We start from the raw sequence: 72,089 nt of genomic DNA, 5'->3' as shown, positions 1-72,089 counted from the left end.
CTTAATTAAAGGAAGATTATGGTATCCCCCTGGAGAACAAGAGGCTAATAAAAATACATTTCCCCCCACCAACATACCCTCCGTTGCCTTACACAGGAATTTATGATGAAAATAGGAAACACATAGTTAATATTAATGGTAAATGGGTTGAGGTACAGAGCCTGCCCTTTAGTTAAAGAATACAAAGATGTAAGACTTGGTGTACTTTGACAAGGATCAAAGAAACTCTTTAAGAAAGCAGTTAAATAGGGCATATGAAAAAAAAAATTACTTTGGAAATTAAAAATAAAATAATGTAAAATGAACAAAATATATTTTAGAGATACTTTAGAGCAGTAGGCTTTTAAGTAATAGACTTTCACTATTTTTAAGTGTGTTTTACTGGGAATTTAGACTAGAAGTAAGAAAGCTTACCAATAATCATAGGTATGCTTTAAAGTTAAAGGTTAATGAAATAATTATAGGTATGCTTTAAAGTTAATAATTATAGGTATGCTTTAAAGTTAATAGTTAATAATAAGTCAGGAGACATGTAGTTGAGTTGTGTAGTCTAGCACCTAGTGATTGAGGTAAAAATGTAAAAGCTTAATCATGATTAGCCAAGGTTACAGGAAAATATTTTAAACAATGTACTCAATATCTTAGGTAATCAATGTATGTCAGAAAAGTTTGTAACTCCTGAAAATTATGTAAATCAAAAAAGTTTCGGGCTTTGAGTTTATCCATTAACTACCTGAGAAAACATCTGCAAAAAAAGGTTTAAAAATAAAGGCCCCTCTAGGGGCAGCAGATCCTTCTGGAGGCTGCTCATGACTTGCAACCTGTCCTCCAGTCTCTTCTACTTTTGCCAGAGCCACTCATCCTTCAGGACTCCTGGATCCCTGCTGGGGCTGGACCCTGGCATCTGAAGGACTTTCAAAAGGAAGTTCTGATAAACCACCTGAGGAGTTTCCCAGCCAACCCTGGTTCCCAGGGAAACCTAAACAAGCTCTCCAGCTTCACTTGCTCTTAACTGACTTAAAAATCACTAAGTTTACAGGTCACACAGCTAAGAAATACTTCCTTAGTCTCACACTAGGTTTGGTGTAGATAATAACTCTATAATGTATGGGTTATGATGGTTAGGGCACCCAGGCTCTTATTGAGGATCCTAAAGGTTACTTTTGTGCAAATCTGACAATTGGACCTGAGGATATTTGATGACTGGAATAGGAGAGAAAGGCTTGGCATCTCTGTCTCCATATTGCTTCTGTCTCCCCATCAGATTTTTTTATTGGCTCTTTTTAATTACACATGACAGTAGAATCCATTTTGACATAACAATAAAAGCATGGAATACATCTTGTTCTAATTCAGATCCCAGTTCCTCTCCTTTCCATTCCCTTTGTCCACCCCCTGCTCCCTTCCTTCTATTGATATTTGTGCCATTTTTCCCATTAATCTTTGGGTCAGAGTCCACTTAGTACTGCATATGAACAAGGTAATCATTGGAGAAACTTAGATTAGGTTGGTTAACTCATAGGTTAACTATACCTAGACTTGCATGGACTCTCCCCCACCCATTCAAGGGTAAAGACAGCATGCCTGACAAGATACACCAAACCATGAAAGGAGTGATAGGAGATGGCACCAGAGTTTATGGAAGACCTCTGCCTGTTCCTAAAGACATGAATATTTCTCCCCTGTTTTGTTCTCTTCCTCTCCTTTTTTATTCCTATGCTATAATTCTAATCTCTCAATCCTGGGGTTGAGCAGCTAATTGGTGAATAGAGAACTTCATCTCTTCCATCATTCCTTGAGCACTGGATAAAATCTGTCTTCCCAGTTCTCCTTTTGCAGACACTAACTTTTCCATGGGATGAGCATCTGAGCCTCAATTCCTAATGGACTGTGGATCAGACAGTGTCAAACCTGGAATGAGACTTCTGAGGAGTACACAATAATGGTATTATGTAGTAGACATGCCACTAAAATTTGTATCTAGCATATTCTCTTGGACTCACACAAGATCCTTTGGGGGTTTTGTAATTGGCTTCTGTTCATATAAAGTTGCTTTGATTCAAGAGGGGAAGCATTGTGTTCCACTTGTTTCAACAATATATGAGCTTATAGCTCTTTGGCCAAGAACATATTGAACTGTTTGGGAAAGTGTTAGAAGCATGTTCAAGGAGAAGCTCATGTGAACTTAGTCAAGTAAGCACATCAGTGCTTTGATGGTTGACCTGCACAGCATGTGCATTTGCAAGTTTTGATTAGAACCCCTTTCCTCTCTGTTGTTTCTTTGGCTTTAGGATTACAAAACATCAATTATTTTATTCTGCCTTTCATCTGTCTATAAAAAAAGATTATTTAATATCCATCAAATGCAAAAAGTAAAACAACCTTTTAGTAAATAATATGTGAGAGTTGAGTATGGTTTGCTATTTTGGTATTTGACTGTGAATGCCTATAATTATAATGAATGTGGCTTTAAAATATATTTTGAATATTTCTGAATAAAGATGTTAGACAAAGGAAGTATTGATAAACTTAGGAATAAATGAAAAGTAAATGGGTATTTAAAAGGAAATAGGAGAGAATATAAAGATAGTTACATAAAATAAAATATCACAAGCTTAAAGACTAACAAACTAATTGGAAATTTTCATGTAATTTCAAGTGAAAAATTATATGAATATATTTTGCTGCACTTTTCTGACAATAATATCACCCCAAAGTTAATTGGGAATGCTAAACTACTTTTCTCTTTTGATTGACAGGACATAAATGTGAAATAAAAGTCTTTTGGTACATTTTGTTTTCTATCTCTCTTAAAAAAATAAGCTTATCGCATATATATATATAAGAAGATTAAAGACTTGTCAGAAAGCTTCCTAGAAGCCCAACATAATGACACACTAGAGTAATACCCACATAAATATATCTAATCTGATTCTGTAAAGGAAAAATATATGACTATTATCAGTAATAATATTGAATTATCAAAATTAAGGATACTTACCTGAGTTAGGTTTTGTCTTCTATATTAACTTTGGCTAAAAAGAGTGTTTAGGGTCGCAAAATTTTTCAGAAGAGAAGTAATTTTTAAGTAATTATAACAATAGCAACAACATAAAATGACTGAATTCTTGTTAAGAGGCCTGCTGCTCTGCTGGTTTTGGAATTAGTTGTATACTTGTGTTTATACAATATACTCAAGGATCCATGTCACAATATAACCATGAAAATATAGATTATCTTGGTCTTTTGGCTGCAGTCAATATGCTGCTTCTTGTACACAGCTGTGTTGTTATTTTTATTTTTTTTCCCTGTCTGTAGCATGTTTTAGCATGAAGGATTGTCCTTAATTCTTTAGTATTTATTTTCTTTCCACGAAATTTTGAGCAAATCAGTGCTAAAGATCAAGGGAGGAGTTAAATCCCTCACTGTCATGTTTACATTTAATGCTTAATTATTTTAAAAATGTTTCTACATTTTCATAAATATGCTTTGATTTTAGAGCTTATTTTTTATCATTTTTCTAGCTCTTAGTTTTTCTACACAATTTTCCTATAACTTTCTTTAGATTGTTAGTGTTTATTATTCTGCATTTCATATTCTACTAACTTTTATAGTTGGAAATACCATTGTCTTCTTGAGAAATTAATCTGGATGCGTATTTTTGTACAGACTGCCTAAAATTAATCCCATCAAAAATTATCAGAAGACAGAATATAATCATAGTACTCTAATATGCATATCATAATTCCACATATACATTCAGAATATATTTTTTTAAATTCTTTCAGAGCATCATAGATGGTAAGATGAAAACATGAGAAATAAACTCTTCTGTGTTAATGTAATAGTCAGTGACTAAGCTAGTATTAGGACTTGGAGTTATGAATTAATATTTTTTTCTATGATTCTACTTTGCCTTCTCTCTTCAGCTATGGTACAGGCTATTTGTGAAGGTGAAACAAATGATATTTTGCTATAAATGAAATTTTAATAGTCATGTCCCCTAGAGTCACAGAATATTGCTAAATATGTGCTAAAATAAAATGTGAATACAATTAATTGGGAATAATTTTCTAAACAGGTTAGTACAGACAATAAAGTCAATTTGGTTAACATGTGGAACTCTAATGGAACAACCCCATTATCCAAATAAGAAGAAGATATCTAGGGATACCTTTGAACTTGAGGCTGGGTGTACAAATTTGGAGTTCTTCAGGTTCTAAAAATAATGGCAAATATTCTAGAGCAGAGCCAGTCATGAAAAAGTAGAGTGTGAGTAGATGCCAGACACATGCCAATAAGAAAATTTGAGGCACCTGTTTTTGTCATACTTTGTCTCAATGTTCATTCCTAGACAACACCCTCTGGGGACCAGAACTATATTCTGTCATCTTTTTTTGCATCTAGTCTTCTTATCTTCTTTCTTTTTTAATTTATAGATTTTAGCAAATATGAGTGACTAAAATAAAAACATAATAATCTTAATTATTATTATTACAATAAATTTTAGGCAAGTCCTTCTTAAAGTCCAAATTCACCTGTTTTTTTTTAAAAAAAATTCCTGCTACAGCTTGTATGTGATTTGTTCACCAAGGGTTCAAGTGTAGGAGCCTTGATCCTCAGTGAGACAGTATTGAGGTTGTGAGTGTTTCATTATGGTAACAAAGAATAAGCTAATACAATTCCATATTAACTAAATTAATAGTGCCTTACATTAAAGAATGTCCTTTGTATAAGCTAACAAAGAGTATTGGTTAAGATGTGGATGGTCATAGAGAACTAAGGAAAGGTAATTGTCTTAACAGTGCTTTGTGTTAAGAGAGAAAACCTTAAGTAGAGATAAGTGTGTGTTCATGAGGTGTTTTAAGGCTAAAGAATGCAAAAAGAGAAGAGAGGGGAATCTGAGAAGATGCAATGATTCCAAAGACTGGCTCGTCTAAATGTTGAAGAGATTCACAGTTGGTAGGTATTGCCATTGCAGTCTGAGCTGTAAAATCACTAGGACTGTGGACTCCCTAGGAAACCCATGTGCCATTTTTGGAAGAATAGTATGCTCAAACAGATGGTGACTATGGAACCCATACAGCTTTGAGCCCTAATTGTTCTAAGACATTAAAAGGAGTCAACTAATTAGTCTATAGATAGCAGCTAGTGATATATTTCCTTTAAATGAAATAAATAATATACAACTCATAGTAAGAGGAGGATAAAGTTAATAAAATTGCAAGTACAGTTTATCATGATATATTCAGCCTTTGATGTAGGCAAATATGAATCTGAACTCCATTAGTCCAAATTTCAAGATGAAAGATGTAGTGGGTGATAAAAACTTTGAGTAAGTGAAGAACATGCTTTCTAAAGGCGCTTACTTCCAATTGGCTATCTGCCTGAAACTATTTACTGTTTCCCTAAGTGATGTTCAAATATTAGCAGACCCTCTCTAAGAGCAAATTAACATAAAAATAAGCAGAGGGAACTGCAGGCAGAGCATGGTCTGTGAGTGGACCTTATTGAAAAGACATTTTGTCCCGGATGAGGGTGTTCCTGGCCCAGCAGTCATCCTGACCTATTCTGGCTGCTGAGAGGTACATGCAGGCCAGTTACAGCCTTCATTGTAAATGCATAAGTAGCAGAGAAAAAAAGAAGAAGAAAATAATATGGAAGAAATAAGAAAATATATTGCAGCACCAGAAATAATAACAAGTGCAATAATAAGGAAAAGTGGCACTAAACTTTTCATTCAAATTAATTTTGATACAAAAATAAAATGCAGGGTACAAGATGACTTCCCTAATAGCAGAAGGAGACTCAATGATCCACTCCTCAATAAAACAACTGCAACTCTTGTCAAATTAAAAACAAAACAAAACACTAAAGTCTGGGAAATTATGCAGAAAAACAGAAAAAGAAAGAAGAAAAATATATTCAAGAAAATCTACTAAATTTTTTATAAGAACAATGAAAAGTGGCATTTTCATTATAATTCATTCCTTCTCTGCTTCCCTTTAGAGAAAAAAAAAGTTTCCCTCTGGGCAGGCGCAGATCAGGGGCCTCTCTTCCCCCATTTCCCTGTTTAAGGCTATGGTACATCCCCAGAAAAGTCAAGCCACTCTGTTGAAGATGTTCTATTCCAGGAAAAAATAGATAAGAAATCTGGGGATCTCTTTGGCCCTAAACAGTTGGGATTATAATTGATCCATACCATTTTGATCTCTACCATCACTCTTCTCTCATGATGAACTCACCAGTCACTTCATCCTATTGTAATGACTGGCAAAAAGTCTTAGTCACCACCCCACCTGACATAGAATAGTTCCACTCTATTGCCATTGGATAAGTGTGCAAACTAATGTCAATACTCCATACTAGAGACACTTAGGGGGAAACACCCACAAACACAAACACAAACACACACACACACACAAAAACAAAAAACAAAACAAACAAAAAAAAAAAAACATGCCATACTGGATTGGATTTCTCAAATCAGAAATCTTAGGGAATGTGAGATGTGAGGCAGGACATCAAGGGACTTCACATTGATGGTATGCTGCTTTCCTCACCACTGCTTAACATCAAGGTATTTATTTTGCCAGAAAAATAACTAATTCTCAAGATAATTTATGGGGAGAGAGAAGAAACTTAAATGTAGTTCACCTGTACTTCTTGGTTTTGTATGCTGGCAAATGTTGCTGCCTCACACCTTCAGTAACTGGTGTAGGAAACAAAGGTGCATAGTTCAGACCTGAGGCAAAAGCATTGTTCAGCTCTGCCTGCTTGGAATTGGCTGTTGTTTATACAGGGCAGGCGATGGCAGAAGATGCTGGATCAAGGATAACCAGGCAAAATGCCAGAAAACAGATTCTCTCTGATGATATTAATTGATGCATATCATTTCAAATACTTTAGGTCATTTGAAACTACAATCATCAGCTTTTCAAAATAAGAAGACTAAGATTAAAAGAATTTTTTTTCAAAAACACCAAAAAGTATCAGAGTTGGAATTTATATCCTGCTCTAATTCTAATACACATGATAGCCCTTCACCCTTTATATAAAACTATATTGATAAGTGCCTAATAAGTATATTAATTTCTAATTTCTACTCTGAATCATAAACTCACATTACAACAAACTGGTTTATATTTCTATTGAATGTTTACCTCATGTCTCTCTGTTTACATGCTCACAATGACACTGTTCACATTTCTCCTCAAGAGATCTCTTTTTAGTATGTTCTACAATTGCCTACTCCAGAATTATTCAAGAAATATTCAAGTCCCAGAAATGACTTTTATCTCAACTTCCAAAATCTAGGTTTGTCTCTTAAAGGTAATCACTATGGACCTGAGAAGACCCTGATCATACTACATAAATCTGGGATCCATCTCCTTTAATTCAAAAACCTAGTGCAAGTCACCATGTGTCTGAAACCTTTATAATGTTACAATGTCCAATCTTATTCCTTTATCATCCTTTCCCACATTTCCAACAAGAATCTGAAAATATAAATTTATGGCCCTTCCTAAGTAAAATCTTCCAAAGTTCTTCTCTTGCCCTTAAAACAAGACTGAATGCCTTTCAGGTGGATCACAATTGGTTTTCCCATTTTTAATCAGGCTCATTCTAACTTTTTTACTACTATCATTTCTCTGGAATCTTTAATCTAGATGACAGTTGTGCTCAAAGCTTCCATTCCTGGAAGATGGAAGATACCAGGCGTTCTGACATGATGCTCCACATACAGCCTCCCATGCTATCCCCAGCACGCTCATATGCACTTTTTTTTCTGATTAGTCCCACCAATTCTTACTTTTCTAGATTAAACTTTATATAAAAAGACTTTCCTAGTTCCAGAAAATATTGTCATACTTCATAAGACTCTAGCTCCATATATCCCCATTATATTAGTGAATCTAAATTCCTAATAGGTCTCTGAGGGACAATACCTAGTTCACCATGTTCAGGGCAAGTACTAGACTAGATCCAAGAAAATTGCCCCCCTCATCTTCTGCACACACACACATATACATATACATATGCAAACATGGAAAAACATGTGCATGTATACAAAAATAAGTACACTCACATATACGTACAATCATACACACATACACACACACACACACACATACACACACACGTACTGATACCATCCAAATAATTAATTATGTCTCTTCCATAGGATAGTTACTAGTTAGAGCAAATGTTTAACTGGGTTAACAAATGGAGACATTCCATAGTATCACCAATTAATGAGACATTTTGTTCTACACATATGAGAAAATTAGCTTAACAAATGCTGCTCCTATTTTGTCATAAATTGTATTCATCATGCTCGTAGATTTCTCTATTAACATTTCTTCTGGATCCTTCTAACTACAAACTTAGCATTAAGTTTGGCCCCCACTTCACGTAAATTCCTCTGAGTGTCCTAAAGTAAATATATGCAATTAAATTTAATACTACATTTTAAATAATTCAAAACATATTTTCTTAAATGAACTACATTTTATTAATTTTGAACATTGAGGACTAAGATTTTTGTTAAATTAAGCAGGCATCCAAAAACAGCTCCAACCGTTTTGTTTGGCATTGAAAAGTATTATTTGTTTCTTCTCATAGGAATTAAATGGAATTGTTTATTGCATGCTAAAGAAAGCATTAAAAAGTATGAAATATATTTTAATTCCATGTATTTAAGGGAACTATTGAAATAAACATAACTATGTCAGTGTTTTCTTGCTAAATATTTTAATGGAATTCCATTGTTAAAATATAAATATTGCAATCAGAGCATAAATCCAGATACTTTCTTTATCTAATTTAAAGTCAATATTTAAAATTAATGTTCCAATACAAATAATATCAAGAAAACAACTTTCCCTTCAATCTACATAAAATTACCAAATGAAAATGTCATTCTATCCGGTTTTAATTTTGTCTGTCTCTCTTTGCATTCTGTGTAATGTGATTTCTTGGAAAAAAAAATTAAATGATGATTCTTATATTTTTTCAACAATTATATTTTCTGTATCAAAGATAAAAATCAGCAAATTTTTGTTGATCTTGAGAAAAGATAATCTTAGTACTCCCTGAAAATAACTCCAAGTAAATATCAGTAGAAAAGCTTTTTTCTGAACACTTCAAAAAAAGTTTCTATTTGTAAAAGAAAAACACAAATAGTTTTTGAATGCTATGATTAAAAATTCTGGGGAATTTCTTTTCCCTTTCCAAAACTATCTCTCACTATGTCCTGTTGAGTTAACTAAATCTTCTTTGCTGTTTTCCCTAGCACAGAGCTTATCTTACCCCAAATCACTTTATTTACCACTTGCCCTTGCTGAGGGGACCTGCCCTTCCAGCATTGACTGTGGGGAGCTTGAGGGAGTGGAGAAACCCCTCTGGAGACGGTTTCATAGAACTTCATCTGCTTTATTGTGCAGCAAAAATAGCTTTTATAGTGGCTATGTGCCAATTTACATATAATAGTCATGATAGGCCAGAGGTGATACACAACGTATCATATTACAGGAGTCAGAAACCAAGAGTTCAGAAATTGCCATGCAAGCTGACCTTGTACCACCAGGGGAATAACTTCCTGTCAAAGGAGGAAGGAAATGGCTCTTGTCAGTGTTCTGACAGCACTCTGTCCCAAAACATGGAGTTCTATGTTAGGACTTCCCTGTTGCACAATTAGCAAAATAAGCATTCCTCCATGAGGGTCCAGAGTCAGGCCCACCAACATGTCCTAGGGAAAATATAACTCTGATCATTATCATTTTGTACATTCCTATTAACTGATAGTTCCTATAGTAGGAAGTTCAAACTCCTTATGACATGAACTTGCCCTTAATGAACTTGCTCCTCCCTTACTTCCCACACAGACTACAAGGACTAAACTTTGTTCAAAGTGGGATAGCGCAACCCTGGTGAATTCTGAGTCCTTTTCACCCAGACTTATGGCCAATTCTATGTGATTGTATAGCCCCTGGTCACAGGAGGACTACAGCATCTCTGTATATCATATCTTTTCAAAACAACATCCTAAGGAGGAAGAAATGGTTTGCAAGTGCATCTCTCTTTACCAGGGAGGAAAATTCATAGTAATCACAGCAAACACCCTCCGTGTTCCTCACCCAATTGTCCTTACATTTTACTGGTAGGACAGAATTAAATACCCACTCCTAATCTAATTACTAGTTGAAGCAAATGCTAGCAGTTTTATCAGTTTTGTCTAATTGTAATTCACTCCCAGGAGCAGAGGAGAAACCTACCTTTCCTTAATATATTGCCATCTGAACAAAACTGGCCACAGTGATAGAAGGACAGCTACAAGGTGCATAAATAATTGTGTTTAGCAGATCTTCTACTCCCCAATTTTTGGATTTATATCTGTGTTTCACCGCATCTCCTCAAATCCACAGTGTCCTCTTTTATTCTTCCTACTGTTTTATACATTTTCATAGGTAAAGTAAATATGCAGGTCCTCAACTAACACATCTACCCAACTCTGAACAAGCACATTTAGTATACCAACTTTTCTAGTCAAACAGAAACGGGTAATTATAAACTACTTTTTTATTCCATCAGATTTACAGTGTAAAGTTCCTGAACTTCTTTTTGTTACTGTCAAAACTATATATATATATATATATATATATATATATATATATATATATATATATATAATGCTACACAGGCAGCTGCAAGATTTTCTCCTCTAATAAGCCTTCCTTGATTTCACTTACATTGTTTCCATGCCTCCAAAATAACTGGACCTGTTTTTGTTCTTGTTGTCATATGCTTTTATAATTATTTGTTACCCAATAGATTTTAAAATAGACATGGATTAGGGCCTATTTACTGTATAACAATAAATATTTGTGAATGTAATGAATAAAGGAATAGATGAATCTACTTATGTAATCTCATTTATAGTGAGAAAATCCAAAATTTCAAGAGTTCATGATACACTCCCATTAACACTTTTGAAATGTAATTAATACATGGAATTTGAGGCAAATTAACCCTAAAATGTTTTTAAACTGTATAATGTAACCAAAAACATCTGTTATGTTTCATTGTTGTAAGTTTTAAGTTGCTAGGTAATACCTAATCTCAAACATTATAATACCAATACTTGCCAATGTAAAAGATAGTGATTTGAAAATTCATTATCCATGTGTTTGTCTCCCATTAAGAACATTAATTAAATTTATTATTTTTACAATAGCCACGTCACTCTATTGCTATACTAACACTTTAGGTTAAGCAGAGGTAGGCATCTATTTGTTGATAACTATCACTAGAATTCCTTCCACATACCAGCGTTCCTCCTCCCACTATTCCATTTAACAGAGGTTAAATCACTTTTGGAGTATAACAGGATAATTACAACAAATTATAGTAATATAAGAATTACAAAAGAGTAGCAACAAAAAAGAAAAATATATGCTATATAATATTATGAGGTAATACATTAGTATATATCAAAACATCAACAGTACTATATGTGCACAAACTGATCTTCACAAAGCACTAGAAAATAGGTGATGTTATCCACATTTTAAAGATGAGGACTGAGGCAAGTTACCTAGTCATACATCTGGTTAATGACTAGATTGGGATTCAAATTAAGGCCTTCTATCTTCAGAAGGCAGTCAATAGCTCTCAAGAGTTGATAACTAAATAGTATATTCAGTTTCAGAGAAAAAGTAAGGAGTAAATTCATTGTTTCCTTTCAGAATGAAGCAAGAATGGGAAGCTTCAAAATAATTAAGAGACATCTCTTTCTTGACCTTGGATGGTACTTTGTTAAAGCGATCTATCTAATAATATCATTCCCAAATTTATATATGTAAAATTATTTCACAATACCTTGAGGTAACCCATCATTTGTATAATCAATATTTATCAATGAAAAAATAAAAAGTAAATTAAATGTAAAAGCCAAAACCCAAGCTTGAGCATAAGACTAAAACTATGCCCTTATACAACTTTCTCAGAGTTATCTGTAGTTTACATTCCTAAGTTCTAAAGTGAAGAGGTGGGGGACTTGGCTTCAGACTGATTTGAGAAAAAATTGTGGCTACTTTCTCATCTGTGAAAGGAAATGATTCCTGCTGCACCTTGGGTATCTGGGAAGTTTGTATAGGATGGCATCACGGACTTCCTGGTCTCTTCCAGGCAATTAGCGCCAAGCAACACCGCTGAAGGCAGGTACACATTCATGAAGAAGGTCCCCATTTCTCAAATCACTAATCTGTACCAGATGCCATCATCCAAAGCATTCTGGAAAGCTCTTATCCCTTAATGGACCTTTCCTACCTGTGAATTATTATAGTAGTTATTAGAGCATTTTCTACCTAAACCACTAGATTGAAAATTATGTGAACATTTGCCATATTTCTTTCATTTTACATTTATCAATTGTAAATTTACTTTATATTATTCATTTTGTTTTTAAAATTATGTACTCCTTGAGGGGAATTCAGAATGTGATTCTTTTAAAATAATAATAACAATAAAGATCAACTGGCAACCCAGAGAAGTGAGGGTTTATGTTATATCCCATTTTGATATATTATAACTTTCCCTTTAAATAGTTAACAAATTTGAAGGCATCTATGAAGAAATTATTGAGCATTCACTCTTTGCCAGCAACTATACTAATCATCTTCTTATGTTATTTAATCTAAACAACCACAGCATGAGTTTGACATTATCAGAGTCCATTTAAATTTGAGGGAACTGAAACTCAGAGAGATAAATTAATTCCCCTTATACATTCATCCGCTTAGAGATCAGCACCTTGAAAAAGAAGTTGTGGAAAGATTAAAGAATTGATTGAATATGTACATTTGTGAATGACAAATAATCTATCCATGAGTCAGCAATATTTAACAGATTGAGGCTATATCCAAAGTAGGATCACTTTGTAGAGCCCAAGAGCACAATATAAATTAATGTATGATAAAGTTTGGGCAGAAACAGAAGAATGCAGACCAGTAAATGCATTATTATTCTTATTATTATTACTATTTATGCAAATTAATATTTTTGTCTAGTATCTAAATGTTACAGACACTCTGCTGAGTACATGTGTATTGTATAATGTAATACTCAAATGTTACAGATAATAAGTACTATTGTTTTCTGAATTTTCACAGGCTATAAAGCTAAGAGTTAACTAAGGTGTTCAAGTTTAAAATGTTTAAAAAGCTACAAGGTAGCTCAGTCAAGATTGAAATATTAAGTATTGCTTTAATTGATATATACACAGAGCTATTAAGTACCATCCTATAGTGTCTCATATCAGGCTAGGTTATGGCCTATACTGGTGGCATAAGAGATGATAAACAAAATGGCAAAAAAAAAAAATCTGCGTGATATACATATTTTGTGCTGTCAATTTAGCCAAGAAGTATAATTCACTTCTAATCCCAGAACCAAAAAATGATTATAATATTTAACAATGGGAAATAAAAGATCTAAGAGCGAATAGACTGTGTGTGTTTTTTTTTGTGTGTGTGTTGTGCTTATGTGTGACAGTACGTACAACCACATATGCAAAAATATATGTAAGATTATAAATGTGACTGTAATTTATTAGACATAGTTGTATCATAACATATCAACCTACTCACTAGATATGGACATATCAGGACACATATTTCAGGTATTTTTCACTGCCTACACAGATGCTTATAACTTAGTAGATACTCAGAATTGTTTACCATTTGAATAAATAGGTTGTGAGTCAACTATATTTTTTTTCTCTGTTGCCTCTTCTAGAGGACCATAGAATACGATTGTGCACAATGCTATTCTACAGTGTCTAAAAGATCGAATTGCAAACAGACTGCACTGATTTGCTGCAACCATGAAAAATGACCCAGAAAAACTGTATTTAAAAGCATGCATCAATAAGATAAAGAGAACAAAGGCTCAGAGTTGATCATATAAGGAAATCTTGAATTTCTGATGGCCAAAATTAGAAAGAATATATAAAAATAAATATAAGTACTCTTCATTTTCAAGAAGTAGGAAAAAAATAAAATGGAAATAATTTGTTTCAGCTGTGAGTGGTCATTATTCAATTAGTGCCTAGAATGTGAATTTTTCTCTAACAATTAGGGGCTCCTCAACAAATTAAAGCATGCTTGAGGCACAGGCCTGTGATTCTGACATGCTACACTGCCCATGATTAACCACTACAAATATCACTTTTTAGTGAACCTTGTCTCTAAGTCAGGCAACAGTTTAATCAACTTGCACACTCTTATTGTTTAGATCTGAGGTGTCCCCTAGAATCTCATGTGTGAGACAATGAAAGAAAGATTGAGGTGAAATGATTGGGTTATGAGAGCCTTACCTTAATGAACGCATTGATCCCCTGATAGGGATTAACTGGGTGGTAACAGTTGGCAGGTAGGGGGTGACTGGAAGAGGTGGGTCTCTGGAGGCATGTTTTGGGGGTGTATATTTTGTCTGTGGTGAAGGGAGCTCTCTCTCTCTCTTTGCTTCTTGGTGGCCATATTCTGACCTGCATTTTCCACCACACTTTTTTGTCATGATATTGTCCCTTACCTCTGGCCCAAAGCAATGGAGTTGGCCATCTATGGAATAATGATGCCACCAGTTATCTTGAGGATGCTATGCTTGAGTTCCAGACCCCCAAAAGACCACCAGAGACCGAGATTGATGTAAGCAGCAGAGGTGTTTATTGCGAGCTAGCTCGGTCCTCACAGCAACTGGTGACACTGAGAGGGCCCTGAGCCCAGGGTTTGCAGCAGTTTTATACACTCTTTGGGGAAGGCAGGGACTTCACATACATCATAGCATCTCTTAGCAAATCATAACACACCAAGGGAAATCATAAAACAACTCTAAAACATGATTAGCACATTCACTGGCAGGAACAAGTTGGGTAGGGGTGATTGGTTAGTACAAGAGGGGGATTCCTTTGAACAGATTGGTTTAAGCCACGAGGGGAGTACGTGCTGAACTACATGGTTTCCTAACATGTTATCAACCACCATAAACTACTGGGAGTGTCATCTGGCATCCCAGGTATTTTCCCTGTTTCATGCTGATTGGTGGTTGCTAGAGGGTTGCTATGCGTCCTCATTTTGCCTGAGTCAGGGACACCTGGCACCTGCAGATCTCTCCTGTTATTTGTAGATAAACAACTCAGCAGGGTGGGTATATGCCTAAGAGTGCTCTGTGGGTTTTTCCAAGGACAAGGGTCATGCCCCCTTCCTTGGACAGGCTTTGCTCTGAGGTAGAGGCTGGTTTCTCAAGGAGTTCTGTGCTTCTCCAATGCTGAAGTATAACCACAGAAGCATGCCACCAAAAAGCTTTATTAAAGGATATCAGAAAAGACCCACCATTTCCCCCCAGGAAGAAGGGACTCAGAGGTGGAATCCTTGGTTTGGGAAGGTCTCATCCCTTTTATATCTTAGGTCTCTTTTGTCCTCCTACATTCCTGTCCTTTATCTTGCTTATTTCCCTCTGTCCTGTATGTGCTGGGGGATGCAGGTGGAAAGGCCAAAAGGTGGAAAACAGGTAGGCCTATGCAGCCGGGGAGGAGTTATCCAGGCAGGAAGGGCCTAGGGTGATTTGATTAGCACCTCCCTATCTGCTGGGAGCTGCTTCCTTAACAGTTTTTTTAGGGTGGGCCTGGGCCTTGGGGACATTAACATTTCAATCTCCCAGGTATAGTTGCTGATTTCCCAGATTCAGATCAGACTCCATTTTCTTCATTTGACTTGGCTTCATTTTTCTCTTATTAGCTACACTAACTATCTATCTTTAAATCTGGCTTCAATAAGACCTCTGAAACCATGGGCCACATAGACTTTTCATCCTCCAAAATTCTTTTGGGGATTTTTGGTCACAGCAGTGAAACAAAGAGGACTACAACACACACACACACACACACACACACACACACTCACACACTCATGATCTCCTTGAATCTCATTTGTGGGGAAAGTAGTCCCATTTTCCAAGTGAGAAAGCTGGGGTTTAGAAATTCAGCTCTGTCTTCCTCTGGAGTCCAGGTTCCATGCTGGCGCTTCTCAAGCTTTATTGTGTGTAACCATCATCTAAGGCTTGGGAACATCCAGGTCTGGGGTTGTGGTTAGTTTCCCAGGTGCTGCGGCTGCGGATGGTTGTTGATCAGAGACTTCAAGCACTGAGGCTCTAAATCATAATGTCCTACTGCATTCAAGGGTTTATGACAGTTGAATCTATGAAACTTATTTATAAGAGATAAATTGAAAATATAAATATTTCAAGAAAATTTTAGTCAAAATCCACTAGAATTAACCAGGATTTCATCAACAACCAGGCTATTCAATAGTGCTATTGAAGTTTGGGCATCATTTCCATCAATGTCAAAAATTATAGATTCTTACACTTTCCTCTCAATGTCAGGGCACTCTATTAAAAGTTTAGTGAATTTTGCATAGAAGCTTTTGATATTTTAAGTATTTTCAAACTTTATGTGTTTATTTGCATTCATGATAAAATAATTGTGATTTTAAGATAAGAGCTTAAAATATCTCCCCCCAAATTTGTTTTTCTTCTCATTGCTTTATTCCCTGGGCAATTTATTAATGGTTATATTAATTTTTTATGTTTGTTGTTCATCTGTACACATACCTTAGAAGCGGTCATTAGGAGAAATTATACTGCTAACATAACAACAAAGAATTTTTTTTTCCCTTCAGGTTCAGATTGATCCAGGGTCTTGTACAAGCTAAGCAGGTATTATACGTGGGCTACACCCTCAGCCCAAAGAGTTATTTTCTTAAATATTTGAACAATGAAGTTTTTTTGCTCCCACTCAACATTTTTCTAATATATTTAGATACAGATCTTCCATAGTAGGTACAGATTTTATAGATGTGCGAAAGTAAACTGTTTCTGATTTAAGAAAACACAAGTATCTGTCAACAATTTGCATAACTGGAGAAGCACTGTTTTTAAAACAGTTGTTATCTGACAACTCAATGGGCTAAATAAAATGTTGATTAAGTCTGTCTTCTCTTTAAGACTGAAAACAAATAGAGTAAAAATCTACAGTGACATCATATTTGGTTTATATAAATGCAAAAACAAAAAAGTGATTCAGAAATGAGGCAGTATCATAACAGAGAAAAATTATAAAATATCATCTAATCTACAATCAAAATAGTGCATTTCAGTTTTGGTTTTAGAAGAGAATTTTGCTTTGTATCTTCACAATAGTTTATTTCTTTTCTATTATATCAACAAAAATATGAGCATCTTAAATTTTTTTTGCTCAACAGATTAGCATAATACTCATATAAATGCAACTAATGTGGCATTGCTCATTATTAGAACACTCTTTTTGAATACTGTGGTATCTGCATCCCCAAGTTAAGATGAACATTAAATGTTAAAACAGCAAGTTCACATTATGTTAAAGAATGGACTTTTTAATATTTTCTCTAATGGGACATCACAAACTATTTTTGCATTATCTAAAGGTCACTATTTTTTTTTTACCAAACATTTATATTTGCTAAATATTGAAATTGGTAAACAAATATTCTGGCTTTAATTTTTTAAAAAAATCCTAAGCAAAATAAAATATGAATAATATATAATATATAAAAACATAAGTTCAAGTCTTTGATTATAGTGAAAGGACTTTTCTAGATAACAGACTAACATCTTCTTTTAAAGAAAAATCAAATCGAAATACTAGAAAAATCTTTCAATACTTCTAAAAACAAATAGGGGAGTATGTGGTAGAGTAGGAGGGAAGAGTTTACTTCATGTATATTTGTGAGCTATAATAAGCTTGGTACCTCTGAATCACTTGTATAACATTCAAACATAAATTAGTTTAAAAATAATTTTGGACAGCAAACTAACATTAATAAGTATACAATCAAAATAGCTCTTGTTTCTGGGTGCTGTTTTAGTAATATTAGACTGTCAAAAAAATCATTTGGTTTAGAATTACATAAATATATCTTTCTTTTCTCTGAAATTTTACCTTAGTCTGTCCATGACTTGTCACTTTATTACTAAAATTGCGCTGATACTAGCCTCAAAGGATCACTGTGAAATTGAATAATACATATTAATCTTAATTCTAAACAAAATAACTCCTCTGTAAGAACTGACATTTTAAACAATAAAATATTTTCAATTCTCCTTAAGCTATTATTTGCCATAGAAGAACCTTGCTGAGAAGAGCTTCTGAGCCCATCAGAAGGCCACTGAAGGTGAACTGCCTCAGTTGCTCCCTATCTCTTTTAGTTTCTTGTTCCAATTAAACCTGTGTCCATCCACTGACTTGCAAATTTTGCTGTATAAATAAAAAAAAAACAGTGTGTTTGGGGCTCAACAATTGCTTTTTGGCTCCCAAAAGTCTTAAGATCACAAGATCCATATGAGAAAAACCCAAATACACTATCTTTATTCTAGATTTTTTGTTCTGAACCCAACATGCTTTGCATGTTGGGGATTTGAACTACAAACTCTTGAAGAAAACTTCCAGGATCTCACATTTCCTTAATTCACAATTATTAGAATGATAATTTCAAAGCTGTTATTTTGTGGTGGTCTTTTCTTTATACCTAAAATAAATACCAGTTTTTCATGATTTTATCTACTAGAGGAGTCATCCTGTTTCTTTTCCTTGGGAATTTTGAAGCCTCTAAAAAATGTAGCTGACCATGATTTAAAGCACCTTCTCTGTAAAGGAAGGTGTGCTTCAATTGAGCAAGAACAGAGGGAGACAGAATGCAGTTGGCAGGCAAAGGCTTGCAGACCTAAAAGGTCACTTCCTCAGTCAGTGACTCTAACCAGCTTCTGAAAAGTCTTCCCCAAATACTCAAAACCCAGGCCCAAAGTGTCACACTAGTGATGCTATGTTTCATGTGCAGTAATCACCCTCCTCCAGATATTTAGTGTCTGATCTACTCTAAAATGCTGGCTAAACAGATCAAACCAGTAAGAGTGGAAGAAGGAGGACCCTGCCCACCCTGCTCCAGGCTTCTATTAAAACTGAGGCAAGAAATCTCTGTGGAGTTCATGGGACTCCAAGCCAGTTCTACACATGTTCTCTTGACTTGATTCTTGATCCTTTTGCTTAATAATTTAAAACCCAAAGTGCATAATTGTTTAGATTGTCAAAAATATTTTTTCATAGATTTCTGAAACCTCTTCTCCCTTACGTGTGTGTGAGTGTGTCTGTGTGTGTGTGTGTGTGTGTGTATATATATATATATATATATATATATATATAAAATTTTCACAAATATTATACATATACATGCCTATATTCCATTAAATAAGAAGAAATGTTTAGGTTAAATTTAGGTTTTAATATAAAAGTAGTACTGAATTTTCAAATGGTTATTTCATTATATACATTAAAGGATGAAGTCATGTTATTGTTTACAGTGTCATAGAGTCAAATAGCTAGACTTTCACAAAGTACTAATGGTTTTCTGCAATATGACCAACTCTTAAGGAATGGTGCCTGTTGTCACATGGTTATCAAGGTGAGTGGGAGCCTAAGAATCTAGAACATGACAAGGTGGACATAAGTGACTAAAGACTACCCTAGTCAGCTAGTTGATATAAACTCTTGGGGGAGAATATAATAATTTGTGAGAAATGAAATTTTTAGAAAGATAGAGAACACTGACTACATTATTAGAATGAAGCAATAAGGTTGGTGAAAGAAAAAAAGGAATTCTAAATGCATAAAAATGTCTCTTAAGAAGACTAAAAGTAGAGCAGGGCCAGGTCTACGCAGGCTCTCTGATATCTTCACTCTACCTCTTGCCATTCAGGTGGCTCCAAGCTGACTTACTCTCTCTTTCTGGGATCCATTCTGATATCTGCTCTGTGATCACTGGAAAGTATAACCAGTGCTATGGTAAAATCAGGAAGACTACTCCACAAAGAAAATTGAGTAAGCCAAATCGAGCGCACATCTTTTTCTAACAGGAAGGACAAACTTAACCACAGAATTTACAGGAAACCCAAAAATTACTTAAAAATATCAGGAGAATTACATGGAAGTTCAGAAGTTTCTTCAACTCACTTTACAAAGAAAAAAATAATCCTATGCTGCTGATTATCACACTTCCCTTTCTCTAGATGTATTTCCCAAACTATCCCACTCCAGGGATAAAGCCCTTATTTGTCTTAGGAACACACTGGGATCTAGTGTTTGAGTTGACTTTTTCATCACCATGACCAGAAAACCTGACAGGAACAACACACAGAGAAAAACTTTATTTTGGCTCAAGGTTTCAGAGATTCAGTCCATGGTCTTCTGACACCACAGCTCTATGTACAAGGTAAGGCAGACCATCATGGCAGAAGGGCATGACAGAGGAAAGCAACTCAAAACATGGCAATCAGGAAGCACAGAGAGAAAGAAAAAGAGAGCTCTGCTCACCAGGGACAAAATATACACCTCTGGGGACCTCCTTCCTCTAGCCACATCCTAGCTGCCTAAAGTAACTGCCCAGTTAATCCATACTGGTAGATTAATTCACAGATTAGATTACGGCTGTTAGAACCCAATCTTCAATTGCCTCATACATGAGCTTTTAAGGAACACTTTCTATCTAAACCATCACTATCAATCCATTCATCTATTGAAGGGCATCTGGGTTGGTTCCACAGTCTAGCTATTGTGAATTGTGCTGCTATGAACATCCATGTGGCAGTATCCCTGTAGTACCCTCTTTTAAGGTCTTCAGGGAATAGTCCAAGAAGGGCAATAGCTGGGTCAAATGGTGGTTCCATTCCCAGCTTTCCCAGGAATCTCCATACTGCTTTCCAAATTGGCCGCACCAATTTGCAGTCCCACCAGCAATGTACAAGAGTACCCTTTTCCCCACATCCTCGCCAGCACTTGTTGTTGTTTGACTTCATAATGGCTGCCAATCTTACTGGAGTGAGATGGTATCTTAGGGTGGTTTTGATTTGCATTTCTCTGACTGCTAGAGATGGTGAGCATTTTTTCATGTACTTGTTGATTGATTGTATGTCCACCTCTGAGAAGTGTCTGTTCAGGTCCTTGGCCCATTTGTTGATTGGGTTATTTGTTATCTTATTGTTTAATTTTTTGAGTTCTTTGTATACTCTGGATATTAGGGCTCTATCTGAAGTGTGAGGAGTAAAAATTTGTTCCCAGGATGTAGGCTCCTTATTTACCTCTCTTATTGTTTCTCTTGCTGAGAAAAAGCTTTTTAGTTTAAGTAAGTCCCATTTGTTGATTCTTGTTATTAACTCTTGTGCTATGGGTGTCCTATTAAGGAATTTGGAGCCTGACCCCACAATATGTAGATCGGAGCCAACTTTTTCTTCTATCAGACACAGAGTCTCTGATTTGATATCAAGCTCCTTGATCCATTTTGAGTTAACTTTTGTGCATGGCGAGAGGAAGGGATTCAGTTTCATTTTGTTGCATATGGATTTCCAGTTTTCCCAGCACCATTTGTTGAAGATGCTATCCTTCCTCCATTGCATGCTTTTAGCCCCTTTATCAAATATAAGATAGCTGTAACTTTGTGGATTAGTCTCTGTGGCATTTATACACAATGGAGTATTACGCAGCATTAAAAAATGACAAAATCATGGAATTTGCAGGGAAATGGATGGCACTAGAGCAGATTATGCTAAGTGAAGCTAGCCAATCCCTAAGAAACAAATGCCAAATGTCTTCTTTGATATAATGAGAACAACTAAGAACAGAGCAGGGAGGAAGAGCAGGAGGAAAAGATTAACATTAAACAGAGACATGAGGTGGGAGGGAAAGGGAGAGAAAAGGGAAATTGCATGGAAATGGAAGGAGACCCTCATTGTTATACAAAATTACATATAAGAGGTTGTGAGGGGAATGGGACAAAAAACAAGGAGAGAAATGAATTACAGTAGATGGGGTAGAGAGAGAAGATGGGAGGGGAGGGGAGGGGAGGGGGGATAGTAGAGGATAGGAAAGGTAGCAGAATACAACAGTCACTAGTATGGCAATACGTAAAAACGTGGATGTGTAACCGATGTGATTCTGCAATCTGTATACAGGGTAAAAATGGGAGTTCATAACCCACTTGAATCTAATGTATGAAATATGATATGTCAAGAGCTTTGTAATGTTTTGAACAACCAATAAAAAAAAATAAACCATCACTTTCCACCTCTGACTTCCAAATGCTCATGATCACCTCAAAGTGAAAAATATATTTAGTTTCCATAGTATTAACAGTTCCAGGATAGCCTGGAAATCCAAGTCCAAAGTCTTATTTGAGATTCAAGGCAAATTCATGGATATTTCCCCTGTAAAGAACAAAATCATGTCACGTATATTCAATATGTAATAGCATGGAGTAACATTTCCATTCAGGGATAAATAGGGGTATAGAAGGAAGGAATGGGACCAAAGCAAGACTGAAATTTAGCTGGGAAAACAAGTCCTTCAGTTCCAAATTTAGCAGGTGGGGCACATCACATCCTGATGTTCTCTCAAAGGGCTTGCAAACTCTGCCCCTATGGCCTTGCTGGTTACAACCCACATGACCTCTCTCTTGGCTTTTATTCTGCTCAGTTAATGCCAACTTCTCTGGCTCATGTCCCATATTATTAGCATCACTTAATCTTGGAGGTTTCTGCTGCAGTTTTGGCTTTCTTCTTATTTCTTCATGCATCATTCTGCTCACCTCTGCTCACCAAGGACAAAATATAGATCCTAAAGTGAGATAGGATGTGATCACTTCCTTCAGTGATACCCTATTTGCCTACAGTTACTTCCCAGTTAATCCATTTAGGTGAATTAATCTACTGATTAAATGAAGGCCCTTAAATCTGATCATTTCACTTCTTGAATTGTCTCACACATGAGACAATGATGACCGTAATACCTGGCCATCAATATTCTCCCCTGTTCTAGGAATGCACACAGGAGTGACTTCATTTCATTCAATTCTTGTCATTATTTTCATGTTAACATAATTGATACTTCTCCAGAGAAATCTTTCTTTGACATCCATTCCAACCCTATTAAATTCTCCCATCACACTCATCCTACCTTTCATAGCTCACATTACATTTTGTACATATATAATTTTCCTGTGAATACATTTTATTGTCTGCCTTACAGTAGAATGGAAGCTAGTGTTTCTCAACCTTAGTACATGTGAAATCATCGCAAGCCTTTCAAAAAGTATTAATGCCAAAATCCTACCCAAGAGATATAGATTTCATTATTCTGGGTCTTGGTTAAGGCTCAGAAATATTTAATGCTTCCAAGATGATTCTGATATGTGGAAGAAAAAGATGAAAGTCTGTGATGCACAAGGATTTATGAAGCCAAGCACCAAATTGTACAGATTAAACATTCTGTGTCCAGCAGATTTTCTGCCACCTGGCAGCCTTCTCAATGAAAACAAGGGCTTCAACCTTGAGTAGCTGTAGGGCAGCATCCAGAATGATGTTTTTTACTTTTAATTATGAGTAAAATGCAGATGGATATTTGTTAGAAAAGAAGGGTAGGAAGATGATTTAGACTAAAACCAGGAAGAAAAAACAGAGGCAAGCAAAGTGTTATTTTGGTGGTTTGAGGGAGTTCAAGATACCAGTAACATGGCTTAAATTTCCAATATGACCTTTGACAATTTTTTTAAACTTTTTATACCTCAGTTCCCTCATATGACAATATCTATCTCACAAAGTTGTTGTGAATATTTGATTAATAAATATGTCAGTATAGAATAAGGGCTAAGTTATTTTTACCTGGTGTCATTATCACTAGCTGAGTACATTTATTTTATTCTGAACCCAAAGGGAGTCACACAGTATAAGGGAAATCACTCATCTGACTCTCAAAAATGAGCGACGTGTATCAACATGATGAAAGTAATCCTCTGAACACTGCCCAGCTGGAGGTCATGGCTATAAACCATGCTGAGTGCTGGACACAGAACTAATCATACGTTCATGGAAGTATTGAGAAATTCTCTGCTCCAAAGGAAACCCTAAATTTTTCCTCTCCCTTTGCTATCCGTGCTTTTATGACATGGATGTTAAGCATAACATAAAGATGTAATGCATAATATAAAATTATTAAAATATTAAAAATATTAATAGCATATTGATATGTAAAGAAAATAAAGTTTAAAGCTAATGAAGGTTGAAGAAGCAAGCAAGGTTTATGAAAAGGAAAAGTATTTTGTAAATAATCAAGAATTCAAAAAAAACGACATAATTCTATGGGAAAATGTTGAGAGGATTTGTAAATAGCAAATTGTAGAAACCAGTTTGCATGAAATCATTCTGATTTTTAATATTCATCTCTTTTCAAGTGTTGCTGCCAAGGACTGCCAATTTATAAAACAGGATAGATACGTGTAAATAATTGATTCAGTGATGGTGTCCTTCATTTTCATTTAGAAAGATCTACTTGAAGAAGATTTTCAGCTGCTTGAAATTTATAAAGCATATGTTCTGGCTCTACAGATGACTTCTGTTCAAACTCACTCTCTTGATATGAGGGAGGGCATAACCAAGGCCAGCAGAGCTGATCATGATGGATTCATTTCCAAGTATGATTAAGAGTGTGGACCACATATGGTCCATAATTATTGCTGCTGCTATTTACTAACAAGGGGAATTGGTGCATTCAAAAGAAATCCTTTTTCCAATCTGAGGTTTTTTTATGCTTCCCTTCCAAACCCCCCACAATGAATGCTTGCATTTCTATAGAACTAAATGGTGTAAGCCATAATGATAAGTCTTGTCTTCTGAATGCATTAGTTCTAATTTGCGAGTATAATTAGAAATGCTTCTGGGGAAGGTCATATTTCAGAAATAATGATGGTAAATCTCTTCAGCTGGAAAGGTCTTCCAACAAGAGACATCTCCCTTCATACAGAACTGACCAGTAATTCTTTACTATTATTATGACTACGTGAACAGTACCAGGGTAACACAAGGAAAGCTTCAAAGCTGTTGGCATCAAGAATTTCAAGTATTTCCTCTCTTTTAAATGTAAAGGTGATGAATGTCAACTCGTTAATTTGTAGAGTTTTAACAAAACTGGAAAGGGCAGGATAGAAGCCTTAATGTCAGAAGTTTAGTTGGATATTATTATAAAGTGCCTCTGTGTCCTGGAACTAAAATTTAATAGGCAGTCATTTCTTAGATAGTTCAGTAGAGGTTTCAGTGGACAGGTAACATAAACAGAGACTTATATATGAGCTTCACTTTTATGTTTTTCTCTATCCTTTTCTCAACTACTGTAATCTTTCTCTTCAAAAATATATTTTAAACATAAGCTACTCAATATAGTGTCCAATGCCTTTTATTTTAGTGGTGGGCTTTGCACTACCCCACCCCACCCTACCCCATCCCACACCCCCCACACACACCCCACACACACCCCACACACCCCCCCCCCAAAAAAAACAAGGGGAAATGCTTTCTCTTTTAACATTCAAAACCTAAGGAGGGACTTAACCCAAGTTCTGTTCTGCTACCTCACTTTAATGTCACAAAATTTCCTGGGGCATTTTTTTTTCTGTCCATACAGTCAAAGAACAGTTCCCACACCATACACTAGCTTAACTATAGTAATATATGCTGTGTGGAGATTCATCTGTCAAACTTGCCTTATAAACAGGTAGAAGGTGGTTGATTATCTAAAGTTATAGGACCTGTTTCTTCTAGTTCATTAACTAGTAACTCCAGTTAGCTATCTAGACATTAACTTGTGGCTGCAAAATTTAACAGCACAACTGTGTCTCATAATCATATGAACAAGACAACAATAGGATCACAATGTTGAAAGTCAAGTCAAAGGAACTTAATTAAGAAAGACTGCACTTTGCTTATATTTGCAAGCTGCTTGACTTGAATTATTTAAAAAAAATAATTTCTACATATTTAGTAAATCCTATTGTTAAATTGTAATGTATATTGGCTTTCTATAATAAACTAATAACATTTTAGTTTTAGAAGCATTTATTAGCATGACAGAGATCTAAATAACACAATGAACAAATAGCAAAGGATACAACATCATATCTTTCCAACAGACCCACCTTAGTGGCTTTTACAAAATGCAATTTAACACTGTGCCATGATTTACTTTACCCACATTCTTTACAATGAAAACTGATTCTAGTTTTGAAAGTGTTATTTTTGTCCTTTATACAAAATCCCCTAATAATTGCCTTAGGAAAACACCATTTAAGGTTTAATCTGAGTTAGTAAACCCCATATATAGTTTTGGAAATGAGAATGGCCCAAGGGCTTTCAACTGTTCTTAGAGACATGTAAGTGAAGAACAGTTTAGCAGTTGCACTCATAGATTTCAGATTCTGAGAATGCTGCAAAATGTTCCTCACTGAATGACTGACTACAGCAAGCCAAAGGGAAAAACTTACAAGAAGGATAGTGTCAGTGTGGATGCAGAAAGACAGGGAAACCCAGTGAGTGGGTGGAAAAACTAGGGGTCTGATTTTCTTTTAGGTATTCACAGTTGCCTGAAAGAAGTACTACTTTAAAGTTCATAGGGACAGTCCACATCACCAGCAAACTTAATTTTCTGAAGCTATATTCTGGGCAGAAAGTTCAGAGAAGAGAATAGCATGTATATTGCCTACAGTCAGTTGGAAGTTTAAATTATAGATTTTGAATATAAAACTGTCCTGTATTCAAATAGGGAACTAGACAAATTTGAGACTTTTCATTTTCAGATGAAAATAGAAAGCTGTTTATTTAGTTTGAACCAAACGAATTTAAAGACAAATTTTGTAAAAGTCATAAAATTAAAACTTTGATAAAATTTTTATCAGTTTCTTGTGTAAGTTATCATTGGGCTTCTCCATTTTCAGAATTTTGTGAGCATTTTTACTCAATTTTTTATATCTTACCTACACACTATTTTATAATTGTAGGTGATAGCAGGAATATCGTGAGGTTTATTTTGACTTTCCTTTATTTAAACTTTGATCATCTCAGGGAAAGTGGTAACAATACTTTTTTTTTTTTAAAGTTCATGGAAAATTATGTCAGATCCTACTTCTAAACCATGGTTCAGTTGACACTTGATATTCCTTGTGACAACAAAACCCCAAACTCAACTACCAAGAGCTAGCAATATAGTTTTATGGGCTTTCTTCCCTTGCCTGAAAGAGAAAACTTAAAAATGGTAACTTTCTTGTACACCAAGACTTTTTAGAAAGAAGCTGTGTTTTTAGCAAGTTGAAGTTTCCCTCATGTATTCCTGCCTTGAGAAACAGGAATACATGCTGAATTCAATATTCTGTAAGTATGTGTGTTTAATACAGACCAGAAGACAGCGCACTGTGTGACAGATTTCTGTAGCTTTTGTATTCCAAAGCTGGTAGAAAGTTCTTCCTCAGTCTTTCATACCTTGATAAACCTCCAGGCCCATCCTTTAGTGAATAGGGAAAGCAATTGATAATATAGCGGTGACCAAGAGCAATTGATGATGTCAGCTCTCTCTTCTCTTGTGAATGGTTCACTAGGTAAATTCCCTCTGGCTCAGGCATAAGGATGACTGAGTTATGGTGATAAACAAAACTTTTTTTCTAATTTCTATGTATTGGAGAATTGATTGCTCAATATAAAAGGATCATTTCGTAAAGATCAAATATGTAATTTCTTTGAAAACAAAAATACTAAATTCTTTTAACTAATATGCATCAGTTGCTAAAAGGCACTTAAAGAATAAAATAAGGTTTAAACCTTGGTTCTCCCACTCACCTGTTGTGTGAACTTGGTTAATTTGCCTAAGCTCCATGTGCCTCCATTTCTTTTTCTGTATAACGAAAATGATGGCAACACATGCTTTTTATGAATGTAACTGAAGGATTCCATAAAATACTACATGTAAAGAATTTCAATAGTGAATAGCACCTTGTAATTGCTCTCTAAATACTATGATCATGCTATAATAAATATTATAATACCTAAGTATTTGTGCACTGAATATAACTGAAGTCTGACACTGCCTTAAGATGCACTTGGTTGATAGGACTTAAAATGGTCTACAGTTTTATCCTCTAAAAATTATCTTAGCATTTTATTTCTTAATGAAGTATCTTAAATAACTTTTCCAGCATCAAAAAAGAGAATATATAGAGGAGTCATAAAAATTCCTACTTGTTCAAAGTTACTCATAATCACTAAAAGCCTAGTATTGGTTTAAAAATTTAAGATGATATCATTGATGTTGGAAAAAATAAACCAAGAATCTAAGAAGTAGTGCCACTGCATATGCATATAGGTCTAGCACGTATGTTCTCGTCTTTGGGAATTTTGGTTGGAGAGAATTAAAATTTATGTAGCAGACATGTGTCTTTGCCTCTAACTCAACTCCCCATCACCTCAAGGAAACGTTGAAAAAATCATTGCTATATTTTGTGTGTTCCTTGACAATCTTTTGATTCAATAAGGAACATTCAAAGTAAATATAAAGATTCTACATTACTTGAATGAAGTCATGCATATTTTGATTTTTTTTCTAGTTAAAACAAATGGATTTTTCTTGGTTCTTATCTATCTTCTCTCAGAACCCGATATTGATGAGTACTTCCTGTCCTATGATCTTACTTTTTTTTGCTTCCAGTGGTCAATTTACTTTGCTTCAATTCTGGTTCTTTTCTCCCAGTCTTTTTTTAAACCTTTAGTTGTCTCCTTGCTCACTTATGTTCACTGTGAACCCTTTTACTCCTGTGGCTTTCAGTTAACACTTCCTTACTCATAATTTTAAAATCCTTATCTCTAATTACAAACTCAGCTGCTTCCAGTCCTGCTTCAGTATCAGAACAGAGCACATATATTTGGATATAGAGTTATACTTTCAAGTTCAAAATGCCTGCTGTGGCCGGTCTCTTTATCTTCAAAACTGGCTCCCAGTGGGGTACTCCTCAGTTCTCTAATAGTGTCCGCCACATTCTAACCAACAAAAATAAAATTTCACACAAAGAACCTAACTGTAGGAGGCAGAATTCTAATGTTTTTTTAAGATGCTTGCTTATACTAGGCATGGTCTGCATAATTTTAGAATATGAAGCATTTCACTCCTGTGGCTAGGATATGTTACAGGTGGCCTTAAAAAAAAAAAAAAAGAGTTATCTTGGGTGTGTCTGATTTAAGTGAGCACTTAAAAGGGACTGGTCTCTTCTGGTGGGCACAGATTCAAACAGGCAAGGGAAAATGCAAAGGAAATCCTCCATTGCTGTGTAAGCTTTTTATCTCTGTGACTAAACTACTTGAGAAGACCCACTTAGAGGAGAAAATGTTTATTTTGAGCTCATAGTTTCAGAGATTTTCTCCATGGTCAACCGATTTCATTGCTCTGGCTCCATAGTGAGGTAGAACATCATAGTGCATGTTGTCACTGGGGGTGTACTCTGGAACAGTTCATCTTCTCTGTAGCCCCTTCACCCTCCTCTTCTCTCTACTTTCTGGTCACCATGAGTGGAGCAGTGCTCCTCCGACATACTCTTCTACCATGATATTCTGCCTCACCGTGGGTCCAGAGCCATGGAATCAGTCAATCATGAACTGAACTTCTGAAACCATAAGACAAAATTAAACTTTTCTCCTCTGGGTTGTTCTGCTAAGCAGGTAATTTGCTTATGGAGATGAAAAGCTGATGAATAGAATTGCTATGATTAAAGTGAAAAGGCCCTGTGAAAGGATGTGACTTCAGTCTTATATAGTGGAAGAAGAGAATTCTACCTCAATTATGTGAGCTTGGAACACAACCCAATTCCACCTGGAAGTGTAGTCCAGTGGACATCTTCATTATAGCCTCAGGAGACAACAGGCAGAGAAACCAGACACACATCACACCTCCACTCCTGATCTGTAGAATTATGCACTAATGATATTTTAAACTCTAAAATGGTGATAAGGGTATGGCAAGAGAAAAGCAATACATTACCCTTTATAAGCAACCTCCCCCAACAGAGCATGTTTTAGCAACCCAGAAGCCTCCCCCAACCCCCCGTTAGTATTTTAATGCAAGAAAAGGCACTAAATTTTAAGTAGTGAATTTCTTGAATTTCCTACCACATGCTTCAAACCATTGCCCTCCAGGAGCACATTTGTCGTTTTGGAGATGGGAATACCAGTAACAATGATAGCACACTGTACCCACTCAGCTTCTCTCTGTTGGATGACAACAAGAAACACATTTGAAGAGATAAACTCCCCCAGAAAGACCATCATGAGATCAGTGCATACAGGTGCCATAGCAAATGTTCAAGACTCAGCATATCATAAAGAACGTACAGAAAGGAAGTGTCTCAGGATCGGTGAGTAGTTTTGTACTCTCAATTTATTCTTCCAAGAATATAAAATGCTGTGACAGTAAAAACTCTGCAGTCAGGAGATGGTCTCTACTTCGGATTCTGCTGTTCAACAGTGAAATAGTTTATTTCTTGCTTTAATGACACAGGTATCATCTAACCACTAAAAATCAAACCTCCTTTCCTACACTGTTTATACACTCTTTGTTTCAGCACATTATATTATTGGGCAAAATTCTCTCTTAGATACTGTATAGTATGGACATATGAATCCTCACTAAATCTTGCTAATAATTTGAGTATAGCTACCTTACTTAAAACAATGCAAATTTAGCTTATTTTATTTTTCATAGGCTTTATCCTTTTTCTCTCAATTCCTAAACTCTGGTTGGAAGTGAACACCCATACATTAAAGCTCTGGGTTAAGTGGTAAAACAGATAAAACACATTGGATTTTATACAATCTAGGTACTATTTTAATCTTTTCTGAACTGTCAAGCAAGCAAATGTTCAGGTGCTAAATAAGTTTCAAGGATAATTAAAAGAGTAATCATTTAAAATAAACCTGTCAACTTATTTTCCACAGGAAAATAAGAGGTTCTAATCCTTTCATAATGAATAGCAACAAAATTAAATTCTATTCAGCTCAATATAAATTTGAAAAGGTAAAAAAAAGTATATTAGTTAGAAGAAAATGTTTTGCCAAGCCCATGAGCTTCAGCTAAACTAAACATTACTTCTGCAGCATATTTCTAATTAAATATGCAATTAAAAATGTTCACTGCACCCTGAGGCCTCCCATCTTATTTAAATAACCGCTTGTCCTATTTTGAAAAGCAAGTTATAGCTTTCGAAGTATTTTTTATATCCTTCGGATTCTCTGTGATTTCTCTAACAAATACGTTTCTTATTAAAATGTAACCCTTTGGAAATATGAACAATTCCTTAAACATTTAACAGGCATAAATTAGATATTAACAAGTAAAAACATAAAAATATTCTGTGAACAAATGTGTGTCCACTTTTTTTAAAGGCATTTAGGCTTGATTAAATAATGATATATATTACATATATCTTTTAATTAGATACCAGTGGAAAACTATAAAACAAAATAAATGTCCCAACTCATTGTGTGTCCATTACATGTTATCTAATGGAAATGAAGCTTTACTTATTTCTGTGGTTTTCAATCATTCCTTGTACTAGGCTTTTATTCTTATTTTGGAGTAAAAATCCTTATTGTGCTAAAATTATCACAGTGTGGATATTATCTATGGAAAAAATTTATTTCAGATTTTAAGTTCTTTTCACAGATTATTTATGAGTTGGGCACAGTGCAACTGGCTAGTTACTTAGATCTCTAAGCTTTTCGTTTGACCAGATTCTCTTCTGAAAAAAATTAAAAAGACAATGATGACTATTTTTGCTACTAGAATTTTATAGTAAAATTTCATTATTTGGGCTCATCCCTTAATTTTTTTTTATTTCTGTGATAGTGGTTGGGTTTTAAAATATAGCAACTTGTGGTGGCTCCTTGAAAAATACCAAGCTCTGAGTAAGTTTTTGGTTGCTTGCATAGAAGGCAATCCTGGAGATCACTCACAAATAAAATGAGGTTTGCAGATATCAGACCATAAACAGCTGAGAGATATTTGGGATAATTACACATCAGTGATATTTACAACAAGTCAAACTGATGAGTTTTTACTGTCTGGATATAACAAAGAACAATTGTGCATATGCATTAGAAAAGATCAGGAAGTCCAAAGGAAAAGAGAGGCGGGGATGGATCATTCTCAGATGCACATTAGGAAATCCAAAAAGGTGAAAATTATATAAGGAGAACTTCCAGTCAACTAAAAATAAGAAAAATGCAAATACAGACAAATCTGCTGCTATATTTGTTTTCTAAAGACAAAAAAAATCAGATAATACCAATAAATGGTCAAAAATGTGGAGAGATATGTGTGGCTGCTGGTGGGAGTTTCCATAGTAACACCCTTTTTGCAGAGCAATGTGGCCACAGTTGGTAAAAGTAGAAATGTACACATAGTGTCACCCAAGTGTCCCTCTCCTGGTTGTAACTGCAGAGATGATGTCCTGTAAGGAGATGAGAGGACCTTCCCTGAAGCAGCACATTGTGCGACAAGAGGCCTGCGGCCACTGACTTTTCCATCTTGAGAGACTAAAGAGGATGCACATGGCAAAGCATTATGGTGTCTATTAGGGAGCAATCAGAAGAAATATCCTTAGATGTGCATAAAAAAGTATGACTGCATCTTTCAATCACTGAGCAAAAATAGAAAAGAAAAGGAGAACAATATGAGATTTGTGGCTCAAATCAGTTTATGTAAATTGAACAAGAACAAATGATATATACATGTAAATTTTATTAAACAGCTTAGAGTAGATGCCCATGAGGTAGAACAGGAGTAGGGTTAGTGTACAAGAAGATCAATTATCATAATGGATAAGTATTGACGTAGCTGAGTATTATGAATAACTAAATTCTCAGTACTTGAGATTAAAAATAAAATCTGAAAATATAGGATGCAAACAATACTACTGAATCATTTACATCCACTCAAGAGAATAAATGGACTTAAGCATTTTATGATTCTATTTCCATATAAAAATGATATGCTCATTATAAATCATCCTTACTTTCTCATTAAGTCAGTATTTCCTCCCAACTTTACTTATCAACATTTATGTTAGTCTAGTTTGATTTACTGTGGGCAAACTGCAAGCATTCATATTTATTCCATAATTCAATCTTTTCACTAATCAAATATGACCTTTTCCAAGTTAGTATTTTTTTCTAAAGTGTGTCTTTGTTTTGCTCTTGGATATGAAAGTGTTTATGCTATGAAGGTTTTTGTTTTTTTTGTTTCTATAAATTCAAAGCTATATCTATTCAAAGAAAAAGCAGTAATTCATTGAAGACAAAAATGACTAGAAAGAGTCCTACCCCAACCCCCCGCCATAAAAAGCCTGTGATTATGTTAAAACAATATTCTGGTAACCACTGAGAGATTACCAGTTTGGTAGCATTAGCAACTATAAACATAAAAAGGCATATTTGAGTCAGAATAATTCAGCCATTTTCCTTATTTAAAAATAACATTTCTTATCCCCATAACAGTACAATATAAGTATGCCAACCTCCTAGGACAGAAGAGAAGCCTTTAGGGAAACATATTAAAATACTAAATACATATCCCATCCATATGTCATATTATTTTTCATACTTTAAATTTTTGATGTCTAGTTTTGTTTCTATGTAATATACTAGTAACATTACCAGTTGATATTAAATGTTACTGATAATAGTCTTAGACATAAAATGGGTATAAAAAGTAGAAGCAAAATACTGTTTTTGAACTATCCTTACATCTGGGTGTTTTCAACATAAAATAAGCATTAGAAAGCCCATCTAACCCAAGTGTAAGGCTAGATCACAGAAGAGAAGGTGTGTTTTCTCAAACCTGTGATGTGCCTTTAGTTTGTCTTTGACATCAACAGCATAGTCATTATCAGCTTTGCTATGACTATGAGGATACTTTGTAATGAAGACATGCTGAATAGATTAATGTAGAGATTGTGTGGTTTGACAAAAAGTGGAAGTCCACTGGGGAATATGCCATCAGTTCTGTCTACCATTATGAAAAACATAAACAATATATTCCCTTAACCAGCAAATGATTACCAAGTTCCCATCAAGTTTAAGGTCCTAGAATGAGGCACTGACACTACTCCATTTATCCACTTTTACACCGAGGGAAAAAATGGCACTTATAGATAATAAAATGTTGAAAATGAGTGTCATAAATTAAGGGAATTAACACAGTGAGCAGCTGGGAGAGGCAGGTTACTCAGAGTTCATATTTAAGCCCATGTTGTCATCACTTGCTCCCTTTGAAGGGTCAGGTCTCTTGCTTCCCTATAAGGATCGCATTTTTGAGGTGGAGACCTTTCTTTCCCAAAGAGGAAAAACTAAACTTTATACTTATAAAGGTAATGAGGGTGGGTATTCTTGTCCATATATAGGCGCTCTGGAGGTTATAATTTGGAGATATGCATTAAATTCCTGGGGCTTCAATATCAAACACAAATCAGGGAGTTTGAGAAAGAGAGAGAGAGAGAGAGAGAGAGAGAGAGAGACAGAGAGAGAGAGAGAGAGAGAGAGACATTATCTCATTATCTCCTAGTACCAGAGATAAAGGTCTTGTTCTTTCTGAAGCCTTTAGGGAAAGATGTGCCCTTGCTTTCTCCATTTTCTGGTAGCAAGGGTCTTTCTGGCGCCTGGGAGCAAAATCTCATCCTCTGTCATATTCTTAAGTGCCTATTTTACCTCTGTGTCTATGTCTTTGCTTGGCTTTCACTGTTTTTTTCTTCTTCCTACAAGGGTATCCAGTCATTTCAACATAAAGGCCTGCCTCATTCCAGTATGATTTCTTGTAAGACAATTGTATGTGAAGTCACCCCATTTCAAGTAAGGTCACACTTGGAAGCGCCAAGGCTTGAAATTCAACATTTTTTGAGGACACATGTCAACTCATTAAACAGACCTTCTCTCATGTTATGAACCCACCATAGAAATTTGGAATTCAGCTGGTTCTGATAGTGTCACTCAGGCATGCTAGGTATGGAGAACCAAAGCTACACGGTTATTCTGCCAGTGTCTTTGCCGTAAGTAATTTTTTTTTAATTCAGATAGTGTTTCTGCTAGTATCTTTCTATTGACCTATCTAACTGATCCAGTAAAATAATATCTGAGGACCTTCCATGTTTCTAACAACATCAAGTTGCAAGAAGAGGGAGAGCCCCCACTTTACTGTTGAATGTAGTTACTTCTGACCTAGTACCTGGTCAAGATTGAGGGAAAAAATGCTTAAATGTTGGCTGAAATTTATTACATTTTTAATCAGTCTGGAATTTAGGAAAATGAAGATTCTGTCATGAATATATTCTGTAATCTTTTTTTTTTCAAAGCAAAGCTGTCTCTGATCATTTCAAAAGAATACAAATATGCATAAGAGCCTTTTTTTTAACTTGAAAACTTTTATGAGAAGAATTCAGTGCTTGAAACTGATTTCAAACCATCTTTGTACACCTGTATGGAGCCTCACAGGCTTAGGTGGGTGAAGGGAGAAGGGTTGAGAAGACTGAGCTAGTGGGTTTTTGGTTTCCTACATCAGCCTCAGCATTTCAGATCACTGGAGGCTTCAAGAACATTACATTTGTTTAAGTATCCCCCTGGTTTCAAAATAAATTTTAAAAAGTGAAAACCACCGGATAAGCAGATTAAAATGCCAAGAGAAAACCGCATTTCTTTACAATGAGATGTTATTTCAAACTTAGCTGTGCGGACACTTCCAGATCACTTTCTGCTGAACACATATGGTAGTAGTGTTTGTTCTCAGTAGGAATTTACATTTTTCAATTACGTTGCTTAGATAAATAACATTAAATTTTAGCTTACTTCACTAATATGGTATAGCAATGGATACATACAAATTGCTATATTGCAGTGCAATATTCTTACTTTTTCATTTGTGGCTGCACTACACAAAAATCAAACAAAAAAGAGAATAAAATACCTTATTATGGGGGAGATGTAACTAAATTCATTTCTCCTTGGAAGAAGGCATATTAATCTAATTAATTAAAATATATTATTTGAACTTGCATGCCAGCCTCACAAAATTATGCTTATTGACTTAGGAAAAATATCACATTTGAATCTTGAATCCTTTTAAAGAAAAGATATAACCACCCTCATTAATATTAACTGATAAGAAAAAGCCTTTCTTCTGAAAAACTGAAATTTAAAATAATGTGAAGCTGACTATATAAATGTGATATAAATATTAGCATTAATATAGTCACAATTAATATTATATAATGACATAAATGCAAATAACAAAGATTAAATAAATATTAGAAGTTCTTGAGAATAAGGCTGTTTGTTATATCGCACATGATTTGGCTGCAATTCACTAGTATCATAGTGGTTATTTTTGAGTTGTTATTTTAATAGAATCTGGAAGCTATGATTATTTGATATCAGTGATTCAAAACATAGTGTGTTGAAAGAGTATCTAAACATATAAAAGTTACTCAAAATCATTAATAGATAAGTGGTTCTTCCCACTTCTCTCCCCCCATTTAAGAGTTTCTGTTGAGCAGTGATCAGATAAATCATATATTTTTCTAAGAAATCAGCCTAACAAGTCCTTTCTTCTCTACCTCATTATCAGGTTATTGCAAAATAATATTGGATAATTTTAAAATCTTGTCTTAAAGTAATTTATTAACTTAGCACATATACCTGGTAAGCAATCAGAATTTTTCTCCATAATACCAGATCAAGATCTGTTTTATCATAATGATAGGTTTTAATAAATAACGCTTCTATAGAAAACTTCCCTGGGTCAAAGAGAAATATGCAGTGTCCTACTATCTTAGTAATTTGGGGAGAATCACTTTTTTCTTTTATATCAACCTAATTCCTACATTAGAGAAATTTAAAATTTATTAGAGAGTATCCCAAGGAAGTGATATATTCTTAATGTTTGATGATTAGGGTGAAAATTTTTACAAACTTTTATTCTTAGAAATTTTAAATCCTTAATTCATCTTGACTGATAAAATTTTTTATGCCATACAAAACAAAATCACTTTTAAAATATTTTAGCTTATGTCAAATTTTATCTTGTGTCATGCTATGACAGACTTGGCTGGAAGTAACAACCATGATAGAAGTGTTGCATCAGCAACAATGGGAATCACAAGGATGTGATGGTGAGGTTTATGTTATGGTTCGATTCTTAACCATCTCCCAAAGACTGTATGTTGAAGACGTGGTCCCCAGCTGATGGCACCATGGGGACCTAGTAGAAACATTATCAAATCAGAGACTCTGCGTCTGATAGAAGAAAAAGTTGGCTCCGATCTACATATTGTGGGGTCAGGCTCCAAATTCCTTAATAGGACACCCATAGCACAAGAGTTAATAACAAGAATCAACAAATGGGACTTACTTAAACTAAAAAGCTTTTTCTCAGCAAGAGAAACAATAAGAGAGGTAAATAGGGAGCCTACATCCTGGGAACAAATTTTTACTCCTCACACTTCAGATAGAGCCCTAATATCCAGAGTATACAAAGAACTCAAAAAATTAAACAATAAGAAAACAAATAACCCAATCAACAAATGGGCCAAGGACCTGAACAGACACTTCTCAGAGGAGGACATACAATCAATCAACAAGTACATGAAAAAATGCTCACCATCTCTAGCAGTCAGAGAAATGCAAATCAAAACCACCCTAAGATACCATCTCACTCCAGTAAGATTGGCAGCCATTATGAAGTCAAACAACAACAAGTGCTGGCGAGGATGTGGGGAAAAGGGTACTCTTGTACATTGCTGGTGGGACTGCAAATTGGTGCGGCCAATTTGGAAAGCAGTATGGAGATTCCTGGGAAAGCTGGGAATGGAACCACCATTTGACCCAGCTATTGCCCTTCTCGGACTATTCCCTGAAGACCTTAAAAGAGGGTACTACAGGGATACTGCCACATCGATGTTCATAGCAGCACAATTCACAATAGCTAGACTGTGGAACCAACCCAGATGCCCTTCAAAGGATGAATGGATAAAAAAATGTGGCATTTATACACAATGGAGTATTACGCAGCACTAAAAAATGACAAAATCATGGAATTTGCAGGGAAATGGATGGCATTAGAGCAGATTATGCTAAGTGAAGCTAGCCAATCCCTAAAAAACAAATGCCAAATGTCTTCTTTGATTTAATGAGAGCAACTAAGAACAGAGCAGGAGGAAAAGATTAACATTAAACAGAGACATGAGGTGGGAGGGAAAGGGAGAGAAAAGGGAAATTGCATGGAAATGGAAGGAGACCCTCATTGTTATACAAAATTACATATAAGAGGTTGTGAGGGGAATGGGAAAAAAAAACAAGGAGAGAAATGAATTACAGTAGATGGGGTAGAGAGAGAAGATGGGAGGGGAGGGGAGGGGGGATAGTAGAGGATAGGAAAGGTAGCAGAATACAACAGTTATTAATATGGCATTATGTAAAAATGTGGATGTGTAACCGATGTGATTCTGCAATCTGTATTTGGGGTAAAAATGGGAGTTCATAACCCACTTGAATCTAATGTATGAAATATGATATGTCAAGAGCTTTGTAATGTTTTGAACAACCAATAAAAAAAAAGAAAAGAAACATTAGGTGTTGGGGCTTAATAGAAGGAAGTTAGGTTGCTGGGGACATATGTGTATATAGTATATTGGGGCCTCAGATTCATCCTCTCTCCCCTCATTGCTTCCCCAACACCATGAAATAATGTGTTTTCCTCCACCACACCTTTCCACCATGATGGTCTACCTCACTACAGAACCCAAATCAATAGGGCCAAGTTTTCCAATAGTCACAGGGTGGAAAACTTGACTAACAGTTTGTATATCAGAAACAGGACTCAAGTAGATGTATAGAGTTTTGCATAAATTTCCATAGATATCTTAGTTGAAGAGACATCAGCCTATGAAAGAACACATCTGACCTATGGCACTGCATAAAATGCAATTGTGATGAAATAAAAGAAGTTTCAGAGCATAAGTGACAATATTTTAACAGTTTATGACTAGAAGACAAGATTGATTCTTCAATAAAGAGTGAAAAACTAATGAAAGCTCTGCTTAGATACCTATGAAAGAGTTTATAAGCCAGGAGCAGTGGTGAACACATGTATACCCAGGAGACTGAGGCAGGAGGATCTCAAGTTCAAGACTGGCCACAGCAACTCGGTGAGACCCTGTTACAAAAATAATAAATAAGTAAACAAATAAATAGGGCTAGAGATGTAACTCAGTGATAAGTGCACCCTGTGTTCAATAGCTAATACCAAAAACATAAAGAATTTATATTTTTGTTACAAGTATGTTCCTATAGGTATGCGTACATTATATGTAGTTATGTGAAAGATAAGAAACACACATATAGGTCTGCTTTTCCCACAATGCCACTTACCTGTTTCATTGACAACCCCAAACTGCTAAACGACTCCCATAGAAAGCAATTGCACCAGAATTGTAGTAATTTTCGATTAATGTGTTATTTGATTTATGAAACACTGCAATGAAGAATAACTCCCAGTTTGGAAACAAGGGAAACATTTACTCAGAAGCCTGGAAAGTATATTCTATTGAAATTTCTCTGCCTGAGCACAGGCAGTGGCTGCTCTGCTATCATTTACTCCCCTGCCAGATAATACGAACTACTATGTCTTCGGAGAAAGCTCTATGTGCTTATGCATCCATTCCCCACCATCCACTCACTAAGCCATCAATTCATCCCTTTAATAAATATTTACCAAATGTTGGCTCTGTACTAGCCATTATTTTAGGGACTTGAGATGTGTTACTAAGCACAGCCTTATTCTTATTGCTTATGAAGTTTATTTTCTAGAGTGAAGGGTTACACACAGGGGAGATACAAGAAAAGTAAAGCCAACCATAATATATTGTATGTAGCATCTATTAGGTGGTAAAGATAAGTGTGATGGAGGTACTTTGTATAAAATCCTAAAATGCGAATATACATGCTTCATTTTAATTTACTCAGTTACCTCTTGACTACTTACTATATTCCTTAGGAACTGCCTTTGAGTACAATTAACAAAGAGCTGGTATAGAGTCTTAAGCAAATTAACCACTTATTTTCCCACACAAAACACATGCATTGGTGGTCTGCACAGTGTTAATATCATGTGTCCACAAAACTTTAAGCTGTTTCCTTTCTTTCTGTTCAGTTGTTCTTAGAATGTGGCTGTCATCCAGAAGGTCACTGGAACTCATCTTTATATCCTCCACTTCAGGAAAGAGGAATGGGGAGAGCAAAGGGAAGAAGGACCCCCAGCCTGCCCTCTGTATTGAGTTAGCCCATTAATTGCATTTTAGAGAAACTTATTCTATGACTTTTGCTTATATTGAATTGGCTATTCTTCCCTACAAAGGAGGATGGTAAATATTTTACCTGAAAACATCATTTTGTTGAACAAAATTAGGGCTCTGTTACTAAAGAAGCAATGATAACTTGAAAATTTTCCAGGTCTCCAAGCCACACAGCCTCCAGGACTTCAGACTTTTTAACACACCAGGAATTGTTTCTTCCTCATTTCCATGTCCAGAACAACACACAACATATTAAAGATGCTCAGTAACCAGTACAAGGAAGCATGAGTGAATGAATGAATGGAGTCTTCCAGCTGGCAGTGGTGACTTCCCAAGTGTCCGAAACATGGGATGATCCTAAAGCAAACCATCCAAGTTAAACAGCCGAATTTAAATAGTGCAAAGGCCTGTAGGCTTCCTGGAGTCCTTGAGGATAGATTAGCAATACCTTTCTCAAGAATTGCAGAATATATTATAATCTCTAGACTACTACATAGTAAATTCAGCCTACAATGCTCTATCAAATGACAGTTGTAAGTAAATAGTTCTGGGAATGTTTAACAGGAAGAGATAGTCTTCCAAAGGCAAGATATTTAAATGAAAATGATGATCATTTTATTAAAAATAGACACTTAAGTGTTAAGTTTACGTTGCATATTATTAGAATTTTGGAACATAGATTGCTACTATCTGCACAAGTAGTACATAATTTGAAAGAGATGTAAATGCTATCATTAAAGATTCTAAGTTCATAAGACTTAATAGCATTTTAGTTTGTGAGACAAACAAATTGAATATATTCTGTAAGACAAGTTCTATTTTCCTTAGATATCAATATCTACTAAAATATCTATGGAGAAGCAGTATTTCTGTTTTTTATCTAAGATCTACGTGAGTTATGAGCCAATTTTTTGGCTATCCCCGCCTCCCCCCAAGAAGTCAAATCATCTGAGAATATGATGAGTCCATGATCTCTTGTTTTTTCCACACTGTGAAAAAAATTCTCCTTAATATTTAAAATTAAAAGAGAATTGTGTTGTATGGATGTATGAATATGTCACAATGAAACTCACTCTTCTTGATAAGTAATATGCACAAAACAACAAAGACTTTGATAAAGTGGAAAATAATAGATTTGCAGGAAATGGGATTAGCACATATATGTAGATTCTCCAGAAGTACTCTGAGAAACTCAGTCATAATTCTAAGTATAACAAAGGGAATCTATAAATAATAGATGATGTTTTTTAGCCACAATGAATTTTTTAAATAAACTGTGGAAGATCTAACATTTTCCTACCTTTAACTCATTATCACATTCATGAGAAAATATTTATTTTAGATAGTGCATGTTTTAAGGGGCAGTATACAATTTTTCTACACATTTTAGATTTAGTATATAATATTTAATCATTTATTCCACAAAATATTTTAAAAATAGAATTGAGGCCAGGTGCATGGTTAAATGAAATTAAACATACTTAATATTTTTATACTATAATCAAAGAGAACATTAATCAGTCTCATTAATCAGAAAAATGAAAGTTTCTGAAATATAATTACATTTTCAGGAAGAAGTTGTTATTTTTTCATGTATTCTATTTCACCCTATGCTAACCCAATGGCCTGAATGTATCCCTCCAAAATCCATAGGCTAAAATGTAATGGCCTGTGTGACAGTTTTCAAGATATAGGGCCTTTAGGATGTGGTCATGAGGGCAGAGCCCCCTAGCATAGAATTAGTGTACTTATAAAAGATATGTGGAGGGAAATATTTGCCCATTGTGTTATGTGACAGTGTGTATAAGTTAGATTTTCATTTCTGTGACAAAAAAAAAAAAACTTTATAAGAACAGTTTAGTGGAGGAAAACATATTTAGGTCTCATGGTTTTACCAGTTCAATCCATGGATGACTGATTTCTTGACTCTGGGTCCAAGGTAAGACACGACATCATGTCAGAAAAGCATAGAGGAGGAAGTCTGCTCAGATCTTGATAGCCAAGGAGGAGACAAAGAGAAAGTGAAGTTCCACAGGCAAAATATATATCTCAAGGGCACACCGCCCCCAGATCTATTTCCTCCAGCCAATACCCTATTGCCTACAGCTACCATTCAGTAATTATTTCAAATTGCTAATCTATCAAATGTATTAATCCACTGATTGGATTGCTACTCTCATAATATAATCATTTCACCTCTGAGTATGCCTGCATTAGCACAAGAGCTCTTGGGGTATACCTTCTACCCAAATCATAACAGGTGCAACAACAAAGTGTCATCTGTGAATCAGCTAGCACCTTGATGGTGGACTTCCCAGCCTCCAGAACTATGCTCACTAAAATCCAATTGCTTTTAAATTACCCAGACTATGGAATTTTGTTATAGCTGTCCAAATGCACTAAGACTATATCCCTATTATGTTTGGAATATAAAAGGGATATGATTATAATATCATTATCATGTTTAAGTTAAATATAAGAGTGATTTTCATGAGGCAATATTTCTACAACATTTCTCCTCAGTGGACACAGATGGTATCTTGTCAATTATCTGTATTTAGCACAAGTGGCAGTACATGGAAGTTAAAGAGCACAATGCCAGCATGATTTTATCATCATCTAATTTGACCTAACAGCAGAATGGAAATTACCAAAGACAGGAATTTATGAAATGTAGTAGACACAAGAATTGAATGGAGTGATTATGAAAAGTGGTATTTTTAAGGTTTTGATCTCAGAGATTCTGACTCAGTAGATTAGAGTGAAGTCTCTGAATTTCATTATCTTTTTCAAAAGACTGATACAAATTGTTCTGTTAACACTTGATAAACACTGATATGTAGGAATGGATTGATTTTGTATCATTATTACTCAGATCTCAGTTTTTGAGAAAAAAATATCCACTAGGGACCTTCATAATTTCAATAGCAAAAAGCAGGAGTGCAAAGATCCTGTTTAACTGATTAAGAATAAATGTGTTTTAAGATGAAATAAACAGTGTCGAAGTCAAAATTTTTTAGAAATTTTAAAGAACTAACCAGGACATATACCTGAATAGGAATGTTACACAAACACTTAGAAGTAGACTTTCCTTGGAAACATACTTGTTGTTTATCAATTTACAAATGCATGTGTCATAGAGTAGAGGTACCATGATTATGTGCTATTAAGTCTGGCACAAGGTTTTTGACTTTAAAAGTTTAAAATCATTTGATATTAATTAATGGGTATAGCCTTAAAGTGAAAAAGAGTAAAAAGAAAAGAAAGAGAAAGACACAGAAACACAAAATAGACTTCGCAAAGCAGTAACAACCATAATCAGTGTGTGTGTGTGTGTGTGTGTGTGTGTGTGTGTGTATATATATGTTCATTTTTAAGTAAATTGCTAGACCTCATATATTATAAGTTTTATTATTAAAGACCAATAAACTTTTAAAGGACTCTGTTCCAAAAAAGTTTTGTTTTGTGTTTTTTTTTTTTTTTTTTTGTGGTGCTGGGATTGAACCCAGGGCATTGTGCATGTGAAGCAAGTACTCTACCCACTGAGCTACATCTCCAGCCCCTGCCCCACCAAATTTTTAATTTAATAATATGCCACCACAAACTATTACTCATACAATGTTTAAAGGATAGTTTAAAAAGAGTGACAAAGGCTGGGGCAGGATGATCACGAGTTCAAAGCCAGCCACAGCAACTTAGTGAGGCCTTAAGCAACTCAGTGAGACACTATCTCTAAATAAAGTACAAAATAGGGCTGGGATGTAGCTCAGTGGTTAAGTGTCCCTGGTACAATACCTGGTACAAAAAAAAATAGTGGCAAATCATGAATTTACATACATCTTATATATGCATTTTTCTATTTTTGACAGTTTTGAGGGGGGTATACTTTTCACATCTATGTTAATTAAATTATTAGGTCATAGAGGTACAATTTGAAAAATGTTTGACCTCTCAATTTTGGTCTACCATGAGATTTCTGCTACTGACCCTGAGGACCTAGTGGGTCTTAAGGTGTTTATAGACATCATTTTCTGCTTGGTCTCTATTGACACCAAACAACTTAGCTATAGGTGGTCCCCTAGGGTCAAAGACTAGCAAAAGATTAATAAAAGCTGCCAATAATCTCATGTTGTTTTTATAAAGCTTCCACAAGGTGAATGAAAAGAGAATGTGAATCTCAACTGTGCACTTGTATCTAGACTCACAGCTCCAAACAAAAACCACTTACTGTTATTATTAATATTATTTTAATACTTAAAACAAGAAAATATTAAAGGAATTATTTTTAAAAAATTAACTTTATTGAAGTGTCATTGACACACAAAATAAAATATGCACATGCTTAATGAATAAAATTTGATGAGTTTGGACACGTGAACATACTCATAATAACATTACTATCATCAAGGTAAATAAAACATATCCATTGTCTCCAACTGTTTCATGATGTCCCTTTCTGTGGTGTCTGTGTATCTGTGTGTTTGAGAGTGTTTTTTCTTTTGTTTTGTTTGTGCTAAGAAACATTCTGCTCATGTTAAATGTTTAACTCCCCTATTCTAACAACACATGATTAAGGGGAGGCATTGATTGGAACTACAGGAACTACACTATACGACAGATCTCCAAAATTATTCAACTCCTGTGACTGGAACTACTGAGCAATAACTCACCTTTTCTCCTTCCCCTGCCTCTTTCAAACACCACCTATTTGTTTTCATTAATGTAGAAGTCTGGCATAAATGAAATCACACTGCAGCATTTTTTTTTCCTATGAAAGGTTTGTTTTACCTACCAGGATGTGCTATAAATTCATCCATGTTGTCACAAATGATAAGCCTTCTTCTTAAAGGCTGACTAATAGTCCATTGTATGCATGTGCCACGTTTTTCTTAGTCTATTCATCTGTCAGTGGACATTTGGGTTGTTTCCAAGAGCTCAGCTACTGTGATTAATACTGCTGTGGCCATCAGAGTGTAGATACCACTTTGCAATCCTGACTTTAATTCTTTGAGATAGACACCCAAAGTGGGTATCTATCTGGAAGAATTGAAATCAATTCCAAAAATGGAATTGCTGAGTTACATGATGGTTCTATTTTTATTTTTTTGAGAAACCACTCACTGGTTTCCATAAGCACCTAAACATTCTACCTCCCACCAACCGTGTGCAGGTGTTCTGTCTTCTCAGCATCCGTGCCAACACTTGCTTTCTTTTCGTTTTTGTTTGTTTGTTTGTTTGTTTTAATAATAGCAATCCTAACAAGCCTGAAATGATACCTCCTGGTTTTCATCTGTATTCCCCTGATGACGAGTGATGATAGTGAACACCTTTTCTGTTCATTTTGTCTATTCTGTGTCTGTGATTTCATATGGGTTTTAGGGAATCTTTTTCTATTTCTGTAAAAAATGCCATTGGATTTTGATGGGGATAGCACTAAATCTTTAGATCGTTTTCTATAATATGAACATATGAACAATATTATGTCTTCTGATCCGTCAACCCCAACTGTCTTTCCATTCATTTGTCTCTTCCTTCATTTCTTTTATCACTGTTGTTTAGTTGTCAGTGAGCAGTTCTTTCAGTTTCTTGATTAAGTCTGTCACTAACTATTACACAGTTGTAATGCTATTGTAAATGGGATTGCTTTCCTAATTGCCTTTTTGGATAGTTCATTGTTAATGTGGAAGTACACAAAGGATTTTCTTATGTTGATTTTGAGTCCCCGAACTTAACTGATTTTTTTGTTCAATCCTAACGTTTTTATGGAACTTTGAGGGATCTTTACTATAAAAACTTGTCATTTGCAAACACACTGTTTTACTTCTCCATTTTGATTTGGAAAGTGTTCTTTTCTGTTTCTTTCCTAATGTACTGGCTTGAACTTATAGTGCTATGTGGCATAGAAGTGGAAAGAGGGGGCATTCAAATTTTGTTTCTGACTTTGGAATCAAAACTTTCAAGTTTTCTACAGTGAGTGTAATGTTAGCCGTGGGCTTGTCATTCATGGCCTTTATTTTGTTGAGGTACCTTCCTTCCATCCTTAATCTCAAAATTGAATGTTCTTGAATGCCTTTTGTCATGAAACTGCATTGAATTTTGTCAAATACACTTTCTGCATCTATTACAATGATGGTATATTTTCCTCTTTCATTCCATTGATGTGGAATATCACATTTATTGATTTGTCCGTGTTGAATCATCCTGGCATCTGAGGGATGAACCTCACTTGAGCATGGTGTATATAATTCTTTTACCATGTTGTTGAATTCAGTTTGCTAATATTTTGATGATGATTTTGCTTTATATCAATGTTCATCGATAGTATTAGTCTGTATCTTTCTTATAGTGCCTTCATCTGACATTCATATCAGGACAATGCTGGTCTCACAAAATAAATTTGTATATGCTCACTCATCTTCAGTTTTTGTAAGAGTTTGAAAAGGATTGACATTAATTCTTTATTTTTTATTTTTAAAAATTTTTTTTGGTATTCAATATGTCAACCACCAGGGCTTATTTTTCTCTTTGATGGAAGATTTTACTTTTGAATCAATTTTGTTATTCATTATTTATATATTCATATTTTCCTTTAATTCAATAGTAAGCCTCTATAGGTTGTATGTTTCCAAAAATGTACTCATTCCTTCAAAACCACTGATAAGGGGGAACTATTGTATAAATTTTACCCTTGGTACTGCATCTGTTACATCCCATAAATACTTTTATTTTGTTTTCAATTTCATTTGTCTCAGATTTTTTTTTATTTCCCTCACTTCTGTACTGTGATTACATTTATTCTCATTAGATCATTATTTACTTATTTTGGTTGCTATGATACTTCCGGTTAAACTTTTTTTTTTACTGATTTTGAGTGATCTGACACAAATAAGACCAACAAACTAATACATTCAAATTTTTGTTGTCTGTATTCATCAAAGTGTTAATGAAACTAGTTTTGTTCTGTTGACATAATTCATGTGATTCTATTCTAAGGAATAATTAGATAGGTTTCAAAAATGTATGCCAAAAACCATTCATGATAGCATTATTCATAGCAAAAATTGGAAACCTTAAATGCAACAAACTAAATCTGCAAGATAAAGTATTTTTCGTAAGACTATATTTAAAAATGCTGATAATATGTTAAAAGTAAAAAACAAAATCTACAAAAACAAAGCTGTATATACTTTTGATTCAAATTTACTTACATGTGAACAGTATTCATGTATAAGTTTCACATTGTTATACTCTTGTTTTTCCTTTATGTGGATACAAAGACATTAAAATGGTAACAGCAGCTTGTATGGTTGGCAATTATATTTATTTTTTTCTCCTTCTTCTATTTTATTTTCCATAACATATTGTCTTTTTTTCTTTACATTTAAAAATATGCTATATTGCTTGTAATGTTGTCTGCACATAGCACTTTTTTGGGGATTGGTAGGCCACTTATCACAGGTCTATTTCCCGTGGTAGAATAGAGGATGGTGTTTTGCATTCTGTCATCCTGTACCATGTACCCCACACAGTCACTTCTTCTCTGAACGGGTGTGATTATTTCCATTATTTTTATGAAGGACAGGATGGTGGGTCTTTATAATAGCAGCACACAAATTTCTTTCAGCTCTTGGTCACAAACACCTAAATATAATACTTTGACAGAAGCAAAAACAAACTAGTATTTCTTTCTAGTGGGACTATGTTTAGTTCTCTATTTCAAACATTTCTAAATGTCTTTGCAATGTAATTCCCTTCAACAGGAAATAACATGACACAACTTGCACATTTAACTTTGTTGAAGATAAAGATGGCAAAATATATCATTATAATCTGTCATAAAAATACTACTTTTAATAAACGGAGTATCATATTTTAAGTCATACGCGTCATCCTGCTGCAGGGTATTACTTTCTTAATCAAAAGAACCATAAGTTTTGTGTATTTACTAAGATGAAAGAGTCAATGTTATAAATCTACTAGCTTTATTTATATATCATGGTTCTCCAGAGAAACAAAACCAACAAGATATGTGTAAGTATGATTATAAAAGGGAATTTATTAGCTTGGCTCACACAGTCAGAAGTTGGATAGTCCACAGTGGTCTTCACACTAAAGAGAGAGAGGAACCAGTAAAGTTGCTCAATCCAAGAAGTTAAAGCCTCAAAGTAAGAAGGACAATGGATATAGCCCCAGGCCAACAGAAGGCCTAAAGACTCGTTGGACCATCACAAGTGACAGTCCCCACGGGTAGAATGAAGAAGATAGAGTCTAATATCCATGGGCGATGGCTCCAACAGACCTGCCCACTCAGGAAGAATCAAGTTTTTATCTACTGTGATTCCCTCCACCTTCCACCTCCTGCTCCATCTAGGCCCATAGCCTATTAGATATCACCAGCCACATTCACAGTGGGACTTCTCCCACATTGTGCTGTTCTACTGCCAACTGTTTTCAAAATACCCTTATAGACACACCCAGAAGTCTCTTAACCCTAGACATTACTTAGGCGTCTCTCAATCCAATTGAATTGACAATCCAGATTAACCATCACAGTTTTTACATATGAAATATATGAAAGAAATTAAATTTTGAATGTGGCTTATCTGAACATTCCAGATAATTATACTCATATCTTTACATATTGTTTTAGTCAGCTTTTTCGCTGCTGTGACTAAATGACCCAACAAGCACCACTGTAGAGGAAGAATAGTTTATTTGAGGGCTCATGGTTTCAGAGTTCTCAATCCATAGATAGCCAAATCCATTCCTCAGGGCTACAGGTGAGACAGGAACAACTTGGCAGAAGAGTATGGCAGAGGGAAGCAGCTTATGTAGTTATCAGGAAGCAGAAAGAGACTCCACTTGCCAGATACAAATATATATCCCAAAGCCATGCCCCAATTCCCACTTCCACCAGCCACAATTTACCACTTCAGTTACCGCTCAGTTAATCCCTATCAGTGGATTAATCCACTAATTGGGTTAAGACTCTCACAACCCAATCATTTTGTCTCACACATGAGTTTTAGGGGACCTCACATCCAAATCATAACACATATAAATGTATTAGATTAAGCTATTATTTGTACATTTAACATTCTCTTTTGTATAGTTTTTTTTATTACCCTTGTCTTTAGATAATCTCTCAAGATACAAGTGAATGTCATGACAGTATAAATATGTGTCAGGATAAATAGGTATTTTATTATAATAAATCTCTTATGATTGTTTTTGTTTATGGCTCCTGTCTGCAAGATTTTTAGTTAGGAGTTCTACACTCTGTGAAGACTACTTGTTAACTTCAACTCCAGCTGCTTGACAACCTACTTCTATTTAAATACTTTTCCATTTTGGACACACTATTATAGGCTTAGAATAAACACTACTACTTAATCATTGAATTATTTGTCTGATTTTCCCATCAAACTATGACTTTTTCTGTATTTCATCTCCAATTAATTTTTATCTTTCTACCTGAAAATAGTGGCAGCATCCTATGAACATAGTAGATTGGCAGTTTTGGGTAGGATTATAGGAGAGGACTTGTCATTCACTATGAGAGAAAACCTATTCCACTGGAGCTTACATTCTAGCAAACAAAGGCAGAAAGCTCTTAAATAAAAACAATAATATCAGAGAGTTTTCTACGTTCACAAGAAACAAAAAGCAAGTTGATGTAATAAAACATTTAAATTATTAGTGGATGGGGGTCATGATTTTCTTTAGAGTTGATGGTCAGGAAATTCTTGGGGAGCTTATTTTGTGACACAAGGATAAGCTATGCAGAGGAAAGGTTTTGAATTAGAAATGGATATGGTTAATTCTAGAAAAAGAAAGATCAGTGTGGCTCAAGTTCACAATTCAGAATCTGAAGGATGAGTGATTTTAGTTGGTTTCCAGTTGAATAAAATTTAAGTTTCCAAAGAACAAAAAATATAAATGAGAGTTAATTATTAGTGGTAGTTTATAGCATAGCCTTCTTTTGCCAATTCTGGATAAATCTATTATAGCAATGCAAATATTTTGTTAGGTCAAGGGCAGGGCAGCCTGTAGGTTCAGGGCTGGGCTTTATAACCATTCTTAATTACATGTGAACCAATCAGTCACCAATACAAACTAACTTGTTTCAAATTATAGTAATTAATAAATTTTTGGCAACTATATTTTCAAAAGTACTTCATTATTGGATTAGATATTAGATTTATTCTGTTTCCTAAACAGTCATATTTTGTAACCAATAACATTAAGTCACTGATAGTTTTATATCTGTTTGTACCAAAAAATCACCCTATCAACTTTCCCATTCTTGTTGGATGTAAGACATTTTTATATGCTTGAAAACATGTCTTCACTATATACCATATATATAAAACTTACTTCCTAATTTATTGGGGGGGAGTATGAAATAAAAAATATTCTCTTCAAAGTAGAATCTATTTGTTTCAAATCACCTAAATTCTAAAGCTCATTGTATACTACAGAGCCTGTTTCTATGGTTACCTTGGAAGAGAAGAATGAATGCTATCATACACAAATCCTCTATTTTAAGAATGACCAAAAGGGGGATAAAACTAGACATGCATTTCTATTATTTTTAACCTAGGTCAGCACTAAATTAGAGGGACAAAGAATACAGTGAAAAGTTAAATTCACAAATGGTAAATAAAAATAAAGAAAAAGAGAAAAAATAGTCTTTATCTTTGAACACAATATTAAATTAGAATACCTTCCAAGAACAAAAGTACACTTCATTCAGCTATGTGCACAAATATGTGTGTATGTGTGTGTGTGTGTTTTAAAAATGAATAGAAAACAGTAAATTTAGCAATGCATTTTTTAAGGGGGAGCATCTGCATTATTTAACCTGAAAAAAAGATTAAATTATACTTCTTTATTCTACTACTATGATACTAAATTTCTGTTAAGGGTAATTTCAAAGGTGATCAGTTATAGAAATGGAGAAGAAATGATTATAAAACAACTACAGAAAATTTGTGAATGCATCCTCAAGTGCTGTTAACAGCAACAACCACCAAAATACAATAGATAGTTTCTATCCTAAGGAAGACTATCATGCATTTATATTTAGAAAATCAAGGTGACTTTACATGATATATTAGATATTTATAGTATGAAGGGATAAGAGAAGGTTGATGTAAGAGGAGTAAAGAGAGATTTGAGGAGTTGAAGTGACACACTGAATTCATGGGCCCCAGAACCTTTAAAAATATTTTTATGAGGTTGAGGGTAGTTCAGTAGCACTTGTCTAGCATGTGAAAGTTTGTGGGTTCAATCTACAGCATTGCAAAATTTTTAAATGTGTTATTAATCAGTATTTGAAACATCAAGTGCCTGAAAGCATGTGTAGGGGAAGAAAGCAATGTTCCCTTCCAGTAAGAGAGCATGGAACAAAGCAGCATCACCGAGTACAACCTGACCCTGCCTGAGAGAAGTGGGCCGGCAACACACTCCCAACCAATCATGCTAGGGAGGGATTGGAATGACTCTTTCTATATCAAGTGAGTGGATATGTTAAACAGAATTCTTCAGAGCACTTACCAGTAGTTAGACATATAAGAAGACACACATTTAGGACTATGAATAAATTTTTTGTGAGAACAATCTCTAAAAAGGAATGATTCCATGATACAATATCAGTTATGTAAAACAATATACATGTGGGCATACCTACAAGCATTTGTTAAATTTTTCTAAAAGGAGCCTCCATGGGAAATGAGATGAGGAGAGGGGAGTGATTGTAAAATAAACAGGGAAGACTGAAATGTTTTAACCATGATGTTAAACAATGAAAAGGAGAGGAAGGCAGTCCACTCTCTGGTTGACATGAATAGCAAAAATAGTGATAATACATATATCATGCATAGTCTTGATTTCTTAGAACTCAAAAAAGAAAAGGAGGCATTCCAATATCACCAGTAGATTTCACTTTCAAAGTGAGAAAGGCTGCATATTCAACACCCCTATTCACTAAGGAGCCTAGCAGTTAGATTGTGGCAGTTTTCTCAACAAATGTTATCAGCTATTTAATGTTATTATTTTATGTCTTCATGATGCAGATTCATCACTACTGTGTTTAATTCTAAAAAGCAAAGTACAGAGATTAGTGACATTAGCACATGAGCTCTTGGCATATCCTCAGCCTGACCGAGAATATGTAAAAAAGTTGCTCTAAAATAAGTTCCACTATAAAAAAGTCGAATCTCTGTATTTTTCTATGTATCAATTTAGGAAAACTCCCTTTGATTTTCAAGCAAAATAAAAGAAAGAAAGAAATATACTAGGAAGGAAATCGAGTTCTAGCTTAGAATATATTTATTGGCATGCCAAGGATATAAAGGAGATTTGACAATTTACTTACCTCAGTTCTGTGTGAAGGATTCATACTAGTTGTGTGTGTACTAGTGGTACTTTGAAATTCACAAAGACCAAAGAATAGCTGGTGTATGTGGGAATTTGAAAAACAGATCTTGTGGTAGATACTAGAGAAATAATACCCACATATAACTCAAATCCTCAAGGACTCCATTGCCTAAAGTAGAAGTCTAGTTAGATTGCAGGTATTTTCAATGGAACTGTCTTGTGCCATGATAAGGAGACATAGTGCAGGATGCTATAGAGGAGCTCGTGGCTTTTTCTTAGAAGAAAAATACTAAACTGAAACTTGAGGAGTAAGTTTAATGTATCCAGGAAAATGGGAAAATGAAAAAACCTGTAAGTAAACATAGACAAGACAGGTAACAGGTCATTCTGAGAACTACAGCTATTTCAGTATGGTAGGAATATAGCATGCAATGTTGTAAGTGTCACTAGATAAAAGAAAAGTGGGAAACAGGAGCCCTCTCAAAAGGTTTAGGTCACTGAGTAATAGGGATTTTATACAGGGAGCAATGAAAGTCACTCAAGCATGCCACCTGCATGATTAAATTTTGCAGCAGAAAGATCAAGCTTCCATATGAAAAATTAATAGGAAGTGAGATGTGTTAAGATATGTGCAGATCTATTAAAACAGGCCTGCATATCTTGCGGAAAAAAGCAAATGAACATGAAAAGAAAAATCTAGGGAGAGTAAAAAGCTTAGGGGTCACCAAGGGATAAGGGAGAAAGATGAACTGGCAAAGAGCAGATGATTTTTAGGACAGTGAAACTATTCTGTATGATACTATAATGATGGATACATGTTGCTGTACATTTTTCAAAACCCATACAATGTAAAACACCAGGACTGAATCATAATATAAATTATGGACTTTGAGTGATAATGATGTACTAATGTAGTTTTATCAATTATACCACGTGGGCCAGTCTGTCCATGGATACTGATAATGGAGGAGTCTGCATGTATGTAGGCTGAATGAAGAACAGGGGAACCATCTGTATTTCCACTCATTTGTTACAAACATAAATAGCTGTAACAAAATTGGCTAACTTTAAAAAATGAAACATGAGTGCACTAGAAATGTAAAGAAGATGCCATATCTATGAGCAAGAATGAGGACTCAATAGAAATTGTTGAATGATTAGACACAGGTCAACATAGGAGATGAGGAAGTGAAAGTACCACTCAGGCTTCTAAGTTATGGGTTCAAAGTAATATGTGACAACATTCATGGCAAATGGAATAGAGAAGCAGGCTGGAGGAGGGTGTGTGAGCAATGATTATTTTAATTTTAATGAATTTAGGGAACACATATGGCACTGCAGTAGAAATGACTGGAAAGTGGTGGCAGACAGAGGCAGATGCTAGCAACCTGAGGCCACAGCCCCAGGAAAGCAAGCTCCAACCAGTGGATACTTTAACAGTTTCTGGACTCTATCACACAGGCCAGTCACATAACATAAGTAGGTGCTGTGACTTTGTGTGTGTATCAGTTTGTGTGTGTTGTGTGTGTGTGTGTGTGTGTATATATATATATATATATATATGTATATATATGCATATATAAAAGCATTTCCTTTTTGACATCCAGACCATCTAAAGTAGCTATGGAAGGATAAGGAAAATCTCTTCGTAAGAAAGAGATGATTCCCTATTTAAAAGGTCCCTTCTGGTAAGGCATGCTTATGAGGAGAGGAGAAACCTTCTAACAGAACATTGAGAGTAAGCCAAAATGGAGGGAAAGGTTTGCGTGGAAAGAACAGATAAGAATTACTCTGATATTTATCAGAAGGAGATTAATTAAAATGAAATGAAAGTCTGCTCCATTCACCTGGCAACAAAAATATGGTCATCGAAAACCACCAAGCTATACACATTGGTGTGTGTGTGTGTGTGTGTGTGTATGTGTGGTGTTGTGTGTGTGTGTGTATCCTGAATGGAGCACTGGGGATCCATTAGCTTTAGAGAGTAACCCAGAGCCTAATTCCATAAATGTCTTTTTCTCAGTGCAGAATTGGGCTACGTTCCCTTTGACAAATAATAAAAATGCATTTGGATAGATGTGTTTTCAGAAAAGGTCATTTAGTAAAAGAACTGGCATGTGCAGAGCTCTTAGCACTGAGAAGAATGAATTAGAATTCAATGACCCACTTTCAAACTTGCTCTCATGGCTTAGGATCCAATACCCTTCTGGAGCCTGGCAAAAAAAAAAAAAAAGAGTTGAGAAGATGACCTTTGAAATCATAACCCCAGGAAACAGCCAAGAAATAAGACTGCCTTCTGTGGAAGGCATGGAATTTTTTCCAACATGATAGTTGAGTTTTGATGGTGATAACAATAACAATTGAAGTCCTACATGCAGTGAAAAAGGTAAACTGAGGTAACAGAGCTGAGTTTAAAGTGGAGGAGCTTCTGGGAGGAAATGTAATCCTTTATGAAAGAGTCAATTTTTCCTGTATAAAGGAATACAGGAAAAAAGAAAACCTAAAACCACAAAATGTTCACTAAAGCTATAAATGTTCTTTTTTACATGTGGATAATTCTGAAGTTATCTGCCTATATTTGTCAGAATCCTTCAGAAAAACTGAACTAATAGGACTTGCTTGTCATTAACGCCATCAACTGACTAAATGGGGCCTACCCATGGTGTGGATAATCTGCTTTACTTGAAGTCTACTGATTTCCATGTGAATCTTCTGTAAAATGTTAATGTTAATCTCAACTTCTTTATAACATTTCAAATAAGATGGAACCAAATACCTGGTTATATGACCTACTCAAGTTGACACAGAAAATTCACCTTCACACTGACCTTTAGTTCAAAATTTGGTAAGAGTAAGGGAGTGAGGGAGGAAAACGGTTGGCTCATTGGTATATTGCAAATGGATAGCACCAAGAATTTCTGATGTACTGCTCCACAGTAAGATAATTATAGATGGTGTTAATGTACTATATAGTTCTACAAGATTAATAAAATGATTTTGAGTGTTTTCCTCATAAAAAAAATTATACATGCTTTGGGAGATACATATGTTTAGCCTTATTAAACATTATACAATATATACATATATTGAAACACCATATGGTAGCCCTCTAATATGTACAGTTTTATGTTTTTATAATAAAAATTAATTTAAAAAGAAAATCATTTTGGATTCACAGTTCAGTTTAATAATTAGGTATTTAATTTTGGATATAAGAAAAAGATGGCAAAGGTAGAGTTGAATTTTTTTATCCCATTTCCTCCTGGATTCCCATTGAGAAATGGAGGCAGCCTAAGGAACAGTAATACAGAATGTGGCCAAAGCCAGAAGGATAGGAGGACAAGAAAATTCAGGCTGCCCACATATCAGATATCATGAAAGTGAGTTTCCTCATTTTCTCATGAGTTGTGAAATGGGAGGAACTGGTCATCTCCCACCTGACAGGTAAAAGGGGGCCTGGTCTTTTTCTTCTGAAAAGTGCTTTGGATCTAAGATTCAATCAAACTCTCCCTATTTCTTTAGGATACTAATAAGGACTAAATAAGTGGTCTTTGATCTATGGTGAATATGAATGAAATGTCAAGATTCTTTGTACACCCATTTAGCCCAGAGATTCAACGTTTAAAAAAATTTCTATGCTCGCTAATGCCATCAATGGCTGGTTTCCAAGCTGGGAACTTGGCCTTTGGGTTTATAAACACAGTGTTCTATAATGTCTAGTGGTGCTGTAGTTGGTTCTGATTCTATCCCACATGCTTATATGAAACTAGTCCCAGATAGTGTGTTTTGATGATGAGGTCCTCAGTCACAGAAGATATGGCTCACTAGCTTTGGGGCTGGCTCCAGTTTTTATAATCCAAAGAACATTTCTCAGTACTTACAATGATTGTAAGTTATATTAATTATCTCACTGTCTACAAATGAAGTTGCTGATATCAGTGTGTGTGTGTGTGTGTGTGTGTGTGTGTCTGAAACCATCTCTTTTCCTTCAACAAAACAGCCCCAGTGTGTACAGGATAATAGGCCACAAAACCTGAGCAAGTAGAAATGTCATATAGTCAGCAACTTGGCACAGGATTAAGTTCCCTGTTCTCATACTTTCCAGGGCCTGGCAAGTGAAGAAGGAAACTTAAAAACCCCTTATCAGAGAAGCTAGGCCTGTTGCTCTAAAATCAACCACACTCTCCTCACAGAGCCCAGCATCAAATGCCATTCTGTCCTAGAATGCCATGGACTCTCTGCTTTCATTCTTAATGGTTTCTCGGACCCACCTGTGTGGCAGGTTTTAGAAGGCCTGGGGAAGAGTAACGTGAAGTGAAGTTTGCAGTCCAGGTGAAAAAAAAAAAATGAATCAATGTGTGACCAGTGGCAGCAGCAGGTTGCTTACCTCACCTAATTTCCCTTCACAGGACCTGCTGCGCCCTAGACACACTCAGCAGCGGCTTCCTACTCTTTGTGACCTGCCATTCTGGTCAGAGTCATGCATTTTGATTGGATGGAGCAGGCACTGTTGTCAATAGACACTTAAAGGTGGGAGAGAAGAGCTTGCTCTCTGTGTTGTGTGTACGTAAATGGCCTTGGCATCTTCCAGTGAATTCGGTCAATGGTTAGTGTTTCATTGTACTCTAGTGAACTCTGACATCACTGTGGTTCTATAGGCAGTGTGATTTCAGGGCACGGATCAGAGAAATGGATCTGGAGGCAAGGTTCAAGACCTAAAAGCCAGAAAAAATAAATAAGGGGGTATGTTTCTGGGCCTGATTTTCTGTGGACCAAGTAGGAAAAAGTAACCTTAGAAGGTTGGATGTAAAGGATATCAAGTTTCCTATCATAAAATATTGACTTACCATTAACAATAGGGTAAAGGTTTCTCATACATGGAATCCATACAACAGTAATATCCAACAGCATTAACAATTTTACTGATATTACCTATAATTCATGAAGAACTGAATTTATAACATGTGGCTAAGAATAAGGTCTGGGAACACTGTACATTGTCAAATATACTTAATTATACAGAGCTGATAAAACATATTTCATGGACAATATTTATGTCCCTAAACAACTACTGACTGACAGGCGAGCTTAACTGGGTAGATGCAGCCACATACAAAAAAAAAGAAAGAAAGAAAGAAAGAAATTGTCAAGACTTAAGCAAGAAATCAATAGTGGACGAGGGTATGGCCACAGAACACCAGGGGGAAAAATGAACACATAATCAGTTTGAGGTAATTACAGTAAGAGGAGTGACTCATTTTGAGCAAGGACAGCCTTTGGGAAAAAAAAAAGAAAGAGTCATAAACAGAGTTAGCAATGATTATTAACTTCCATTTGTATGCTGCACAACACATTCCAAAACATTTCCACATGTTTTATCTCAGTCGAAATGGGAAACAATCCTGAAAGTTAAAAAAGACAGGTATTGTTCCTCTGGTTTTATATGCAAGGAAAGGGATACAGAGAGGTTAATTGAGCTGGCTAAGGTCGCTTTGCTAGTTAGAGGAACCAGCAAGAAATAGAACCTAGGTTTCCAGAATCTCAGTGTAATGTATTTTAACCACCTCTGGTTGCACAGGGCAATTTTGCTCAACAAAGAAATTCTTCACTTATGTACAGCTTAAGGAACATTGGTGTTTTTAGCCAGTCTTTCCCTATTAATAACAATGATGTCAGTTTCACCCTTCTCCAGCCACGAAATCACAGGATCCCAGAGGTCTTTTGGTTCATCCTCCATCAATCCTGCCACAACATTCACCAGGCCAAGATCATATTAACCTTTTGGCAGCCCCATAAAAACATTTATTTCTATTGATCTTAAGGCCAAACATATACTTTGGAGAAATGAATGTTGCATACAATAACTTAGTTTTTCTTAGAAAAAAAATAAGATTTTTCCATAAATAACATATTCCAACTGCTTTATCTTGGGAGTAGGTTAGAAAAATTAGATGTAATTATAATGTGTATTAGGACCTCAGGCTTTAGGCCTTAAAAATCACCTTAAAAAATAAAATAGTTTACATATATATATTTTTCAGTACAATTTCTATATTCCAAACATCCAAATTAAATTCCACAGCAATCAGTGCTACAAGAAACCAGAGAAAAGCAGCTGCCGTTGGGTCTCTCATCACAGCCTGTCAATACCTGCTGGTGATCAGCTATAGGTTCCACTTTTAATTGTCAAACAACTGATTTTTCCAGGCAATGTGGGTGAATTTGAGGAGAAAATCTCTCATGTTTGCATCCAGGGCAAGCCCTCCTACTTGGGATAACTGAACCCCAAATCAAAATAATTTCACTCCACATTCTAATTATGTCAGGCCTTAATGTCTATAGCAAATACACACACACACACACACACATATATATATATATATATATATATATATATATATATATATATCCTCTTTCTTCTGGTCCAGTATCTCCACCCCAAGGAAACATAACTTGGGAGCTAAAAGAAGTATGATGTGAATCAAGAGAGGATGTTTTTCATAAGGCAAAGCTGCAGTTGAGTTTGCATGTGGATATGTTTCAGCTTTAGAAGATTCACATTTCTCTTCCTACAATGGTATTATCATTGAACACGACTTGTATGAATAAATGAGGCTTAAAAGGGAACTACGTGAGTTAAATTCCTTTCACTAGTAAGAATACTTACAATTTGTCCTCTAGTTGGAGGCTCAAAATACTGCTGGCAAAACCCAAATTTGTTTAATGTTCTGCCTCTTTCTTCATTGGCTGCCTAATGGTTTTGATCTAGTCAACTCAGACCACTTCCGATTAATGGGTGCCATCAAGATCTAGCCATATACACTGCTTCCATGATCAGTAGCAATGGGAAAATGCTTCCTGCTATATTTCAAAACACTCACAAAAAGTCCTTGCCGTACTTTAAGGAGCCATAGTTCCTTTTTTCTTTATTGAGCAAAATCAATTGTACACATTTGAGTTCCAAAGTAAATGGCAAGACACTAATCTAAGTACCAAGGGGAATATAAAAAATACAAGATATGGTCTCTAATCTCAAGAAATGATGAGATTCATAAATGCTGAGCCTTTACCATCTGAGCTATACCAGGTCTTTTTAAATGTAAACATAGATGTCCTACTCATTCTCATAAATAAGAGGCCTAGGACTCAAAGAGATTTAATCACTTGCTAAAGGTCACTCAGTGAATGTAGAATAGCTCTTGTTCCAAAGCTTTTTCAGAACTCTTGGTAACACATTACAGAGTCTCTCAGACTGTCTTCTCAAGAAATAAGACACAGAAGTTGTCTTAGTCTGTTTTATATTGCTATAGGAAAATACCTGAGGCAGATTAACGTAAAAAAAAGGGATATAGATGTATAAAAAATCTATTTCTGAATATATAGTTCTGGAGATTTAAGAACACCATACAAGGGCTGGGAATATAGTTCAGTTGGTGGAGTACTTTCCTGGCATGCATAAAGTCCTGGGTTCAATCCCTAGTACCACACACACAAAAAAGAACATCATATGAACATCTTTTCAGCTCCTGGGAAGACCCCTTCAGCTTTATTCGTATATGCGATGGCATCATGGTGGGAGCCCCCTCAAGAGAGAAAGAACACATAATGAGACAGGAAGGAAGTCAGAGAAATCCAGGGACTGGGCTTGCTTTTTTTGTAACAAGCTGCTTTAGTAGGAACTAACTGTGTCCCATGAGAGCTACCTTACTCCTTTTCAAAAGCGTCACCCCTAATGATCTAACCACCCTCTATTAGAACTTATTTCTTAAACTTTCCACTACCTCCCATCTCTGTCACAATGGAGACCAGGTTCTCAGTACCCGAGACTTTGGGGGACATACTCAAATCATAATGGAAGAAATATGAAAGACACAGTAGTACAAATAAGACATAGAAGGTCATTTCTTAGTAGTCATAAAAATAATAGATACTGTAGTAACAATGCTTTAGAAGCTGGAAATTATTTCAGGTGAGGATATTTTTAAAACACTCTAGGAATGGGCTATGGTTATAGCTCAATGGTAGAGTGCTGGCCTAGCACATGGGAGGCACTTGGTCCGATCATCAGCACCACATAAAAATAAATAAAATAAAGGTATACAAATACAATAGTATTATAAAAAATACCCTAGAGAAACAACTAATAGTAGTCAAAAATCATTGTTACCTTATTTAAAATACCAGTGCACTGTGTTGCTTTTCCTCCCTAATCTTCCCTTTAACTTTCAGTATGTCTGTCTTCATTTATCTAACATGATAAATAGTATTTTTTTTTCTGTATAGGTCTCAAATATCCTTGCATTCCTCAAGCACTCAACAGATTTTTATATATAATAGTCACTAGAGAAGCAGTAGTTATTTCTGGAATCTACAGTGCTCTTCTCAAATGAATTCTTGGAGGTTCTTGAAATATCTCAAATAATTAGGATGCACTTAGTGCCAATTAGCATATAGTAAATGCCCGATAACTATTTGTTGAAAGAATAAATGAAAAAAGAATGAGAGCACTTAACGTAATTTGTACTGTGTGGTATGTGGTATTCCATGCTTTTACCTATAGCTTATTGAATATTATAACAACCTAACTATATGGGTAAATTACAACACCCATATAATACATACAAATTGAATGTTGCATTCTTAGTAAATCATCGAGCAAATTTTCAAAAAACAGGCACTCTGACATGTGTGATTTTTGTTAACTACTATATTATGAATGAATAAATATCAATACATGAATAATTACAACTACATAGTTGCTTATGATGCCTATCACTCATTTTTAATGAAATCTTTAGCTATAAGAAATTTTACTAGTATATGTCACATTGTGATTCTTTTAATGTAATTTTAATAAAATGTACATTTATAATAAAGGCTGGAATCTCTCATTGAGTCCTATATCAGTTCATAAAACCAACGTGTTATATGTGATTTCCTCAATTCTAAGGATTCTATCTTTTGAGATACTATCTGGACAATGCAAATTAAAGTCAGCATGCTGATATCAATAGCGGCAGCACCACAGGGAAGATGAAAACCAACAATTGGGAGATTACATCATTATAGTTGCAATTTTCTCAACATCTTTTAAATATACCTAACCCAAGATTGATAGCGAATTTAATGAGCAATCTGTTCTTATGCTGAATGGGCATGATGCTATTATATAAAATGGAAACAACTGGAAATGTGTCAGAAATGCACTTTACAACATTAGTTGAAATGTCATTGATTGATCAGTATCTCACTGTGTTTGACCCCAACAACTACCTTCGCAGTGTGCAAGACAAATAGGGGAAAAAGAAAAAAATTTCAAGTAAAATCCATGTTAAAAAATAACAACTATCTTTCATAAAGAAAATGTCAATGTATTTTTGAAACAATATGCCAATAAAATGTCCCCCGTCACATAAAAGAAAGCAACCATTCTGGCAAATTACATCGTTTTATTCTTTGAATATGCCAAGCATTCCTTTGGTAAACTGCTGAATATATTGTTTTACTCTCACAGCTGTAAATCATATCTGGTTTCTTCTAAATTGCTACTTATTTAATGGACATTTGTTGAGATATTATTTCTGCATGACCTGACTAGTAAAATATAAGGAGGAATGGAGGTCATTTAATGCTCTCTGGATTGCAGTCCCGGACTAGTGAGTGGAAGCAGTACACGGTGACTAGAAGTGTACTGAGTACTCTCAGTGTGTTCCAGATATCTCCCTTAGTTTCCACTTTCACATCAACTAAGGCTTGTTAATGGGGCTGACCATTAAATGTCTCAGAAATGGCTGTCACAGCAGTCAGAAGCAGAAATTCAAATCAGGAACAACCAAATCATAAACATCTGGTTGAAACAACAATTGACCAACTGTCAGATCTTAGCTTTGATTTTTCTTAGTTCCCTCATACTCTTCTTTTGATGATGAATGACAAGGAGGCACTACCTAAGCAAAAGGTATTAAGAGAATGACCAGAACAAATTATGGCAATTTTTTTCCCTAAAATACAAAGAAAAACAACTTTGAAACCAGGATCGAATTAAGGAATATATGTTGCTATGGTCAGATAAGGAAATGACCTTATTACTACTCTAAGAGTGAATATTGGCCATTTCAAGGAAAAAAAATTGTGAAGGGAAAACCAATTGGTAAAAGTATTGTTAAATATTCATATCAAAGAGAATGCAGATAATTTAAAATAATTTTTATTATTTGCATGTAAAAAAAAATAGTGTCTAGGCCAGATGTAATGGCACATACCTGTAATCCCAAGAACCAGGGAGGCTGAGGCAGGAGGATCACAACTATGAGCCCAGCCTTGGTAACTTAGTGAGACCTAGTATTAAAATAAAATGTCACGAGGGCTGGGAATATACATCAATGTTTGTTTTTGTTTTGTGTTTGTTTGGTTTTTGCCTCTATCTTGAGTAACTGTTTTTGAAATGAAACACAGAGGATAGTTGTTTAAAATGCTATCATTTATGAAAACCTATATATCTTCATTTATCACTGATGGGCCTTGTGATTCAGTGTAGAATACCAAATTAAATACAATATTCCCTTAGAAATTTGAGGTTATTCTCTATTTGCCTCCTATAAGCAGCCCTGGGTTCAATCCCCAATAACCATAACAAAAAGTAGTGTCTAAGAATTTAAAGTCAAAATCATCAGTCTTCACTCTGTCTACAGTTATTTGAAGTACTAAAATGTAACTATATTTAGCTATATCAACTATTGATTATCTGATCATAATGACCACACTCTTAAAAGATATGCATATAGGACTCTTTTATAATGTATTAGGTATTTCCATTATTTTTCACCTCTTTCAATGAGAAATGGGGCAAAACCAATTTACCTTATGGGACCACTTATTTTCATGTCCACCGGATCGAATTTTGAAGAAGTTTAGTGTTTTGATTAATTATTTGTAATCATAAATGATGCATATTTTCTATTTCATATTTAATCTCTGTTGTGCATTCTCTTTTGATTCCTGAATATCAGCAGCTATACAGCCCCTCCAGTGTCTTTCCCACCACTCGCCTTCATCTTTCAATATTTACGGGTCCCAGTGTTCATACTTTATCAGAGTTAGTAATTCTCTTTTAAAAAATAATCATGTATTGTATGTTTTGTTCACAGAAAATTTCCAAAGGTTGAAAAACAATAAGCATTTACATGAATCTGATTTTATAAATATTTTTCACTGAAAAACACAACATCAGAGCTAAGAATTATTTCTTTCTCTAATTTTTTAGCCTTTCTGAGGTCGAATGTCAGGACAAGAATGCTGTTCATGCAGGGATGTTCCTAACATCAAGGACAAACAGAATTCTGTTCTCTTCTATTTCATTAAATGTTCCAAAAAGGACACATTTTTTACTGTGCTTCATATGTAGACCTTGACTTTCTATTACTTGGTTATTTTCTTTTGCATGGTTTTGTTTTTCCGATATTTTCTAATATTCAATTATTTTATTTTGTGCTGAGAAAAATAGACCACTAGCATCTCCTACCTTTTTCCACATCCAGTTATTTGACTACTCACTAGCCAAAATTTCTTTCAGGAAATCATTTTAGAGCCCATGAGGGTCAGACTTAGCATAACTACTTTCAAGGTCAGCTGTGGGATCCTCATCATAGGACTGCACTTTCTTGAGCTCTGCAGTCAGTCCTCTGTTTCTACAAGTCCACAGTCTCTACTCCCTCTTATTTTTTTTTTTTGCCTATATCTTGAGTAACTATTTTTTGAAAAGAGACACAGAGGATAGTTGTTTAAAATGCTATCATTTATGAAAATCTATATATCTTCATTTATCACTGATGGGCAGTCTGATTCAGTACAGAATTCCACATTGAATATAACATTCCCTTAGAAATTTGAGGTTATTCTCTATTTGTCTCCTATATCCATAGTTGCCCATAAAACATGTAGGTTCTGTTCTTGCTTTGTAGAAGCTGACCTGCTTTTTTTTCTTTTCAGGATTTTTTTTCTTAGATTTGCTTATAGATACTGCTATCCTGGAGATATAGTAAGTATATTTAAATTTTATTTTTTTTATTATAGCTTTTAACCTTAGTGGAATAAACCAGACCTGATTTGCTTTCCACAATACAAAAATAGGAAACTGGATAAATGTGGGGAATAATATATCTGCCTTGAGAAACCAAAAGTAGGTCTAGCAAGAAAGTGATGCCATAAGCAAAGGATCCTGGGTGAACTCCACCACAACTAAAGAGAGAAGAAAATCAATAAATGTTTGCAACCCAAGATACGGCACAATTAGTAGCAGTTATAAAAATTTTTCACAAGTTAGTAGCAGTTATAAAACTATTTCATATGGTCAAGAAGATAGAAGAAATCATGAATAGAAGTAGAAAAAAAAAGAGATGTAAATCTTATTTTTAGTTTTTTATTGGTGGTACCTAAAAACAAAGATGAATTTTATATTTTGATTTAAATGGAAGGCACAGAGATGTGCGGGTCACATAGTCCTTCAAAAAGCTTGCTTCCCAATTGTAAAAATAAAATTAGTAGTCTCTAGTTATTAGATTTTTCTCGATCTTCCTCAGTATATGACCTGAGGTCACATGTTGCAGAGTAACCCTGGCCAATGACTGAGCAAGAAGATAGCCACTGAAGTAAAATTTTTTTCTCAGAAAGCCCCAGACAATTCCTGAAATTTTAGAACAAAGCAGTGATACAAGGGCCTATTCATTTCTGTTGGGGGAAAGAGTCCTTTTTGTAGAGCAGATAGAAGAGGAAAAGATCCAAGCTTGATCCAAATGTTAATAGAAACAAGTAGGAATTAGTTTCATATAGAAATAAACTGAAATAAAATATTATTATAGTACCGTCCTTTTCTGGGGTAGCCTTGGAAAATAACAAATGAAGGAACCTCTTTCCAATGAGCAGAACCCTTGGCAGCACACTGGATCTTTAATTTCATATGGAAAAAGAAGTTGCCTCAGGTTAGAATGTACACAAATAGAAAGAAATCAAGGCTTGGTCAAGAGTCTGGAAGGAATATTTGAAGACTGAAAAAAAAGGTTTGGGGTAGAGGTATCTGGATGGATCTATAGGAGACAGAATGCAGTGTAAAGATCATGGGGTTTCATGTTAACACTTACCAGAGAACATACATCATGGAAGACATACAAGACAACAAAGTAGACCCTTTGTTGGCCAGTTGTCTTTAGCCAGCCTCTGTGGCTGCACAGGATCAATGAGAATTGAAGAACCATGGTGGTTCCCAATCACCAAATTTTATTTATTGAATGCTTCTTCCAAATGTCCAGCCTTCTAGGAAGATGTTGTTCAAGTCTGGGTCCTAGTTACAAAATCATTCTTTGAATTTTCCTTTTGTGGTAAATCAACACAGTGGACCTCTTTTAACCCAGGATTCATTTTAACCAGAAAAATTCAAACACTAGGTACATTTTGCTTTAATTGCCAATAAATGCTCCACAAGGCCACTAATAAAGAGCCAATAAATCATGCATAATATTGAAACAGACCAAGGAACACAACACTTGACAACAATAGAGACATAACAATTGACCCATGATCATGATATCCATTGGTCCTATCGTCTACAACACCAACCAAAAGCTGAAAGCCTGCTAGATTGATGGAACAGTGTGGCTGCAGTATGGCTTCCAGGAAAAAGTGTACTTCTTAAATCTGCAATCATTATATGGGGTTGTGCTCCCAAAAGTTAGACTACATAGGTCCAGGGATCAGAGGGTCAGAATAGAAAAGTCTTCACTTACCCTCATTCCCAGTATCCTTCTGCCATGCCTCCATATCCTGATTATAGAGATACTGATTTCTCAAAAGGAAACTCTTCCACCAGGGTGCCTAGAAAGGTTCCCACTGAAATTTAAACTTAACCTGAGGGCTTTGAACTCCTTGTACGAAGAAAACAGACTCATTTGCTCTATCTGAATGGTGAAAGGACTAGTGCAGTAGCTGTGTCTTGAAAAAATTATGGTGAGGAGGCTCAAATCCTTTGGGGATGAGTCTCAGTTTCATTCCACCAGCTATGTCATAGAGACCAAAAGAAGTTCATGTAGAGAGTGAAGGGAATCTAAGATGAATAGCAGAAGAAACAGAAGATGAACATCAGTTGCACCCTCAAAGTCTACAGGAATGTCAAAACTGTAATTAATTGTACTTTTCCTCTTCTTTCAATTTTTCTTCAGCAATAGAGGCTCAACAGTAGCATAAACTATGTCCACAAGTATATCACAAAATGAACTTTTGTGGTGTCACTACTGGGAATTGTGCTTTATGACCCCATTAGCACTGAAGGATTCCTTTCCCAGGTTATAGCTGGAAGTGGTCTCGTCCAGAAATTCCCCTCAGTGGAAGAAAGTTTTCCTGGCTAGGACCATTTCAGGGCTGCCTACTTTTAAGACTGTTAGAGACTTATATAAGTCCACTTCCTTGTCTCAACCAGGAACAAATCTGAGAGTGCATGCTAGCTCCAATATCTCACTTGGAGTCAGCAGAAGCCTCTGTTGTGATTATACTGCAACCCCAAATTCTTTGTGTGCCCAAACTTGCTTCCTTCCCTTCCTTTCTCCTGTGCTAATCCTAAACACACTCACTGATACACTTCTAACCTGTCTAATCATGGTCTTAATCTACTTCCTGGGAAATCCTAACTACAACTGGAAATCATCCTTCATCTACTCTCAGACACTCTCTTACAGAAGTTTGTTGATGTCTTGCTACTGGAGATCATTGGCTTTTATTTCACCATGAATGTTTATTTATTTTTATTTTCCTCTTTAATTGTTACTTTAATAATTTGGGGATAAAACAATCATGTACATTTCTTGATCCATATCTCTCAGTAAAATATTAAACTTAATTCATGGGCTGATAATTCTACCCTAAAAATGTTCAACTAGAGGGCTGGGGCTGGGGCTCAGTAGAGTGCTTGCTTAGCATGTGTGATGTACTGGGTTTGATCCTCATCATAACATGAAAATAAACAAATAAAATAAAGACATTTTTTTCCATCCACTATTGCCAAATATTTAAAATGTTCAATAAAAATTTTATATGAATTTAGATCCATGATTGAAATTGAAGGAAAGAAGATGGTCTTTACAAGGATGCAATTCTGCGATATAAAATTACCAATGGCTTTCACAAAGGACAAGAATTTTAGAAGATAACCTGATGCCAATAAAAAAAAAAAAACACTATTGTTTACATACAGTTGTGCTTGAAATAACACAATTATGTTATCATAAATGGACAATGCACTCTGTAACAACAGGCTTTATGGCAAAGTTGTGTTCATTTTTAACAAAATATTATTGAAGCCCAAAATACCAAATTCATGAACCTCTTCAATATACTATATTGATACAATGAACAGCATTTCTGCACAAATTTGGTAATTTCATAATATCTTGTAAATTTTCTAGACATAGAAGCAGAAGCTAAATATACTAATATTCTCCATCGATACACACGTATTTTGAAACATAGTCCCAGAAATCTGCAATAAATTTTATTTATATATAAACAGCTCAGGAATTCCAACACTCTATTTAGAATGGCTAATTACTTGAAATAATACCCTTTGCATATTTCTGTTTCCTAGACAATAAGTTCAGCTTTAACATAACATACCTTCTACATTTTCAATGACCCAGAACTTTCAAGTTTTAAAGTAAAGTTCTCCTTTAGGTTCAAAACACACCATTTAACTATAGTACCAAAACAATCAGCAATAGATGCGAAAAGAACAATTCTTCTTCAAGAAAGTTGGTTTGAAGTAAAATAAAAGATCAACAGATGATCCTTTAAGAAAAGGTATGATAATTCATGCAGAGCAATAAATTTTGGAAAAAGAAGTATAGACACATATATTGCATATAGGTTTTTGAACATATATGCTTGGGAGCTAAAAGGTAATCATTTTGCTTTGTAAGTACAGTACTTAATACAGCTGTGTAAGGAGTTTTAGGTCCATGTGTTTTGTTTTGTGATCTCAAATGGTTCAGTTATTCAAAGGTGTTAATCTACTCTCTGCTGCTATGAGTAATTTCCAAGCATTACGCCTCTAACTTGCTAATTGTAGAAGATTTTGTTAAAAATCCTTGCTAAACACACAATTTCTAAATTAGTAAGTAACAACTGTGCATGTTAGAAACTGCACAGTGGCTCAAAGAATTGTTCACCTCAGAGGCTAGCCTTAGGCTCGTCCCAACATAGATGCTCAAAAAATTTATATGGTTCCTAAAGTCAAGATCTGTTGAACCTTCTCTAGACATTCAAAATGGCCAATGTGAAAGCACAACTTTTATGACTGCATTGTCTTTCTGCTTAAATGAAATACTTGTGGAATGAAGATTAAATGATCAAAGTGCAGCATTCATAGATGTATATTTTTAAAAAGATCTTCTAGCATATATTCTCAATTGAAAACTGAAGTTTTTAAGCCTTTGCTCTGTACTGTACTGCATATTTTCACTTAAGTTTTAATCTGTGGTAAACATCAAAATAGTCATATGAAAAGTAAGCCTTTTACCTATTACTTACCATTAAACCACAAATGACACTTTTTGAATGTACACTCAAATTTAATAGACAGATGTAACCCAAAGTCAGAGTCAGCAAAGATGCCCAATAGGGTGTAATGATTATAAATAATATTCCTGTCTTATCCAGAACATGAATGTACTAGGTAACAGCTTCTACTAACAAGAATATAAATTTTTCCATAATTCATCCTCTAGCATATTTTTCTAATGTAGTATTCAAGGTAAATTTTATGATTTAATATGACCAACTCTTACATTTCAAAAAGTTACATGAACAGGAACGAGAAGAGATATACCCAAAAAGGAACCTCCAAAGGATCTATATTACTTGCTTCATTTCATTCTGAACATCAAAACCTTGAAGCAAATACTTGCAATTTACCATCAATACAGGAATGTATAAATGTGTACAATTTCAATTATTTTACCTAGTGCTTAATAAAAATAAAATGAAATAAGGGTCTAATTTCATTTTTTCTGTGTGTGGATACCCATTTTCCTCAACACAGTTTATTGAAAGAAATTGTTGTTTATGTGATCTTGTCATTTTGTTGAAAATCAATTGACTCATAAATGTGTGGATTTATTTCTGAGATCTTGATTCTGTTTCATTGGCTTCTGTGTCTGTTTTTATGCTAGTATCATGGTGTTTTGATTACTATGCCTTTATAGCAGAGTTTGAAGTGAAGAATGCTTCCTCCTTTCTTGTTTTTGTTCAAGACTATTTTGCTTATATAGGGTCTTCGTTGAATTTTAGGATAATTTTTTTTTAATTTCTGAGTTTTGATACGCAGGCATCACACAAAATCTATAAATAACTTTGGACAGTGTAAATATTTTTTAATTTTTTAAAAAAATTCTTTTAATCCATGAATGCAAGATATCTTCCATTATTATTGTGCTCTTCAATTTATTTCATGAATGTTTTAAAGCTTTCAGTGTTCAGATATTACACTCTTTGGTTAAGTATAACCCTAAATAGTTATGTTTTTAGTAGCTACAGTAAAGAGGTTGTTTTCTTGAATTCAGATATTTCAAGAGATTTATTGTACAACGTGATTATGGTGTTTAATAATAATGTCTATATAAGTTTGCTGGGGCTGCCATAACAAAATACCACTCACTGGGTAGTTTAAGTGACAGAAATTCATTATTTCACAGTTACAGAGGCTGGAAGTCTAAGATCCAAGATTTGGAAAGTTTTAGTTCATCTGAGGTCTCTCTCCTTGACTTGAAAAGTTTACCTTATTGTTCCTCTCATGGCTTTTTCTCTGCTGTGCATATATATGAGTCCTAATCTCTTTTTATGAGGACACTGCTCAAATTGAATTAGGACCTACACACAAGATCTTGTTTTACATGAATTACCTCTTGGAAGACCCTTCTTCCAAACAAAGTCCCATTCTGAGGTAATGGAGGTTAGGGCATTACCATAAAAGTTCTGGGGAAACAATTGTGTCTTGACAGTAACCCTAATTGTGGTTAAGACAAGTTCTGTTTCCCACCCTCTTCATGTGGTCCCATGTTGTCTTTCTCTACATCTTCTGTTCTGTCTTATGTTGATCACTCTTGTTTTTCTATTTCCTTCGAATTTTGCAGGGGTTTTTGGCCTGTCTTTATGCTAAATGTAGGGATGGTGAGATGGCCTGTGTATTTTCTAAATTGCACAATGCGGTTTGTCTTCCTTTCCTTAAGTTCCTAAATCCTTGCATCAACATCAGTGTTTTCTCTCTCCTGGAATGATGAGAACAATTTTAAGTTACTTCCTGTTGGAGGTCCATCCAAACCAAATCTGGAAACTGGATCCTGATTCCCCATCTAATTGGACCAAAGCAGTCCTGCACCACACTTGCAGCCCCAGCTTAGCACAATTACTGAGTGATGGATGAAGGTGCAACACCTTGTGAATTATGCAAGGCCACAGAGTCAGGATGGGAACAGAATATAATGTGAAAACCTTACCTGGAAAATAAATCACTGGTTGTAATTTGTAGACCCAGATACTTAAATAATATTTCCTTCAAAACATTTTTCTTCCTGTTAATAATGGCACCACATTCTTATGTGTTAGGAGGGTATGAAGTCATTTTTTAAGTACTGTTGAAACAAAGTGAATTACACTTATCAAGGGGTTCTCAAGCCACAAAATTAATCATAAAAATTACTAGTGTTTACCACCTAAAAGTAGAGGTCTAATCTTGTGACTGGTAATTCTATGTTGTTGAAGAAGAGCATTGAAATTACATATAAATGCATTTTTCAATACATATGACTTTTATTATCATTTACAGTAGTTAATCATTTTATAATTTACCTTGTTGAACACATAGGTGACAATATTATATTTTTAATAAATATCCTTAGTGATAGGGGAAGCTGTAAGCTTTTATATCATAAATTTAATAATACCACATTGTAATATTGAAGATTGTGATGATTTATAATCCTGTGACTTGACTGATCCTTGAATCTCTGCATTCAGAAAAGATGGGCCCTTTATCTTCATGTTATTTTTAACATATCTGATTAGATACCACATGGAAGTTATCCTTGGGTACCTTCTTATACATTTTTTAGTATCTCAGTCTACAAAAAGAATTCACTGTTGTTGAACTTCTCTGAACATCATACTAATCTAGGTAATGTAATAGTTAATTTTATGTGTCAACTTCCCAGGGTACCTAGATATCTGGTAAAATATTTTTCTGAATGTTTCAGTGTTTTTATTGTATTTTTATAGAGATTAACATTTTTATTGATGGACTCTGAGCAAAGCATATGGCCCTCCACAATGTGGGTG

The sequence above is a fragment of the Marmota monax genome, unplaced genomic scaffold, assembly GCF_021218885.2.
Source record: "Marmota monax isolate L192 unplaced genomic scaffold, Marmota_monax_Labrador192_F-V1.1 WCK01_AAM20220418_F8-fsc00026, whole genome shotgun sequence".
In the NCBI taxonomy this organism is placed as follows: Eukaryota; Metazoa; Chordata; class Mammalia; order Rodentia; family Sciuridae; genus Marmota; species Marmota monax.
Note: the sequence above shows the minus strand (reverse complement) of the source record.